At 34.2% G+C, this 72089-nt stretch overlaps 5 protein-coding genes and 2 long non-coding RNA genes across 14 annotated transcripts; 4 read left to right on the plus strand and 3 right to left on the minus strand.

Annotated features, from left to right (window-relative positions):
• The first annotated feature begins 15096 nt into the window (after positions 1 to 15096).
• Positions 15097 to 17267, plus strand: LOC122308308 (cytochrome P450 78A7-like). Its single transcript, XM_043121558.1, has 2 exons — positions 15097 to 16293; positions 16387 to 17267. Exons 1-2 carry the CDS (start codon positions 15307 to 15309, stop codon positions 17017 to 17019), a joined length of 1620 nt encoding a protein of 539 aa, XP_042977492.1. The 5' UTR covers positions 15097 to 15306; the 3' UTR covers positions 17020 to 17267.
• Positions 17268 to 20392: 3125 nt separating this feature from the next.
• LOC122308210 lies at positions 20393 to 24203 on the minus strand. Its single transcript, XR_006241954.1, has 3 exons — positions 23924 to 24203; positions 22783 to 22841; positions 20393 to 20678 (listed from the first exon to the last, which is right to left on the minus strand). It is a non-coding gene; the product is annotated as an uncharacterized LOC122308210 (long non-coding RNA).
• Positions 24204 to 28112: 3909 nt separating this feature from the next.
• On the plus strand, positions 28113 to 30182 carry LOC122307073. Its single transcript, XR_006241631.1, has 2 exons — positions 28113 to 29199; positions 29293 to 30182. It is a non-coding gene; the product is annotated as an uncharacterized LOC122307073 (long non-coding RNA).
• A 1355-nt stretch (positions 30183 to 31537) lies between these two features.
• LOC122306234 (uncharacterized mitochondrial protein AtMg00810-like) lies at positions 31538 to 32209 on the plus strand. The gene has a single exon (XM_043118669.1). It carries the CDS (start codon positions 31538 to 31540, stop codon positions 32207 to 32209), a length of 672 nt encoding a protein of 223 aa, XP_042974603.1.
• A 2706-nt stretch (positions 32210 to 34915) lies between these two features.
• LOC122306305 lies at positions 34916 to 39823 on the plus strand. 7 transcript variants are annotated; one of them, XR_006241465.1, is made up of 10 exons: positions 34916 to 35177; positions 35684 to 35779; positions 35949 to 36023; positions 36540 to 36608; positions 38102 to 38178; positions 38339 to 38427; positions 38516 to 38645; positions 38990 to 39108; positions 39206 to 39271; positions 39401 to 39490. XR_006241465.1 is itself a non-coding variant. In XM_043118736.1 (10 exons), the coding sequence occupies exons 2-10, from the start codon at positions 35724 to 35726 to the stop codon at positions 39518 to 39520; spliced, it is 852 nt and encodes a 283-aa protein (XP_042974670.1). In that variant the 5' UTR covers positions 34919 to 35177; positions 35684 to 35723; the 3' UTR covers positions 39521 to 39823. The 7 variants fall into 7 exon arrangements, 6 of the variants coding, with proteins under 6 accessions (XP_042974670.1, XP_042974674.1, XP_042974671.1 ...); XM_043118736.1 differs by having other exon boundaries at positions 34919 to 35177; positions 35684 to 35858; positions 39018 to 39108; positions 39401 to 39823; XM_043118740.1 differs by having other exon boundaries at positions 34920 to 35177; positions 35684 to 35871; positions 39018 to 39108; positions 39401 to 39823.
• Positions 39824 to 40633: 810 nt separating this feature from the next.
• Positions 40634 to 48565, minus strand: LOC122307708 (4-alpha-glucanotransferase, chloroplastic/amyloplastic). 2 transcript variants are annotated; one of them, XM_043120759.1, is made up of 16 exons: positions 48136 to 48565; positions 47850 to 47912; positions 46879 to 46967; positions 46730 to 46790; positions 45884 to 45962; positions 45153 to 45289; positions 44887 to 45045; positions 44708 to 44784; positions 43822 to 43961; positions 43715 to 43746; positions 43556 to 43630; positions 42582 to 42654; positions 42382 to 42470; positions 41684 to 41728; positions 41425 to 41577; positions 40634 to 40950 (listed from the first exon to the last, which is right to left on the minus strand). In XM_043120759.1, exons 1-16 carry the CDS (start codon positions 48499 to 48501, stop codon positions 40846 to 40848), a joined length of 1743 nt encoding a protein of 580 aa, XP_042976693.1. In that variant the 5' UTR covers positions 48502 to 48565; the 3' UTR covers positions 40634 to 40845. The 2 variants fall into 2 exon arrangements, with proteins under 2 accessions (XP_042976693.1, XP_042976694.1); XM_043120760.1 differs by lacking the exon at positions 46879 to 46967 and having other exon boundaries at positions 48136 to 48446.
• Positions 48566 to 65830: 17265 nt separating this feature from the next.
• LOC122306693 (stress enhanced protein 2, chloroplastic) lies at positions 65831 to 66826 on the minus strand. The gene is made up of 2 exons (XM_043119165.1): positions 66383 to 66826; positions 65831 to 66283 (listed from the first exon to the last, which is right to left on the minus strand). The coding sequence occupies exons 1-2, from the start codon at positions 66809 to 66811 to the stop codon at positions 66014 to 66016; spliced, it is 699 nt and encodes a 232-aa protein (XP_042975099.1). The 5' UTR covers positions 66812 to 66826; the 3' UTR covers positions 65831 to 66013.
• Positions 66827 to 72089: the final 5263 nt, after the last annotated feature.

Genomic DNA, 72089 nt, shown 5'->3' on the forward strand with positions numbered 1-72089 from the left:
GGCCCATATGCCCATAAAATAAGATTTTCCATTTGTGACGCCCCCAAATTCCGTTTGGGATCGGACGGACATTTGAAGCGTCGAGACATGCAACACAAGGTTACCTGCCCCCGTTCATGACATATAAGATGCAATATTCCTAACATGCATCTAACAATATGCAATATTCGCAGCGGATAAATTTTTTGTCTTTAGCAATACTATGCACCAAATTGAAAATATCTCAAATGCTTAAAACATACTTCATACATAAAAATCCATTGAACAACTAAGATCACAACACTAGTCCAAAATGGTTATGATCCAAAAAGTAGTAGAGATGCAACTCAATCGTACAAGTAGTAATTTACGTTAATTACTATATCAACATTTATGTCGCACCGTCACTTAGTCAACTGTGTCTAGTTGATCAGCTCCTGATTCTCCTTCAGGTCCTGTAACAAGATCTACCATTCGGGGGGAATGGTAGTTGGGACTACCAAAGTGAGATTTAATTACAAATCTCAGTAAGTTAACAAAAAAACTTCCACACAAGCTAATGATGCATGGATGTCAGTAAAAGCATAAATGTATAATCAAATTCATAAGAAATTAAAGCATAACTTGGAGTACAACATATCATAATTGACATAATTTAAATTGAAACATGAACTGAACTTGACTTGCAACTTGACTTAGCATGAACTTGCTCTGAAACTTGAATTAACATGAAAATACATACTCCACAGTTGTTGTGGCCCCATGTATTCTACACAAACTTGACTTAACATGAAAAATACATACTCCACAGTTGTTGTGGCCCCATGTATTCTAGACAAACTTGACTTAACATGAAAAATACATACTCCACAGTTGTTGTGGCCCCATGTATTCTATACAAACTTGACTTAACATGAAAAATACATACTCCACAGTTGTTGTGGCCCCATGCATTCTACACATCACAATGCAGTTAAATACATACTCCACAGTTGTTGTGGCCCCATGTATTCTACATAAACTTGACTTAACATTAAAAATACATACTCCACAGTTGTTGTGGCCCCATGTATTCTATGTGTAAATACATACTCCACAGTTGTTGTGGCCCCATGTATTCTACACAAACTTGACTTAACATGAAAAATACATATTCCACAGTTGTTGTGGCCCCATGTATTTTACGCATCACATTTGTAGTTAAATACATACTCCACAGTTGTTGTGGCCCCATGTATTCTACACATCATAATGTACTCAAGATGAAATGTGACTGGAATACGAAAGGACTGAAGTCCTGACGTAACATAACGTGACTTGAACATAACTTAGAATACATGACCAACTTGAGATAGAAACATTTCGTAACATGGCATAACATATAATAGACAACATATTTAACATGACATACTTGCAACAGTGAATATTACATGACTTGACTTACATGTAATAGATGACATACTTAGCATGACGTACTTGTAATGTACATTAATACATAACAGAATATATTATGTAACAGATAAAAATTGATGACAGAATAAATTCTGTATAATAGACAATTACATGATAACTTGACATGGCATGACACATATGATAACATACATACATACACTGTAGTTCTTTTACTTAGCATACATACACAGTAGACTGCTAGTAAGTTAAAAGCTAACTTACCTCGATCTTCGCGTTTCTTATAAAACCTCAAGCGCGATCACGAGGAACTGTAATTAGTGATTCTAAAAGTTAGTACTAAATCACTAATAATTTGAAATATGGAAAAATACTAACTTAAAGAGTAAAATTTCCATTTTACTTTCTATATGTAGGAAAATGACCGTTTTACCCATAACTTAAGGATTTTGCATACTAACTCCAAAAGTCACCAAAATTTACATGCCTCATGTAAATTTTATCCTCAACTCAAATATCAATTTAGAAAAATTTAAAACTAATCACAACTATTAAAACTCCATAGGGCCGAAATTCTCATATGCTATTTCTATTGATTTTTGTTTCCAACTTGTTTTGATCAACCTTTTGATCTATGACTTATAAATATGTGATCTTCAAACCAAACCATCACATGGTTTAAAAAGATGTCCTAAAACATATATAAGCTTCTAATTCAAGATCACATGGTTAAAAATTAACCAAAACATAAATTTAGCCAAGAACATCCACACTTTGGCTTATCTGAATATCTCTTTACATAAAATTTCATATCTTTGAAACTAACATCAAATATCTTCAAAATAATAATATAACATGTATATAAGATGCTTAGGATCCTCCAATAAAATTATCAAAGTCATTAGAATAGGTTTAGACCACCAAAGAGTTAAACTTTCTCAAAATAGAAACTGTTTTTCTTCTTCCAGTTTCTAAGTTTCTAAATCTAAGCAAATATTTCATCAAAACCTTCAATCATGCAAAAATCCTCAACCAATAGTCATATATACATGTTAACAATACTCCATAAAAATTTCGGACCAATATCTATCCATTAGCTTGGTCAAAAACTCCAAACTATAACATATTCTCCAGTTTATCTCCCAGAATGACCTTTCTATAGTTTACATAATATTTGACTGACCAAATGATCTTCAAATGGGGCAAATAAGATATCCATATAAACTAGACTCAAAAAGGAACAACTTATATGAAGGAGACTTTATGATAAAACACTTACAACAGCTTCGAAATGGGCATGCAAAAGAACTCCTAAAAGCTGTCCGAGAGAGAATGTTTGATATTCTTTTAAAGAAACGTGTAAATGAAGATAAGTTCGTGGGTGATGGCTGGAGATGCTTATGGAAGAGATAAGGGAGATGATAAGGCTGGAGTTGAGAGTTGAGTGTGGTTTTCTCCTACCCAAAATATCTATAAAATATTATCTCAAAATATTCTATCCAATAATATCTATAAAAATCAGCTCAATATATTTTCCAAATGTGGAGTAGACTTGGAAGAGTAAGGTGGCTAAAATCTTTCTATGTGTATTTTAAATCTCTATTCTTAAGATATTTTCCAAATGTGTATTTTGCTTAGGTGTCATGATCTCACACCTTGATTTCCTTCACAATTCCATCTAATGGTTTCTCTTTGTGCCAAGTATCTAATACTATTCATTATGTGTGGTTAAGATCTTGCCAAGTGTCCAAATAAAATATCGCTATCCTAATTTGGACATTTCACACTATGATTTTGAAAACACTACGCTCAGTACATTTACCGAGGTTACTATTCACTCCAAAAATAAACGTAATAAACTTAGTACTGAAAAATTCTAAATATTCAATTAAGCCTAGTGGTGTAGACTATAATGTATTCTGACACTTTTAACTATCTCAAATAATTAAAATCGCATTTCTGGCACCATAGTGAGTGATAACACTAACTATGTTGACAGGCTAAAATTTATGCGATTAGTCGATTCGTGTAAACTTACAGAGTTTTCACGAGGTTCCTAAAGTCAATAGAAATTCCTTAATTGAATTTCTAGCGGGCTGTTACACCATTCATGAGTTTATCACAGGAAATTAATCATACTACGCAAATTAATTTCCTAAAACTTTCATAACTCAAAATATATTACATGAGTTTTATAATATCAATGTCAAATCAACTACCAATGTGAGTCATGGCCTTCCTCTATTATATAACCAACAAATTCCCTTTCATATACCATAACACCAGTAACCAATTTAACATGATCTTTAATTGGGATAATTAAGGCTAATACTGTGATGCCTTAGGTTCCAATTTATGTCTGTTGCAGATATTATCTTGTCATCATTCTTCCAAACCATTCAATGTACAAATAAGTGGAAAGACAAGAAAATAGAAACAAAACAATCATAATAGATATCATTAATTGTCTAAAATAAAATAAAACTTCTTTGAACTCAATAACATGTTTACATTATAAGACTCATTCTGTCAACATGATTTTTAAACTGTTTCGCTACTAGACCCTTAGTTAATGGGTTTGCTATCATAAGCGTAGTACTAATATGTTCTATGGATACTATTTATTTCTGTACTTCCTTCTCGACACTTAGGTATTTGAGATTTATGTGTTTAGCACCTTTAAAATACCTATCATTTTTGGAGAAAAATACTACAGAGGAATTATCACAATAAATTCTTAGTGGCCTGGCTATAGAGTCGACAACTCCAAGTTTTGAGATAAAATTCCTCAACCATAAACAATGCACTATGGCCTCAAATCACGCCACAAACTCAACCTCCATTATTGATGAAGCAATGATAGTTTGCTTCATACTTTTCCATGAGATTGCTCCACTGGCCAATAGGAAAACATAACCTGAAGTAGCTAGATTTCCTACTATCAGAGCAATCGGCAAAATCAGAGTCTGAGTATCTAGTTACTTCTAAGTTGTCAATTCTCCTAAAGGTAAGCTGGTAATCATTAGTTCCTTACAGATATCACAATACCCTTTTTGCTACTTTCTAATGAGACATCCTTATGTTACTCTGGTAACGCCCAAACATGTCAACTGCAAACTAATGTCAGGTCTCGTGCAAATCTGTGCATATATCAAGCTCCCCACAACCGAAACATAGGAGATTTTTGTCATCTCTTTAAGCTCCCACTCAGTTTTAGGACATTGTGATAGACTAAATTTATCACCTTTTGATATCGGAGTATCAAGTGATAAGCAACTTTTCATGCCAATCTTTCAAGAACTCTCTTTATGTAACTTTTCTAAGACAATCCCAACAATCCTTGTTTTCGATCCTGAAGGATTTCAATTCCAATTACAAAGGACACATCACCGATATCTTTCATTTGAAAGTTCTTAGATAGAAAACCCTTGGTTTCGTAAAGTAAGCCAAGATCACTACTAGCTAATAAGATATCATTAACATACAAGATCAAAAATATGAACTTACTCCCAATGACCTTTAGGTATATACATCGATCAACAATGTTTTCTTTAAATCCAAAAGCAGTAATGGTATCATTGAGCTTTAAGTACCATTGTCGGGAAGTTTGCTTAAACTCGTATATTGATTTCTTAAGCCTACATACTAAGTAATCTTTGCCCTTTTTTGAATAGCCTTCTAGCAGCTCCATGTAAACCACTTCATCCAAACTTCTATTTAAAAACGTTATTTTCACATCCATCTAGTCTAATTCTAGATCAAAATGAGCTACCAATGCCATAATGATCTTGAAAGAGTCCTTTTTAGATACCGGAGAAAATGTCTTTTTGTAATCAATACCTTCTTTCTAAGTGAAACCCTTAACAACAAGTCTGGCCTTATGTCGTTTGACGTTGCCTTTAGAGTCACATTTGCTCTTAAATACCCATTTACACCCGACTCTTTTACACCCTTCAGGCAACTTAACAAGATCCCAAACTTGATTCTGATCCATAGATTTCAACTCTTCTTTCATAGCGTCGATCCATTTACTAGAATCACTTCTCTCTATGGCTTGGGAAAATGTTAGTGGATCTTCACTTGTCCTAATTTCAAATTCAAATTCCTAGAGATATATCACATAGTCTGCTGAAATAGTAGGTCTCCAATCTCTCTAAGATCTGCGTAAGACTATCTGGTTTGGTGACTCTGAACTTAGTTCATCAGTGGTATTATCATTCTAAGATGGGTGATTATTTACTTGTTCCAATGTATCATTGTGATGATCAATTAGAGGAACCATTATTTTTTCTAAGGCTGTAGGTATAGGGACATCTACTCGTACTTCCTTAATGATCACATCTCTAAATTCTATTCTCCCACTGATTTTACCAAGTTCAATAAATTTGGCGTTCCCTGTTTCCACTATTTTCAGTGATTAGGACAGTAAAACCTATACCCTTTAGATCTCTTTGGGTAGCCAATAAAGTACCCGCTTATTGTTCTAGGATCCAATTTCCTTTCATGTAAATTGTAAAGTTTCGTTTCTGCTGGACAACCCCAAACATGCTTGTGTCTTAAACTTGGTATCCTACCAATTCATAAATCGAAAAGAGTTTTTGGAATTGACTTACTAGGAACTCAGATTAAAGTATGTGTTGTCATCTTAATGTCTTCACCCCACAATGACTTGGGTAAGGTATAATTGCTTACCATACTTTTGACCATATTCAATAAATTTTGATTACGCCTTTCAGCAACACCGTTCTGCTGTGGCATCCCTGGCATCGTGTACTATGCAACAATGACATGCTGTTCAAGAAGTTTGGTGAATGGACAAGGGTTACGACCCAATTCATCATACTTTCCGTAATATTCTCCACCTTAATCTGACCTGATGATTTTTACCTTTCTATCTAACTGTCTTTCCACTTCTATGAGAAATACCTCAAATACTGAAATAGTTTGAGATTTCTCATGTAGTAGATAGATATATCCAAATCGTGAAAAATCATCTATAAGATGATAAAATACTTTTCTCCACCAAAACATTCAGTGAAGAATGGTCCACATATATATGTGTGAATTATTTCAAGAAACTCTTTACTTCTTGTGGCACCTTTCTTAATATATTTGGTTTGCTTTCCTTTCATGCAATCCACACATACTTCAAGATTAGTAAAATCTAAATGTGGAAGTATCCCTTTTTTTACTAGTCTCTCTAACCTTTTTTTGGAGATGTGCCACAATCTTTTATGCCACAAGTCATAAGAATTTTCATTTATCATGTTTCTTTTAGTTCTAATACACGCTTCATAGTTATGGGTATATGTATTATGAACAAATATATTATTGAGACAAAGTCGATAAAGACCATTAGAAAGAAACCCAGAACCAATAAATAAAGAGTCCCTGAACAAATTGAAACTATCATTATGAAATGAAAAAGAATACCCATCAGTGTCCAATCTAGATAAGGAAATTAAATTACGTCTCACAGAAGGCACAAAAATTGTGTTATGAAGGTCTAAACAATGACCAGTACTCAAAACTAAACGAAAAGTCCCTATGGCCAAAACTTCAGCCTTATTCTCATTTTCCATAAAAATAAATCGCTCACTGGAGTTTGGTGTTTGGCTTGTAAGGTATCACTGCATGATTATAAAAATATGAATATTAGCACTTGAATCTAGTCACTAAAAATTAGTATGAACATTTACAAGGTTTGACTCAAAACATACAAGGGCAATAGGCTTACCCTTCATTTCAAACCAAGCCTTACGTTTCTGACACTTAGATTTCATGTGTACATGTTTCCTGCATCAGTAGCATTTGGTACTACTATGTTAAACCTGATTAACTTTCTCAAGCTTATTTCCTTTTGGTGGTTGAATTTGTTTCTTTTTACCATAATAGTGCTTTTTCTTTCCAGCTTCTTTGGTCACAAAATTAGTAGAGTAATGTCTTTGTTATTTCAGTCTTGATTCCTCCTGAACTACCATACTTGCTAGCTTATTCACATTCCATTTATCCTTATAGAATTATAATACATCTAGAATGGACCATACTGAGGTGGCAATGAGTTCAGAATAAACTGAACAATAAAGGACTCATCTACTTTCATTCCCAGGGTTTGCAATCTTGTAGCAATATTTGTCATTTTAAGAATATGCTTTTGTATTCTTTTAATTCCATCATATTTCATGGTGGTAAATCTAGCCGTCAGTGTTCCTGCTAAAAACTTATCTGCATACTTAAATCTCTCCTTAGCATTTTTCAAAAAATTATGGGCATCCTCAACACTAGGGAATGAATTTTTAATATTTTCAGCTATGATCATTTTCATGAATATTAGACTCAGCCTGTTTGATTTATTTCACTGTTTAAAAGACTATTTCTCATCCTTGTTACTATTCTCATTGAGGGGTGGTGGTTTTGAACTTGTGAGGGATGAGTCCAGGTCAAGGACCCCTAAAATGAATCCGACTCGCTCAACCCACTCATAAATATTAGAGCCATTCAAAACAGGAACTGATGATGCCTATGAATGTAACGATGCTGGTACATTTACTACAAGAAAATTTTTGTCACATAATGCTTTGAGTTAGACACTTATAAATAATAATTAGAATTTAAATAATTTTGGATGAACTAGTAGTATCATCAAGACCCTCTTTTTGGAGTAGATCTCAATACACAAAGTGTTCTCACCAATATTAAATTCTGTGGATGAACTAGTTATATCATCATAATTCTCATTTGGGAGTAAATTCTAACATACAAAGTGTTCCCTCCAACTTCATTTTTATGGATGAATTACTAGTGTCATCGAAATGCCCATTTGGAAATAGATCTTGATATACAAAGTGTTCACTCCAACCTTAATTTGATGAATGAACTAGTAGTGTCATCAAAATTTCTCATTTGAGAGTAGATCTTGATATACAAAATTGCCCACTCCATCATATCCACTTTACTATGAAATTTAATGATTTTTCACTAAAATTTAAGGAAATCTTGTACATTTGGGCAACTAAGTTTTTCTTTAATTTTGATGTAAATTATTTGTCCATATTGGATAAACAATTATATATAGCATGACAATAATAACCAATTCATACATGTATTTAATAATAATAACATGTATAGAAGATTTAATGTATGTATTTAATAATAACATGCATATGAAATTTAATAAAATTTTCATACATGTAGATAACAATAATAACATGTATATAAGGGAAAATAAAATTTCAAGAATTTTTTTAATAAAAAATAAATAATATTAAAAAAATAATAATATTATTTTATATTACTTTATATTAAAAAAATTATTTATTATTTTTTAATAATAAATAAATAATATTATAACATGTATATTAGAAAACTCTCGCAATTTTCTACTTTCTTCTTCCCTCAGATGTGGCACCACACCATTGCACCAACATTTTACATGCTTTGGTTTGCCCCAAATGCTGGACGTCGTCGGCATGATGTCCCAGCCTCCTCCCACCGTCGAGGTCCACCTCCATTCAACCTTCTCTCTCTCTCTCTCTCTCTCTCTCTCTCTCTCTCTCTCTCTCTCTCTCTCTCTCTCTCTCTCTCTCTCGGAACCACTGCGGTAGTGGGCTTTAGAGCCCTCTGCTACCGTTACAGAGACGCCAACGAGGATCGTTTCAGCCTCCTCATGGCGCCGACCTCCCCTTCAGCCGATGGGAACCTTGAAACGACAAGGACTTTTAGCCTCTCAGCCCCTTTATGGCCACACCATGTTATCGGTGATTGGGCTCCTCAGCCCCTTTGTGCCAGCATCATGTTGAGCCACCATCCACTACACACGGTGCTCTGCCCCATACCCAACAATTACACCATACATAGTGGCTCACATATTTCTCAACACGCAATCAATGTAAACCATGCACAGAGGAAAGCATGAAATAAAATCAAAAGAAAAGATTGATGCGTAGTACAACAAAATGAGAGATTGATACATTGGAAATCGAATACATTAATGTACGTGTATCGCAGCATGGAATTTTTCTTTTTTGAAAAATAAATAATAAAAGAGAGTATATCGTAATTTCCCTTTCAGATAAGCAAGGCAACCTTTTATTCTTTCATAGCATGATAAAATCACATACGCGAAAGTTCATAAAAAACCAAATATTTATTCAGTGTATCACTTTGATATTGTAGGTGTAAATCCTTGAACCCCTCAGTCCTATCTGACCATCAAGAAATCTCAAATTTTATATCTAACTATAATTAGAGATGTAGAATTTTAATCTTATCTCTTAGGATTTTCTCTTATCATATTGTAACTCATCCATTAACTAATAAGTTTTGAACTATTCTAAACTCTATTATGATGGGTGTGTGTGACGAAAAGTTTAGATAAAACTCTTACAAAAACTACACTGATCGGAACAAAAGTGAAACCTATTCCCGAATTATAACTTTCCTTTATCTCTTCCTCAGCAAAATGGTCATGACAAACCCCCATTGATCTTCATCCAACAAGCTCTACGCAAACCTAGCACAGGTGACCAAACATCTTGTGCACATTTTCATTTCATAAACGTGTAGTGATGCCCTTCGATTTGCATCATTTTTACAAAAATATCTCCATCCCTCAAGAATCCAAAAACCAACCCTAACGTAGAGGCCATGCAAATCTTTGCAGGAGAGGCAAAATTACAAACCCCAGCTTCTTGAGACTTTGTGGAATCTCAAAGAAAGGCTATTTCGTTCAACCTTGAGGGGAAGTGATATGACCTTTGCCAATATAGTAGCATCACGTGGAGTGATTATTCGATTTCAGGCCGACAAGGAGGGGGTGGGGATCAGCGACTAAGGGAGATGGAGGGGGTGGAGATATTGGTTGTGCGAGGAGGAGGGGGAATAGCAATTGGGAGATAGAAGACAAAAGAGGGTTCGAGTTCCTGAAGTGAGGATTTCGTAGGATAGAGGCAATTCGTGGGACCCACCACATTTTTCCTTTTCCAAAAAGTTATAAAATTTTTGTCTGAACTTTACTTTCAAACATATCTTATCATGGGACCCACATAAATTTTTAAACCCAACTCAAAAATCTCAACACATATCATCTTAACACTATTCACAAAAATCTCAAAATTCTTATCACCCTCCAAAACTAACCTAAATGACCCATATGGTGATGGTGGATGTATAGATCCACATATATCTCCATAGATTTTTTACTAAAATGATAATTATCTCAGGATGGGAAGATCTGATAATTACTTTTCTTTTGAAACATGCTACACGTGGATAAGTACTTGAAAAAAACAATCTTTTGCTTTTTTAAGGGATATATGTATTTCTCAATTACGTGACACATCATAATTGGTCCCAGATGACCACAACGATCATACCAAAACATAAAGATCTATGGATCAGAGTATTTCTAGTATATTATAATATGTGATTCAATTGTTTTCATTGTTATATAATTTAACCTAGAAGATAAGCTAAGAGTTTTTTTAAAATGTGTTTCCAGCTCAAATTTATTTTTGTAATGTAAAGATATTCATCACTACCTTCATTGTTGGTTCCAAAATGATGACCATTCTGATGAATATCTTTAAAATTGAGTAAATATATTGAAAAATACAATGTATCATCAATACAAAACTTTATTCCTTTCTCTAACATGGTATTGGCTCTTTCGAAACTTTCAATTAGGTTAGATAAACTAGATATTGTATTGATGTTGACTCTATTTAATGTTAGATATTGAAAATATATCTTATTCTTGATAATTATGTGTTGTACAACTGTCCGTCAAACATAGATCTTCATCAATTATTTTGAAATTAATCAATGCATCAATAGGATTCATATATCCTTATAAACAAAAGTATGTACGTATAAAGTTTTATTAATGCAAAAAAAAGTTTGACAAAATGTACTAAAAAATAAGAACTCAAATATAATGTGATTAATTGTTATGGCTATATGCATCACTGATTAAAAGATCATTTTCTTCGTTATGATTAAAAGATAATAAAAAAATCGAGATGTGTTAGGTCCATCCTTTATAGGTTATCTATGTAAGTTAGATAATCTTTAGAACATTGTAGTCGGTAATTCATTTTGGCTCTTTTTAAAAAAAAAAATAAAATAAAATTATAACAACTTGTTATAAGTCTACCAAATATTTGGACATACAAAAGCTACGTGACCAATGCCCTTCGATACCATACTTATGACATTTATCTATGTATTTATTTATAGTTTCATTCTGCAAGCCTTTTTTTTTGTTTCTTTATCCTGCTTGATCTTAGTGTTATTCCAATTTTGGTAGCATTTTTTTAAAAACCATGCTTGTCTTTATTTCAATAGTTTTTCCTTACCACATTCATTTCTATGACTATGGTTTTCTTTATTACGATGAAATGAGACTCCATTCGTTTTATGAAATTGAGTAGAATGGGTTAGACAAACTCGTAATTTTTCATTAGCGGTTCATTATTTTGTTAAACCACTAGGAGTACATTCAATGCAAGAATATGCTTACAATCATATTTTAAGTGAATTCTTAAATTAATCACTTAAACTAATTAAAATGTGTAATATAAAAAAGATTTAACTAAAGAAAAATAAACTTAACCTTTTCTATTTATAGTGTAGCTTTGTAAGATAGCCACACGTACAAGTTTCAATAGCAGTCAAAACTATAATCTTCTTTCTTCATTAATGTGGAATGAGTATTATGCCAAAATCATTTTGATAATATTACACAAAGCGCTTCTCACAGGAGTTCAATTTTTCATTATATTAAAAATCACACATTTTTTTTAGAAGTACAAGTATATTTTATAAGACTTTTCTTAGTAAATATCACACATAAGGTAACATTTTCTTGGCACAATGTCAAGAAACATAAAACAAGGGACCAACATCTGTTGGTGCATTTGTCCATGTTCGTGTTTTATTATATTTTGCTATATAAGAACTTATTAGAAATTATTGTTGGAGTCTTCTGCCTATAGTTGCCATATTTTTTGAGAAATGTAATATGCCCATACAAATGTCATTTTTTGAGAAAAATAACGATGATTCATAGTTGATCATAGTTGACTCATTCAATAATAGTTACATAACACTTACCCAATCATAAATATATAGTCTTTAGGAAGTAATTTTCTTCTTGTCCTTTTCCGTAGACAAGAAGCCAAATAACTTACTTAACATGCTCAGAACATTTATTATGTGGGCTATGTTATATCCCTTAGATAACACATATTCATTGAGATGCGAGCCTTTTTTAACTCCAAATTATCAAGAAATATTGCTCAAATAAAATATTAAAAAATAACCTTCCTCCTCACCATTTTACGAATAATATTTCTTTAATTTCTTGCTGTCAAAACAAGTCTTTGCATCATTGTCCTTACTAGAACAATTAAAAAAAATTACAAAAATTCATATATAAGCATGCATCTTCTTTTTTCTATCGTTAAATCGTTAATTTAGAAATAATATTTCTAGAACAGATTATGTTAACCCAACAATATTCTTCTATGGTTGACTCTTAGAAATTTTAGAGAGAAAAACTCTCACTTTTCTCTAAAAAGCCAAACAGAAAACCTCCCTAGAGGGAGGGAGGGGAGGGAGGGAGCCCTCCCCCTCTTTTTTTCTTGTTCTCACGTTTTGTTTTTCATATTTGTTTCCCTGCTTTTCTAGTTTTATTTTGATGTGTTTTGTTTCAATTCTTGAAAATAAAGAGCGCCGGATACTTATCTCTATAGCTATGGGGCTACCTTCTGTAGCCAAAAAAGGAAAACACCTCCCAAGCGCAACCTAGGGCATCAAGAAGAAGATGAAACACAGCTACCTATCAAAGCTAGCGACAGCAACCCCACTGAGTCGTGATGAAGCCAAGGAGGAGAGAGCTGGTGCGAGACGACGTCAATGGGAGAGACAGATGACGACGGAGCTTGCTGTTCTGTTTTGGTACGTGCGTTCATGGGCTGTCCCGAGGTCTCCAATAAGGAAGTTTACGGTTGTTCTGCTTCGGAGGTCATTCGGTGGTCTTTTTGCGTGGCGGGTGGAAGGCAAATGGCAAGGGAGAAAGGTAAATGGCGAGGGAGCTGGATAAGCAGACTGAGGCAAGACGGGGTTGCTTTGGTTTCAGTGCAAGCAGTGGGTAGTGGGTCTGAGTCGAGGATGGTGGTCCTGAGCTGCGGCGAGACGACGTCCATGGGAGAGGTAGACGACGACGGAACTTGCTGCTCTGTTTTGGCACATGCATTCATAGGCTGCTCTATTTTGCTACTCTCGTTTGGTTGTCGTGCATTCACCTGGACTCCATGGTGCTTTCCATGCTTCATGATGGAGTGGTTGGCTCATGTGCAGAGTGGATAATAGTGAAAGTGGGTGGCGGCGACAGAAGGAAGAGATGAAACCCTAACGAGTTGGGCCTCCACGTGCACACAAGCTGGGCTTTTGGCTTAGGCTGGGTCATTTTGTTTTTACAGCCCACCAGTTTTGTTGTTTTTTCTGTATTTGCAATGTTGGTTCGTTTTAGCTTATTTTAGCTTTTATAAATAAAAAGAAAATATGCTAGTGTCTCATTCCTCTTTTGGAGGAAGGTGAGTGTTTGCCCTACTCCTCTTTTGAAGGAAGGTAGATGATAGTACTCTTCCTCCTTGGAAGGAGAGAGTGTGGTTGTACTCCTCCTCCTTAGGAGGATGAAGTGTGGGTGTACCTATCTTCTTTGGAAGAAATGTCATTTTAGCTCTGCTTAGAATGCTTTATTTTTTTACTGCTGCCAGGAGAGAAGGTATAGAAGTTTAAACAATATCCGTCACAAAGAAATGTGTTGGCGGGTGAGCTCCTAACAATTGAGTAGTTTGGCTAATAATCTAGATCTTCCTGTATTGATTAGTCACAGATGTAATTTTAGTTTCAATGAATGAAATTAAGTCTTTTATTAAAAAAAAACAATATTCTTCTATGATTTCTAGACTCTCAAAATAATTTTATCAATAAATAGCATACACATGCACTTATAATTACCATTAAAATAAATAAATAATATGATTTTTGTTGTAAGAATTGATAATAATAAAGATAAAACTTACGAGAATATAGTTAGATTGATTTTTTTTGTCCATCACGAATCATTGCACATTCAATTAAAATCATCATACATCTTAATACATTATTTAAACTAATGGAAGGTTTGAATAATAAGTTAAGATGAGATAAAAGTTGAATAAAATATTATTTTTATTTCAAGATTTGAAAAAATTATATTATTTATTATTTTTTTTAAGAATTTAAACAAATTAAAATTTTTTATTATATTTTATTTAAAAATTAAAAAAATTATAATTATTAAATAAGATAAAATAAATTTAATATCCAAACACCCCTAAGAAATTACAGAATATTTATACTTTTATCTCTGTCAAATTTTTGCTTACAGTTTCATCCTTAAAATGAATGATTTAACCATATTGTAACAATTGAATTGACTGATCATTGGACAAAATAATAAGTCATTTTCAATGACATAAAGTCGTCCACTAAACACACTCCGCCGCACAAATGTCTCCGAAACGTTTTTCAAACTTTCTCGTTTCATCTCCTTTCCATATTTTATTTTTATTTAGTTGTAAAAGATACAGAAGTATATATATCGGAGTCGCCAAAAACTTAGATGGTATGAGACCAACTTCCAAAATAGGTCTCGGCTACGATACCCTCCCCAAATTCCCTAATACCCGAATATATATATATATATATATATTTTGCAGTCAGTGAATTACTCAAAATAGTCCTATATATAGTATGTAGCCTTCTTCTCTGCCACTTACCATCATTTTCTAATACAACAGGCAAAAAACCAAACGAAGTAGACTTGAGAGCAGGTCTCTCTTTATCTTTCTGTATCTTTAGCAAAGAACGATGTTGGATTTGGGCCCGAAGGATACAAGCTGGTGGGTGTTTACACTGCCAGCTTTTCTCGGTTCCAAAAACCTTCTCAACGGAAATGTTTTGTTCGCGATCTTCATGGCGTTCGTGTCCCTCGCGCTTCTCACATGGGCTTTCGCGGTTGGTGGGATTGCATGGAAAAACGGGAGGAACCAAAAAGGTTGTCTTTCCATTCCCGGACCTCGGGGTCTTCCCATCCTTGGGAGTCTATACACCCTTAGCCGTGGCTTGGCACATCGCTCCTTAGCAGCAATGGCCTGGAGCAGAGGTAACACTCCGCTCATGGCTTTTAGCCTCGGCTCAACTCCTGTGGTCGTGGCTTCCGATCCCTGCACTGCCCGAGAAATCCTGGCATCCCCCCACTTTGCTGACCGCCCGCTCAAGCAGTCTGCTAAGAGCCTCATGTTCAGCCGAGCGATCGGTTTCGCCCCCAACGGCGCCTACTGGCGACTTTTGAGAAGGATCGCTTCGTCCTACCTCTTCGCGCCCCGTCGCATTAGGGCCCACGAATCTGGCCGCCAGTTAGAATGCGCAGCCATGCTCAGCAACATAGCAACCGAACAAGAACTCCATGGCACCGTGTCTCTAAGAAAACACCTCCAAGCTGCCTCTTTGAACAACATCATGGGGAGCGTTTTTGGCAAAAGGTACGACCCGGCACGTGATAGTGAGGAGTTGGAAGATCTCAAAGACATGGTCCGAGAAGGTTTTGAGCTCTTGGGCGCTTTTAACTGGTCTGATTATCTTCCGTGGATGAGTTATTTCTACGACCCGTTACGTATAAATGATCGTTGCTCCAAGCTAGTTCCCCGAGTCAGAAAACTCGTCCTGGACATAATTGAGGAACACCGAGTCAAAGGATCGACAAAGATCTCTGATGATGCTGACTTCGTTGATGTTTTGCTTTCTCTGGAAGGCGAAGAGAAGCTTCAAGAGGATGACATGGTTGCTGTCTTATGGGTATGTACGCAGCCTTTTTCTGTTAGTTAATTATTTGTATTTTTTTTAATTGGTATTAATTCACTGAATTAACGACCGAGTTTTGTGGTTCAGGAAATGATATTCAGGGGCACTGACACAACCGCCCTGTTGACTGAGTGGGTGATGGCCGAGTTGATATTACACCCAGAGATCCAAGAAAAGCTACAGAGAGAAATGGACAGCGTGGTGGGAAAGAGAACTGTAATGGACGCTGACGTGGCAGCTCTACCCTATCTGCAGTCTGTGGTGAAAGAAACCCTCCGTGTCCACCCGCCCGGCCCACTTCTCTCCTGGGCCCGCCTGTCCACATCGGACGTCCAGCTCAGCAACGGTATGCTTATTCCCGCCAACACAACCGCCATGGTGAACATGTGGGCCATCACCCACGACCCGCACGTGTGGGAGGACCCGCTGGAGTTCAGGCCGGAGAGGTTTCTGATCGAGGTCGGCGGTGCAGACGTGGACGTGAGGGGTAGCGACACGAGGCTGGCACCCTTCGGCGCAGGCCGTAGGGTGTGCCCGGGCAAGAACCTAGGGCTCGTTACGGTCACACTCTGGGTGGCCAAGTTGGTGCAGGAATATAGTTGGGTTCAAGATGTGGCTCACCCGGTTGATCTCAGTGAGGTTCTTAAGCTGTCTTGCGAGATGAAGTATCCTTTGCATGCTAAAGCTCTTCGCAGGAATGTAGCTGGTACTTGCTTTTAGGTTTTATTTTAACTTCGTTAATGGGTGTTAGTGTTTGATGTGGAAGCTAAGCTGTATATTTGGCTACAATATACTGGATTTCTGTTTTCCGGACGTTTCTCGATTATTAGTATGTTGTGTTTGAATGAAGCTAGGGGCCAGTATGGTCTTAATGCGTGGAAAGTGGGGCTCCAGTTTTGGAAGGGTTTGTTTGGAATCCTACATTTTGTTAACTGTTAAGCATATATATATAATAGGTGGTTGAATTACTAATTTTCCAATGAATGAAGTGCATGTTGAATCGGCTACTATATAACGTATCAATTGATGTGATTTTATGATCTGAACTCTTTGCTATGTGATCTTCTAAATTTACAAATGGAGGAACAGATCATGGAATGCTGAAAAGAGTAAGCATATCATTACTGGCGTGTTTTTGTATTTGTTTTCTTTGTAATCTTTTTTAAGATATTATCGACTCAAAACGATAAGATCCAATACTCATGAACAATTTTATCTTTATTTTTCCCTTTCAATCAAAGCTTGCACCAAATTTCTTAGTTGGTAATCGCATTATCGATATGGAAGTAGTGGAGAAAGCATTGTTCGTTTCCTATCTTCGTTTACTTTATATCCATCGTTATATGATGCCTTCCTTGTAATGATTGCAGCCGGAACACTTTGGGTTGTGTCTGGTTGATTCAACTCCTCTCCATTCATTTTATGTTTACATTATATTTACATAGGATTCACTATTTTGTTTTAATTTTTTTTAAAAAGTTCAATTAATCATATTTTAATTTAAAAAGTCATTTCAATTTAAAAAAGATAATCTCTTACTTATAAAATATTAATATTCACAATTCTATTCAATTTATATTAACATCCAAATGAAGCCTTGGCCATAAAAATGATTATGCATGAACTAATAATCCAACACAAAATAACACTCATTATTTACCAATGAGACCTATTATATAATAAGATTTTATAAAAATACATTTATAAAATAGCTATACATTTATGTGATCTATAAGATTTATTTAATATTAATAAAAATAATTTTATAATATAATATATCATATTATGTCTTTGTAAATTTATGTTTATATAAATTTATTTCGTGATTAAAATATTTTTTTTATAATAGTTCAAAAAAATGAATTGTTCCTATACTACGTATTGGCTTATAGCCTTGCAAATGACACATACGAAGTGATAACACGATAAGAACGTAAAAGATAGAGAGATAAGAACATGATAAGATAAATGCTGGTATTTGGTACATGCATGGCAACTGATCTCTCTAGACCCCTAATTGACCTAGACTCCCACTAGTAACTTCTCGATATCCTCTCCTAGCCACGTAACATTCCTTACTCCTTAAAATTCGCCTTGTACCAAAATCTCTTTTGAACCTAATCCCACGTGACCTCTATTGTCCGCCCATTGCACCAAAATCTCTTTTTTGCTTCTCGAATTTCTTCCGTTGAGTATTTGCTTTTGGTTGGTTCATCGTCATCGGACCCATCGGCATCCATAATGATGTCCAGCTTGTCGTCGTCCTCAGCATAGCAAGCTTCAAACATCGTAAACAACTTTTGCGTTTGTGTCCTGGTCCATATTTGTCATTGTAGTGAAAACACAAACCTTTCTCCTGGTGTTCCTTGAGTTCTTTAGGTGGCTTCATAGGTGATGCAGAGAATCTAAATCCTCAAATGATATTGAGTTATCAGATTATATATTGATGGCATTGAACTATCTTGAGACAGTAGATATGCACAATTATAACATGAAACAATGATCTATCCTTTATTTGGAAAAATTTTGATCACGTATTTTGATATTTTGGCCATAATTTTATTTGTGCGTATCGGAATCGTGCATTATTCTAATTCAGAAAACTTTTTTCGGCACACACGATATGGTCACATAGCTACTCTCAATGTACATAATTTTTTAGGCCAAAACTAGTTATTTTTCCATTCAAATCACTATTTATATGTATATATTTTTTATCTTTTATGGTAATATTTCATTTTTCATTTAGGAAGTGATTTTAAACCTGATTTATGCAAGATTTTTGACAGATTACTTTTTTATTTATATATATTTTTTTATTGAGATTTTACTATTTATAGTAAAAATTTGATATTTTCGAATTATAACTATTACAACCCGGGTTGTGGGTTGATTTTGACATTCTTGAGTTTTGATAATTTTCAATTAAAACATCAGTCATTTTCTTCATATTTTTGGGCAAATCTCATCATCTCTGTATCAATCATCTGTTAGAACTAACTGAATTAATCTAATTTATGTCAGATGTTAATTGGTATTAGATATTAAGAACCTTTCGTGGAGTTATATCTCATCAGTTTCTATGGCTGATGGTCATGGTCGTCGTGGGTTGGTTCCAGACGAGGAAGTCATTCACCATGATTGTAGCATTCAGGATGTGATGATTGAGGATTTATAGAAATAGCTTGCAAAATTAACCTAACATCTAGTGGCGCGGGATATTGGTGGTCATGAGACGGAAAATCGCAATTTTGATTCCAGTTTTGAGAATTCGTATCACAATTATGCTATAATCTGGGAGCACTATGGTCGGGAGGAACTTTGTGGGGACCTCGGCTTCAAATTAGATTTGCTTGAGTTTTCTAGTATGCTATAGGCTAAAGGTTTCTTTGATTGGTTGCATAAAGTGGAGCGAATTATTGGTTGTAAGGAAGTCTCAGATCACGTGAAAGTGAAGCTGGTCACCATCAAATTACAGGGTCGAGCATCTATTTTGTGGGAGTAGTTAAGATGATGACGAGACAAGCAGGGCAAGGCCAAGATTAATGATTGAGAGAAGTTGAGAAAAAATATAAAGGGTCACTTCCTTTCTTTTGGCTACACTCAACCTTGTTTCAACAATTTCACACATTGAGGCAAAGCATGAAATCAGTTGATGATTACACGGAAAAATTCTATTAATTGATAGCCCAAAATGATCTATCCGAAATGGAGAAGCAGAAGGTGGCACGGTATTTAGGTGGCTTGCGACAACTGCTGTAGGATGTCCTCAACCTTTACTCCATGTGGATAATTTCTGAAGTATACCAGCATGCACTCGTTATGGAGAAACAGTAGAGCAGGAGGCCAATAATCCAAAGCGTTCAGAATAGTCAATTTGTTATGTAACAACCTTGTCCTGGGAAGGGTGAAATCGCTATTTACATACCTATCTTTCTTCTTTTTCTATTATTTTTTATTTTATTTATTTATTTTTAGTGATATACGATCAGTATGACCATGACACACATGTACTCTAAATTTTTAATTTAATAAAGGTAACACTTAATAGACATTCTATTCAAACATTCATCCTTAAGACTCTTAGAATCCATTATACGTTCATAAAAACATAATTATTCTAGTTAGGAAGGGACTCCATCTTTACCATATGTGCAATAAGCCACTAAGTCAATGTATAAGGGTTTACCATTACCCCACCATACCAACAGATACATGGTTTGAAGTCAAACCCAACAAAAATGGACCCATCCCAACATAAAAATAACATCCATTAACATAACTCATCATTCATGTAAGGTTGAACCAACATGGAAGACACTAAACGTCTGTCTCTCCCTCTACAGTAATGCCCTGCTCCCCAGTCTCTTCGTCATTACCTGGATGTTTAAAACATAAATATAAAGTGAGTCTAATACTCAGTAAGCAGTACATCATGCTGTTAACTTATTAATCATCTAATCTTTTCATTTGAAAACATGCATACATAAACATTTGATACTTTGACAATGCTTTCTTACGTAAACAGTTTAAGAAATAAATCATACTTTCATGCATAAACATTTAAACAGTATTTTCATGCATAAATATTTAAACAGTACTTTCATACATAACATTTCTTTTATGTTTCACTTTCATTTGGCTGGTACACACTATTACGCCCTGTGTGCACTGCCAGTACTACTTACCCAGTATTACAATCTGCTCAGTACTTTGGTACCATCATTCATTTATCAGTAAACATTCATTTCCTTTCAGTCATTCATTCTTTCATTCAGTCATTTACTTTTCAGTCCTTTTCATTTAACAGTTCATTCTGAAAAAAAAAAACATCATTTAAAAGAATGAGCTTAAACATCATCTTTCATGCAGTTACGTATTTTCATACCTTAACATTCTTTTCATTTCTTTTCTTTATTTACAGTCAAATATTTTCATTATCTTTTCTTAGTCCAATGCATATGCGTTTATTTTTTAAAAATAACATTTCATGTCATGCTACGTATAAATAAGATGTTAATACTTTGAGAGAGCATGTATGAAAATCTCATGACTTAGCATCTATGTGCATGCATTACCTTATACACATACAAACAATTATAATCGATAGGGTGCTTAACAAAAGCTACCAAGAAAGGATTGTACATAGTATATACATTTACAGTTTCTTTACAAGAACATTTGAAAAGAGAGAGACATTATTTTATAAGAGAACTTTGTGTAAAATTATGGTCATAACTACTTACCTCTATACTCCTTGATATTTCCAATCATCAATATAAGTCATATTCCAATAAATATTAAACATGTTAATATTCATTCAATGTCCTTTAGGCCTCTATTTAAACAAAAAAGCTATAATATTATAATCTAACGTCCTTTCTACCCTTAATGTTATCTTAATTAACTAACCTCTCGTCTAACCTTTACAAGAGTAACATAATTAATACTAGATAATGTTATATTCTAATCACACAAGCAATATTTAATAGTTTAGACAACATATCCCATTAAAATCAAACATAGTATAAAGTATAGCAAATTACCCATTAAACAAATTGTAAAACCTTTAAACACTCAAACTTATACTTTATCCATTTAACACCATTTAAAAGCAAGGTATAAATTATAAAACGCAAGCAAATCTCTAAACAAATCTCAACATAGTACACATGGCATCAACACACACACACACACACATATATATATATATATCAAAAGATCAACTAATGTCAATTATGACTAATCAAGTTAGTTATTAAAAATACCATTTTCAAATTTAAGAGAAACACATAGCAAATTCCCTAAATAAATTTCGGTTTGGGCCAAAAACAAAGCATACATGTTTATTTGCAACATAAGAATTTAAATACATCAAAATCAAAGGAGTTAAATTAGGATTTTTATCTTAAGTTCCTAACTTCTCTCAAGAGGTAAAGTGGAGGTCCAAAACTTGAATAAGATGAGAAGAACTTGATTTCTTAAAAAGGAGAATAGAGAATAAGAGAGGGAAAGTGGCGTTGGCTATGACTTGGGGAAGGAAGCAAAATTTTCTTTCTTTCTTTGTGAGTCACATGACTTGAAGGGGTGGAGAGGAAAGTATGGTTTTTCCTTGCTCTTGAAGAGAGAAGGAGAAGAAGAAAAATAGAGAAATGAAGAATGGGGCATTGGCTTTGGAGGAGAAGAGAAGAAGAAGTTTTCTTCCTTATTGAAGTAGCCGACGGTTGAAAAGGAGAATAAAGACTTGGGCTATTTTAATTAAATTTACCTCATAAGCTAACAAGGTAGCCGATGGAAAGTGGGAGGAGAATCATTTTAAGACTTAGTCAAAGCTTACCTAAGAAGTTTGGTGAAATGGATTGCTAGGATTAATTGTAGGAAGATAATTACTTCATCTACAAAATCTAAGGATGGGAATCATAGGCAGGGCGTGGGGTTTGCATTCTCATAATATGCACCTGTGATGCGAGGGCGGAAGTAGACCTTTAATTCATCCGACCTTCTCCCCCCCTTTTCCTTCCCGGCGGTTGTCCATTGCCGTCCTAGCCAAAAAAAAAAAAAAAATACACATAAAAAAGAAAAGAACTCAAATACACAACAAATTTACATAACCATCTTAAATCCATAAAAATATAAAAATACACATTTAAAAAAAAAAAACTAGCAACCAGATCAAACCAAAAACATCTAGAAATTTGAGGATTCAAGGAAAGTAAAAAGGAAAAAACTAAAGGTCGTTTGCAGATCAATGCCACCAAAGAGAGAGAGAGAGAGAGAGAGAGAGAGAGAGAGAGAGAGAACCCCCAAAAATGATGCCGTTTTGTTAACAATTTTTTTTTTTAATATATAAATGTGTATATATATATATAGGATTTGGGTTGGGCTTAGGACTGGCTCAGGAGTGAGATGTACAGGAGGGCAAGGTTGGACTCAGCTCGCCCTTGCATGGTAGGATAGAGTTGCCCTAGCCGCCCTAGCCTACAAACCACCTAGGCTAGGGTGGGGCAAACGGGGGTTGGGCGACCAGGGGAAGAGTCCTGCCGCTCACCCCTACAATGGAATGGACATTTGTTGTATGGTGATTGCCATGAGACCTTACTTGTTCACAAGAGTCTAGTGTCTCCGAAGGATGATTCAAGAGAAGATTGGTTGAGAATCAATATTTTTCACACTACTTGCACATTTGTCAATAAAGTTTGCAAGATGCTTATTAACAATGACAATTGTGAGAATGTGGTGTCTGAAGAGGTTGTGCAAGAGTTACAATTGAAGACAGACTGTCATCCAAAGACATACAAGTTGTTGTGGCTCAATAAGGGTAGTGAGATAAGAGTAGATAGACAATGCTTAGTATCTTTTTTGATTGGCAGAAAATATTTTGATAATATTTGGTGTGATATCGTTTCTATGGATGCTTGACCTGCGTTATTAGGTAGGCTTTGGCAATATGATCGTAGTGTTATTCACGATGGGCAGAAGAATATATATTCCCTTACTATCAAAGAGAAGAAGATTGTATTGGCACCGAAAGGAACCATGCCTATCCAGATAGTACTAACATGCTTTCTATATTTAGGTTTTTTAGAGGAAATTGAGTGTGAAGATGTGATTTACACTTCGCTACCTTGTGAAAATAGTGTAGCAAACATAGGCCCAAACTTGCCATTAGAGGTGCAATAGCTGCTAACAAAGTTATCTGATCTGATGCTAGAAGATCTTCTTCCTGGACTATCACCAATAAAGGATATTTAGCATCAGATTCACTTTATTCCGATGTCGAGTTTGCCAAATCGACATGTGTATCGCTTCAATCGCAAAGAATTTAAAGAGTTGTAGGATCAAGTTGTAGACCTATTGGAGAGAGGCTATACCTGTGAAAGCATGAACCTACGTGCAATTCTTGCTTTTTGGTATAGAAGAAAGATGGTTCTGATCTATTAATCAAATTAAGTCAATTTATAAATTTTTTTTTTAAGCCAAAATATGCTTTGCCATCCATTCTTGCCACGGCCCACAAGGCACACCAAGAAGATATAAACCGACATCAATATGGAGAGCTTTTATTATAATGGAAATTCATGAACCACTCACTTGGATAAAAATCCCTGTTAGAGTTTATGGTACGGTACATGCATTTAACATGAGTACCGCATAAATTTTTTTAATAAAATATTATTATAATATAATTTTTAATATTAATTTTATTTTAAATTTTAAAAAATAAATTATTCATTATATTTTTTTATAAAAAATTTTTAAAAAATTATAAAATAAAATAAAATAAAATAAAATAATTTAAGTTTAATTAAAGGTAAGTTGCCTTAAATTTTTTTTAATTTTTTTTATTCATCCTTTCTTGACCGGTAGTCCTTTCTTGGCCGTTAGAGCAGGTTCATGTATATTATTTAATGATGGTGGTGTTGAAGAAAGAAAAAGAACAAGAAAAACAACGAAGCTAGCAGTGTTGATCTGTCTCGCAGATATACCATACTTTAATGGCCAGCGAGTTTGCTCTCAACCCAAGAAAAATATCTCCCTACACGTAAAGCTGCAGTGCATAAAGATGAGGATGCTCAGCTTGTCTGTCCACATTCGTGAACAAAGATCGTACGATTTTAACCCCAGAGCACACAAAATGACCATCACGATCTTGGGGATCCTACTGTATCTTCTCCTCAGAGCTAGGCCAGCTGGTCTACACCGTGATAGTCACTTTCACTTGTCTGTACTCTGTACTCCTGCTTAAACCCTAGTGCCCATCAATCTCTTGGGTCGTTGTTTCGCACGTCAGACCCAGATTCGTTCTTTTGGCAAGTGTCAGACGCAGATTCACGGCTTTGGAGCACACAGAGTCGAGGGGGGAGAGAGAGCGCATACATACATAAAGAGCTCAGAGATCGAAAAGCAACAAAACCACGTGAAAATGGCAATTATTTACTGCACCACTCTTAAATTTGTCATCAGTTACGTCCCACTCATTTAATTTACGAGAGAGAGAAGCTTCGGTGTAGGATCATGATAGCCGTGTGGGGGTGTAGTTTGGAGTAAACTGAAAATAGTGCCAACTCCTTTGGTTCGGTTGGCCAAGTTTTTTGATATTACTCCGCAGGCAACGAGATTACTCCAGTAATGTGAGTTGACCCATCAGACTATGTACTATCCCTGCCGACGCGAATGCTGAGAAAGTTAAAAAAAGAGTCGAGCCCTGGCCTTGCATTTGGACGGAGAGTGTGCCAAAAGTTGGTGTCATAATGTCATTCGACTCATTCAAGACAATGTCGACCATCCACCCATTATTTATTCCTAATATTTATAATGGTTTTGGTCAAAGCGACATTGGCAGTAGTGTAGCTTTAAGCGTTTGTTTGGAGTCTGGACCCTGTTCTGTGTTAAAAGCATCGAAGCGTACAATGCTTTCTGCAACGTTTCATAATGCAAAATCCCATTTCCACCATTATTTTCCTCCGTACACCGAAAAACTATTCAGATTTATCTTATTCACATAAATAGGTTATAGGGTGTATATATATATACAAACCTATAATAAGAAACAGTATCCTTAATGTATATATATACGTTCTGAGACGTTACTGCACAACAGATCTGCATAATATATAAAGATGAGAATATATTACACAATTCGTTAATCTAATACAAACATAATATAATAATAATGAGTTAGAATTTAATCTTAATAAATTTGAATCAAAACGAATTGATTCGTTAATACATGATTGTTTAACAAGTTGATAATGAGTCAATCTATTATGACACGTTATAACCCGTTATGACATATTAAAAAAGTTTAAATTATAATTATACCCTTATATTTAAAAATAAAATTGTTAAAATTTCGATTTCGATATTTTTATTATTTAGATTATAATTTTAAACTTGTAGTTAGTATTATAGTTTTTATAAATATTGTGATTTTAAAATTTATATAAAATTATGTTAAATTTAATCAGGTCAAATTGATTAATTTCGGATTTATTCAACTCATTTACATAAATAATTTGAAACGAGTTGTATTATAGCGCGTTAATTTATTTCATAATATTTACTAATAAATCAAAATGAATTGATACGAAACGATTCGTTATGTTAATAAATCGTGTTAAAGTTTAATATTTTGATATAATAAACTTAACAGATCAAATTAAAATTAAATTATATAATATAATATATATATTTTAATACTATACGAATACCACTCGTTAATACGATTTGAAATTTTAATAATATAGAAAAAATTTACGTAACCTCTTAACATCCTAATACTTTATTTTTTTTTTAATTTTTATTATTTTATTTTTTATCAAATATTTAATATATAAATAATGAATAAAATAATTAAATTAATTTTAAAAAAATAAATTCAAAAAAAATATTAAAAAATTAAAAAAAGTGAGATATTAATGTGCTGGAAGGTTGTGTAGTAAAATCCAATAATATAACATGTTGTGATTCTTGTTTAATGTCTTTACCAAATACCAAAGCAACCCTCCCTTCGTTTTCCGTCAAATGATGGGTCGCATGCCTTCCTTTCACCCTGAAACTAGCCAAGAGCGTGCGTGACAGGAGAGTCTGAGACAGCTGGTTGGAAACCGACTTCTCTCTAGGTTCATTGACATGATAGGGAGCTCTTTCGTTTCTCTCTCATTTTTTTTTTTTAAATTTAAAAGAAGTTTTGTTATATATAAATAAAATTATTTATTAATTTATATATCAATATTAATTTTTTTATATTTAAAATTTAAATTAATATTATTTTTAATCAAATTTATTTTTTAATCTATTACAATAAATTAATATATATATTAATATATAATTATATTTATAACTAAATTTTTTCATTTAAGAGACATAATACGGAGCTCAGCTCATCGATATTTGGAAGTGTGAAAGTGCTAAACGCGAACATATCTGATCACGTGCCAAGTAATGAATCTGACTCTGGGCTGCAGATGACGTGGCAAAGAATTGCCGTGAACACATGGTAAGCAGTAGTGAACGAGTCGGAGTCGATAATGCAGTGCGACGTTGTCCTACTTAATGCATGCAAGGAGGGCTGATGGGGGCCACAGCATATCTGCGGATCGACAGAGAAAAATATTTTTTTACTCAATAGAGGAAAGAGTTCTGCTCATTAATGCATGACTTGTCTGGACCGTTGAACATTGCAGCCGAAGATAATAGTTGTCGGTAGTATTTATTGCAAGCAAAAAACAAAACCATTAAATTTTGAAGAAATCATTAAAATAAAATGTTTCTACTGACAAGAACGGGACCTAACTGATCTAGTAATTTTAAAAAATAAAATAAAAAATATAGAAGAGAGAAGGAAAATATATTTCGATCACTGCATCTAATTTTTTTTTTTTTTCTAAGTGCTGTTGAATACATAACATGTTATTTATAGATGAACAGGATAGAAATAAATAAAAATACAAGAAATTAACGACTAATTGATGCTTATTTAAGTATTTTATATAATAAACTAAATATGATAGGGAACAAGAAATATTATCATAAATCGGGTTGTCCGCTAGGTCAATGAGACTTGAAAATTTTTCTTACAACGTAACAAAGGGAGTTTCCATGGCACGTGGACGACAATCAAAAAGCTTCAGGCAGCGCATGGGGTGCGTGGAAGCAAAGCTATGTACAAAATTGATGATAAAAAATATGAAAGTGATCTATTAAGTGCACAGAAACTTTTAGAGGGCATGTACTGAACAGAAAAGAACATAAAATAACACACGTCAAATATTTTTGAATATGAAACATGTCGTCTTCCTTTACCTCTCAAGTTCCTTCTATGTCTGAGCTCTCTACCTTTAAACTGTTTTCCACTAAATCAAATTTACCTGACATCTCTATCAAGCTGGCTTCCACAAATTATTTCTTGTGAAAAGCGCAAGTAGTTCCAATCCTCGGGGCCATAGTCTAATTGGGTATGCTACAAATGAAGTATCATGCTCAACTTCCACCATTCTTGATGATAATGGTGAACTAAGTCTAAATCCTACAGCAACAAAGTGGTTGCACCTTGATTAGTTGATCCTTAATTGGATGGATCAATGGATCTCTTATGAATGTCCCACTTTCTCAAGTTATTAACACTGAGACATCCCATGAAACTTGGAAGTTCTTGAGACTCAGTATGGGAGACATACAAGAGACAGAGTGCAGGAAATGCGGGGTGAGCTACAGTCTCTCACAAAGGGGACATGTTGTTGAGAGCCACCCAAGTGGCCTAATTTGCACAGGCACCGTAAGGTGCTTTGGCTTATTAGGCCACCCATTCTCACTTGGCATGTTAGGCACCTCCAGACAACTCACTCCATTATTTCAGCAGCAAATTGCTGTACCGAAATTAGCAACTTGTTGAGGAGAACTTCTCCTATAAATAGGAGAGTTCTGATCTGCAGAGGAGGGAGTGGGGAGAAGAGAAAAGAAAAAGAAAGAGGGACGTGAGAGAGATAGAATTTTGTAGATTTATCTGTAAATCTTGTACAAATTCTATATAAGAGGCTCCAGTGGACGTAAGCAATTTGCTGAATCACTTTAAAATTATTTTATGTGATTTTCGAACAGGCCGGAGGCGCAACACATCTTCCATGGAAGAATATTTACACTAGGTTAAGTCGTTGGCCCTTTCCCTCCATGGCACTGGGAAATCTACGGAGGATGATGATTTTGTCATTTGCTTGCTCAGAGGTTTGGGGCCAAAATTCGACCCTATTGTTGCTGCACTTAATGCAATAGATGAATTTCCACCTCTTGAAAATGTAATAAGCAAATTGTGAGACTTTGAACTGTGAGTATCACCTGCAAGTGAACAATCTACAATCGTCGCACTATGCATCAATCGCGCCTCTGGTTTTAAATTCAAGGGTGGATAGCCAACTCGTGCTCAAGCATCAACTCATTATTTTTGTTCTAAGAACTATCGTGGTGGTGATCGTTCTAATGATTGCAATTCTGCAGGATGTGGTCAACACTCTCCAAACCATGGAGGGAGTCATAACACCACCCATGGTGGTGGTGTTGCTCATTCTTCTTGTATCACATGTTCCTGGTGTGGAGGTCCGAACCACAAGGCTGACAGTTGTCGTGCCTTTGAAGATAAATCCAAGCAATACTAGGCATTCCTTGTCGTTCAAGCTGGTACCACCACTAATGAGGCTTGGTACCCAGACACAGGTGCAAATCAACACATGCAGACACCGAAGGTATTCAACCATGCAAAGGAACAACGTCTGTTCTAGTTGGTAGTGGTTTGACTCTTCCCATTTCTGGAGTTGGTAATTTTGATGTTCCTAACACATCTCTTAAGTAGAAAAATACACTGATTGTGCCTAATCTTTAGAAGAAACTTCTTTCAGTGTCTCAACTTACAATTGACAAGGGTTGCTATTTTATGTTCTACCCATGGGGCTTTCTTATTAAGGATTTGAATATGAAACAAGTGCTACGTAAAGGAAGAGTTCAAGATGGTTTATATCCCCTGCATTCAAGTCTGCATCTTACTTCTCCAGCTACTTACATGGCAACTAAAGTTTCTACAAATAAGTGGCATGCTCGTTTAGGCCACCTGCCACCCACATGCTCAGACAGTTCAAACTCTAGTGTCATGTCTCTCTGTTTTAAATAAAAAGTTACTTTTTGTAAAGTTGCATCTTAAGAAAATCAGCAAAATTACCCTTTCACGCTTGTAGTACTCATGCTTCTCATTTTCTTCACACTATTCATACTGATGTGTGAGATCCTGCCTTTATTACTTCTTATGATGGATTTCGATTTTATCTAGTGATTATTGATGAATTTTGTAGATATATTTGGTTATTTCTTATGGCATGAAAATTCGATGTTATTTATCTTTTTTCCATGTATCTTAAATTGATGGAAAATCATTTTAATACGCATGTCAAAATTATACAAAGCGATAGTAGTGGAGAATTTGTGAATAATTCTCTCAAGACTTATTTTGCTTCTAAAGTAATTAATCATCAATTATCTTGCCTAGGAATCCCAGAGCAAAATGGTATTGCTGAAAGATGACATCGCCTCATTGTTGATACTGAGCTCGGTACCAAGAAAATTTTGGACCGCTGTCTTTCAAACTACTTTTCTCATAAATAAATTTCTCACTCCTACTTTTCAAGGAAATCTCCATTTGAATTTATTTTTAACTCTTATCAAAATTATTCATTCCTTAGAGTTTTTGGGTCTGCTTATTATCCCCATCTCACACCGTTTGGGAGGTCCAAACCTTGATTTTAAATCCACTAAGTGTGTTTTCATTGGTTATTCACCAAATCACAAGGGCCATCGATGCATGGCTTTGGATACAGGATGTGTGTGTGTGTGTGTGTATATATATCAATGCAAGTTATTTTTAATGAGAATAATTTCCATTCTCTTCTCAATAGGCTGCTTCCTCAAATAAGATGAAGCTATTTTCTATTCGGGCCCTTGCCAAAAATCTACAAACTGGGTTTGCTCTTTCAAATTCAACATCCCTGGACCCAACTACTTTGAACACAAATTCAACGGGCTTGTCATCTTTTGGTTTGGATCCATCTGGCTTACCAACTCCTATAGCTGCAGCCTCTTCTAAACTTCAAAGTGATCCTGGCCCAACAAGCACGGACCAAATGGTCACCCATTCTCAAGATGGTACACGGAGGCCAAGAACATTTCTATCTACACAACATCCATTCCCTGTTTGTTTTGTGAGAGCCTTGACTAAAATTCCAATTGAGCACAAGACCTATAAATTGGCCCAGAACGATCCTAAGTGGCAAGAAGCTATGCAATCCGAGATAGCTACTCTTCATCAAAACAACACCTGGAGTCTTGTTCGCCCATCTCAAAGTCAAGACTCGTGCTGAGGGTTCGGTAGAATGTTATAAGGCATGCCTTGTGGCATGGGGCTTTACACAACTTCAACATCTTGACTATGATGAAACCTTTAGTCCCATTGTAAAACCAGCCACAATTCGCTTGGTTCTCACCTTGGCTTTATCTCATGGTTGGTCCCTTAAACAACTAGACATTAGTAATGTCTTTTTGCTTGGGGACTTATAAGAAAAAGTCTATTTAACTTAACCACCTGGTTTTGAAGACTCAAAAACATCCAAATTATGGTTGCCGCCTTCACAAAACTTTGTATGGTTTGAAACAGGCCCCACGAGCATACTATCTCAAGTTTAGTAAATATTGTCAACAAATGGGTTTCCAACGATGTCCCTATGATACATCCTTGTTTTTTCGTTGCCATGGATCTGAGATACTAATGCTATTGGTTTTTGTAGATGACATCATTCTTACAGGAACGTCAGCATCATCCATCACCCAATTTGTTTCTCATTTGTTTACCATCTTCCATATGAACAACTTGGGAGATCTCTATTATTTTCTTGGTGTTCGAGTTGCTCGGACTAGTGCATCTTTAACCCTCACACAAACCAAATGTCTCTTGTCCTTGCTTCAACGTTTTGGTTTTGAAGGGGTCAAAGCAATCTCCACAAGGTGTACTACTCTTCGACCAACTCTTTACAGACAAATGGTGGGAACACTACAATATCTTGCACTGACTCGCCCAGATGTTGCTTATGCTGTAAGTTTAGTTTGTCAATTTATACAAACTCCACGTTCACCTCATTTGATTGCTATTAAAAGAATATTCAGGTATTTCAAAGGAACTCTAAGCCTTGGCCTTCATTTCACCCAAGCACCAGTTTCTACACTATGTAGTTTTTGTGATGTCGACTGGGCTAGTTCAAGAGATGACAAATGCTCTACAACTGGTTTCACTATTTTTATGGGAAATAAGTTGTTGTCTTGGGGAGCAAAGAAGCAAGTTATAGTAGCTCGATCCACAGTTGAAGTTGAGTACTGAGCTTTGGCATCCACTACGGCATAACCGATGTAATACATGCATTTGTTGAAAAATATTGGCTATGATTTTCCACCTCCAACATTATATGTAGACAACATTAGTGCTTTGAGTATGGCTAAAAGTCCCGTTTTTCACCATTGCACAAAACACTTTGAGATCGATGTGCATTTGTGTGAGAACAAGTAGCCCAACACATGATTAAACTCGCCTACGTTTCTGGTCCAAATCAGGTAGGAGATATTTTTACAAAATCTCTCTGCAAATCAAAATTTGTTCTAAACCGCAGTAAGCTCTACATTGCCCATATCCCACCTTGAGCTTAAGGGGGCATGAAGAGACAAGCTTTCGTATATCATTCATGGTATCCCACCTTGAGCTTGAGGGGGCATGAAGAGACAAACTTTTGTATATCACTTCATGAATCACTGATGTACTGTTAGTTTGCTAGTCTCCATTTATGTATTTTATTCTTTTGCATGATTTTAGCTCTCTGTACATAGTTTATGTTAGTTTAGAAAGGTGATAGTTATACATTCCTTTTCTATTCTCCATACAACTTATAGTATAACTGTTGGATGATCGATTGACCTTTGTAACTCTATATATGTTAATAAACAATTTATGCATAAGTGTACAGTTCACTTTTACATCGTATCAAGAGCCACACGAGAACTCGTTTTGAATTTGAAACATGTCGTCTTTTTTTATTTTCATACCATATATAATTTTTTATTTTTTTATCTTATTAAATCTATGATATATGGACGATGATTAGAAGAATTTAATTAAATTTAAAAAAATAAAAATTAAATTAAATTACATATAATGCATAGAAATGATACATTATCAAAACTCTTATTTTTTGTGGCCGTATGCATGCACCTGTTGCTGTCGAGGAACACGAATGGGACTGCAAAGAGTACTAAAGAAGCATGCATCCAGCTGCTTGTCCTTATGTCTGTGCCAAAAAAGTTCTATGCATGCAACCATGCACATTGACATGGTCCATAAAAGCATGTGTGTATATAAAAATATATATATATATGTTGATGTGATGGAGTGACTGATCTGCTGGCCTCTCTTTGAACTTTCGTGCTAGGAGTTGAGTACTGGTATCGAAGTTCATTGAACCTGAGATATTTTTTCACAAATTAAAACTGAGAAATTATATATATATATATATTTATATAAAGAGGATGCTGCTATACCTACTAATTACCAAGAAAAGTCATTGAGCGTTATTTTTTTAAAACATTTTCTAAAATTACTTAATTAATTTTTTTTAAAAATAAAAAATTTATTAGAAAACACTTTGTTAACTATTAAATAAAAAAAAAATTACAATCGATCACTTTTTTGAGTAATAGTTTTGGGTGATATTTATATATATATTACCTTCATTGTCCTTTAATTAATCATCCCATGCAACATGTTGACATGTCATTTTTTTATCAACATTTAGATTTATTATTTTTAATTAGGATTATGGAATGGCGGTTTAAAATCCGGAGTTGATGATTGAGTATCTATGAGTGAACCTAATTACTAGGGCTCGTAGATATTTGATTTATGGCCCAAACACTCATGGTTTGTTTGGGCTACACTTACCCAATGGTCGGTCGTAAATGGGCCGAACTGGATATCCGTCTGTTTACCCAACGAGAGTAGTCGTCAATCATCAATCCGAACTTATCACCAACATTTAAGGCTGTATTTGAATATTAAGTTAAGTCGAGTTGAGTTGAAATGAAAGTAAAAATTAAATAAATATTATTAAAATATTAATTTTTAATATTATTATTATTTTGAGATTTGAAAAAATTAAATTGTTTCTTATATTTTGTGTTGGAATTTGAAAAAGTTATAATAATTAAATAAGATGAGTTGAGATGAGTTTGAGATCCAAACTGCGTTTGGTTATTCAATTCCTCTCAACTCATCTCATCTAATTATTATAAATTTTTTAACTTTTAATATAAAATATAATAAATAATTTAACTTTTTTAAATCTCAAAATAATAATAATATTAAAAAATAATATTCTAATTTTATTTTATTTAATTTTTATCTCAACTCAACTCAACTCAACATCCAAACTGACAGGGAACTTGACATCAATCAAATGGTATCCCATCATTGACATGATTTGCATTGATACACCTGATATCTTAATCTTTTTTTGAAAAAAAGGAAGAAAGACTTGATTCCTAGCTACCATGTTAGCCATATTGCACACGAGTTTAGGACATTAATAGTGGAATTTCCTATCATAATTAGGAATTGAGAATTTCTTTTTTACAATTTCTCGATCTAAATATTTTCTACAATATTAAATGTTGTCCATAAACGATGTGATTTTTCAATATTTTATATAGTGAAATCTAAAAGTTTTGTATCTCATTTGTTGACAGTGTTTTAGGTAATATTTGGATAGTGAGTTGAGATAATAGTTAGAAATTTAATAAAATATTATTTTTTAATATTATTTTTATTTTAAGATTTAAAAAAATTAAATTATTTATTATATTTTATATAAAAATTTAAAATATTTATAATAATAAAATAAAAAAAAATTAGATAAAATATTTTTATTATCTAAAACTGTAAATTTTAATTTGGATCTAAAGTTGACTGAAACTTTTAAACAAGAGGAGAGGCAATTAAAGAAATAAAGGACTAATCTTTATTGAAATGGAAGTCGGATATCGTGTGATCCACATGGTGTCGTTGTGGCGCCAAACAAAACCAGTGAACCCGAAGCACCAAGCCTTATCGTGTCAGTGCCCCGAGTTTCAGAGGTTACAACACAACAATGTCGTTAACCATGGCTTCCCTCTCAAAGCCTGCCACCAGTGAACTTCTTTTCTACCCAAAATGTTCCAAAATCATCCGCCAGAAATGGCGAATCAGAGCCTCTTCTGCTGCCCCTGGCGTCGACCTCAAGAGCCTCGAATCCGCCATTGCCAAGGTTCTTTTGAGAATATGTCTCGTTACTTCACTACACGTTTCTCGCGTCTAAGTTCCATGTCATGTTTGCCTGTGAAGCTATCTATATATGGTTTGGCTGAGTCTGTCTACAATCAAATGTATTTTCCAATTTTCGTTGTTTGCTTTGGATTTGATTTGGTTCTTAGATTTGGAACCTCTTTGACTCTATTGGAGTTATTCTTTTTCTTGGACTTGCTGAGATTTGTAGCTTTTTCATTGTCTTTTCCTTCATTCTTTCCATGTTCTGATAATCTGATTGATACCCCACACGAATGGTCTATCATTGTAGAAGGCTCGATTCTGTATCCATTTGTTTCTCAAAAGACCCAAGCACATTGGCATGCTAGGTCACTTGGATGTGCTTATCGATTCAGAGAAACTCTTTTATAGGTTTAATTGTTTATACATATATGTGTATATATAAACAATATATGGCATACTAAGTCCTGTAACTGTTTCCAATTGACGTATCTATATTTTCTGTAGAAAGATAGCACTGCCGTTAAAGAGGCACTCGATCAGCTGAATGAAGTTGGTTGGGCCAAGAGATGGAGTTCTCAGCCATATGTTTCCCGCCGTATGGTCAGTCTCCATTACAAGTATGAAGTTCTGGGAAGTGGTACTCAAAACATTAGCCACACCTTCAAACCCATGCATACATGTATATGAATAACGTATATCACTGCTTTGAGTTCATCCTGTTATCTTACTTTGTTAGATTAAATAGTTTGACCATCTCATCATGCACCAGACATCTCTTCGGGAATTGACAACCCTTGGAATGAAAAATGCCGAGAACCTTGCAATCCCAAGTGTCAGAAATGATGTAAGTATATATCCAACACTAGCACTCTATAGTTGTGCTTGTTGCAATAGGGTGAACAAAAGATTTATATTCTAGACATCTTTTTCTTTCTTTTTAGTTGTTGATTTGTACTCTGTATATAGCTTTTACCTGTTTGGTTTTCAATCCATAGCAGATAGATTTGAAAAGAATGGGAATTTTTTTGTGTGCACAGACTAATTTGAAAAATGTTGCAACCTTTTCTAATATATAAAAAAAAATCATAACTTAAAAAGGCGTCAATCCAAGTGTTCTAATGAAGAGAAATTCTTGACTATTTTTATCGGTTTCAAATTTTTATTTTCAATATTTTGATCTTTTCTTTAATTCCTACCATTTTCATACCCATAGCCAATGGGACTTCTTTGAGGTGGTGATATAAAGTTATTAAATTTCCTGAAACTTTGGGTGCTCTTTCATTCCAATTCTTATTCTTTGCATGGCAAAAGAATTGGTTCAAGCTGCTGTTCATAAAATTGAAATCTTTCAATGATACAGGCGGCTTTCCTTTTCACTGTGGTCGGCACAACAGGATTTTTAGGCGTTCTTGCTGGTCAGCTTCCTGGGGTAAATTTGATTATATCCCTTTGCCTGTTATGTATACCCCCCTGTAACTTAAATGATCTTAAACAATATGATTGAGAGGGCATATTCGTCTTGTATCAAGTTGCATTGTTAGATTCAAGCAGCCTCTTCTCATTCATCGATATGAAAGGGCAAAATGCTCATCAAGAAAGAAAGTTGAATATTTCTTGCTAATTGAGTCACAACAATAGAAATAATTTCTCACTTCCTTTGCTTACTTCTATGAATAAAACTTCTTGATTACCTATAAAAAAAAAAAATCTCACTTCATTTCTGCTTGGGCTACAAATCATATCAGAACTGGTATTTAGATTCTTTCACTTCCTATTTCTTTTTTCGGGAGAATAATGAATTTGGGAAAATAGCCTCTTATATTTGTTGAAATCTTGTTCTACATAAATTGTGGACATGTGAAACTATGTAGAAAGTTCAGACAAATAGGCAACCAAGAAACGTCTATGAGAGAAAATCTCTATACGTGATCTGACTGCTCACATACTTCAACCTCTCTCAATTTGTTTAAGATCTTCACTAGAGAATGAAGTTAATATATTTATTATTTACACAAGCACAATTAGTATAGATTCATGAAATAATTTTCCTTCCTCTTCAGCTATTTTAAGAATATTCCCAACAGGGTATTAAGAATTATTTAGAATTTTGCATGTAGATGTGAGCCACAATTGCTAGAATTTTTTTCTTTTAAACTATAACTATCAACTCCTATATGCCTTTAGAATAATTAGAAGCGATATCCACAAGGAGGGAAAACCCTGAAAAGCAACAAAAACCCTCCACATGCCTAGACAAAGAATAAGAAATCAAAGTGAACTAGAGAGCTGCACCCTTTTTTTTGTTTTTTTTTTTTAATTACTGTCCTGCAACCCCTCAAGTATGACTTTTCCAGTTTTGTGACCAATATTTAGGAAGTAAATTTAGGACATTAAATGCAAGGGAGTCTCTTTGCATGTGCATCTTTGTATGAGTCTTTGAATATATTTGTTATTACATTAATTCAGTACATATTATGTTTCAACTGATAGCACATTCAAACGAATCCTTCCTATGGTTTATGTAAGTTCTCTTTTCATAACCCCTTGTGGCTCAAGTGGTAAAGGCCTTGGGCTTGGGGGTATGCTCTCTCTAGTTCTAAGGTTCAAATCCCCTTGGGTGCAAACAATTTCTAGGGGCCATCGGATTGGAGCATTTTTCCCCTGAATTACCTGAGGTGCACTTGAAGGAAACTCCTTGCCGAGGGCCTGTGCACCCCTGGGATTAGTCGGGACACTGTTCCAGACACCCGGTGCCAATAAAAAAAAAAAAAGGGTTCTCTTTTCATGCCCATCATGGAGATCTTTTCATGTGATTGTGTTTTGGTTGGAGCTATAAGATTTTGGATGCATTGACTTTGTAATAAATCGCTGGGAAAATATTGAAGAGTCCGTGCTGATATCTTTTGTTCCTACCATTCGTAGGACTGGGGTTTCTTCGTGCCTTACTTGATTGGAAGCATATCTTTAGTTGTTTTGGCTGTGGGAAGCACTTCTCCTGGGTAAGAAATAGCTCTAGAGGATTATAATTTTTATTTCTTAAATATTCTATGTAAATTTTAATTTGGGTGAAGTCCTCAAGATATTACTTTTTGTAGCTGAGAGTTAGTGTACAACTCAGGGATTTTGCATTTATAAATGCTGCTCTAATCTACGTTGTAGGCTTCTTCAGGCTGCTATTGGTGGCTTTTCATCATTTTTTCCTGATTATCAAGAGAGGATTACCAGTCATGAAGCAGCTCATTTTTTAGGTACTCTCTGCATTAATGCCCATGCCAAAGATAAAAGGCACCTAATTGATCAATTCTGACGAAATAATGTTCTCCATAAACTTTTTAGTTGCTTATTTAATTGGCCTTCCCATTCTGGGCTATTCACTGGATATTGGAAAAGAGCATGTCAATCTCATTGATGAAAGGCTGGAAAAGCTGATATACAGTGGGCAGCTTGATTCCAAGGAACTAGACAGGTATCCACATACAGTTTCTGCGAGTCTCTTACCCTTCTCCAAAAATTTTGGGATGCGTTTTTAAACTACATCACTGCTTAATAATGTCATAAGTTCTAAGTTTGTAGGTTTTTTATGCAAGCTATACGACAGTGGATAATTAAATATGCCATCACTTTATCATTCAACGTTTGAGAAGAAGCTCACTAAACACTCCACTGTATTGAAATATGTATTGAAGGTTTGCATTAGTCTGCCAAGAGATATTGCATAAAAGGAAATGCTAAGAAACTACTGTCAACAGAAGGGGAGACATTCTTGTAGATTCGTATAATGTTGAATTGTCTTATATATGACCGGTGTAGGGGAAATAAACTGCCATGGCTTTCTCAGGTTGGCAGTGGTAGCAATGGCTGGACTGGCAGCCGAAGGTCTGAAATATGACAAAGTGGTTGGTCAATCAGCTGATCTTTTCACTCTGCAGGTGTATATCCAAATTTGTCTAAGACTGAGTTTTTATGTTCTGAAACAGTTGGTGATTGATGGTCATAAATTTACTTTTCTTTTTGTGTTTTCTATAGAGATTTATTAACAGAAGCAAGCCACAGCTTAGCAAAGAACAGCAACAGAATCTCACTAGATGGGCTGTAAGTTCCTAACATGATTTGTATCCAGGTTCACTGAAGTTTTAGATGGTTATTATCAGGAAACAGTTATATAGGCAATCTTTTATGCACTTAGATAGTAGAATCTGATGTTGGGGGAAAACACTGCAGGTTTTGTTTGCAGGATCCCTCATAAAAAATAACAAGGTGATTCATGATGCCTTAATCTCAGCAATGTCAAAGAAGGCAACTGTATTGGAATGCATTGAGGCCATTGAAAAAGCTTCATAGTTAGATCAGAATCTTCGTGAAGATTATTTTTTGCATCATACTTGAACTTCCAAACATGTAGCTTTTCATCATTCCTGGCCTCAAGTCATTTTTGCAATGGAAGCGATGTAGATGGTTTTCAAGAGTACCTTTGCCTGCTAGGCTACTAAATATTTGTTCCCTATATCTATATGTAATTAATTTAGCATGAACAACCATTGCTGAAGTTTTTTACCCATATGTAATTAATTAATAATTATATATATGGTATTTATATAATAATAAATATCACATATATATATATCCTCTTGGTTATTGCTGTTATATGGTCTTGAATCCATTCATGCGGCTGTAGGGTCGCTCTATTCCATTCAGTGTTTAGAACGTCAGAATTTTCTTACCGAGAAATGATATTTGTAATATTAGAATATGTAAATTTTGCGAACTTCTTTGGAAAAAAATAGGTAAATATAGGATCTACATCAAAAAATATTTTTAAATAGTGAACTCCATCTCTCTTTTTAAAAAAAAGAAAAAAAGAAAGTATACGAGACTTATATATCTTAAGATTGTTTGTAGTATTACTCACTATAAAAAAACCAAACACTTGTACAAATACTTGTGCATATTGACCCCACTACAATATTATGTTTTAATTAAAACCATATGCGTCACATACACGAAGCTATGAGAGATTGACTTCAACAACAATTTGTTTCCTTACAATAAAAGCTTCCTTAGGAACATGGATCCATTTTAGTAAGTTATATAATTTACGTTTAGTCTAATATCTAAACACAATTTTTAAATTATTAAATATCACTCAACCCAAAGCCTTTTTACATGTGAAATCCATAATATTTTTCAACTCAACACCTCTCTTTACACGGGACCCACAATTTTTTTAAACTTTCTATAAAAATATCTAAACTCATCTTAGGTAGACTTCACAAAATTCACTTCATCATTTCAACTTACTATTATTAATAAAAAACTCAACTCATCTCTACACCCAAACTTAGCCTCTCTATATAGTTTTTGGCTGGAAAGACAGGTTTTGAAACAGGAGATGAATTTGATGCTATCTTACTTGATCACTGGCTAATCAATAGATGAAATCAACAAATAAAGAAATAAAGAAAAAACCAGATTTGTTCATAAGTCTTATTTCGAGTTATACCAAGTTTATTTATGATACATGGTATACTGTATATACGTAGTTCTACTACAAAATAAAAATAAAATAAAAAGATGGATGGCGAACCCCCGGGGGGGTCGAGTTGTAGCCGCTTAAAGAAATCTCAGCATCGATGATATTACACTCGGCCATACATTTTATGTAAGTATTACAGTCGGCCGTACATAGAAAGCATATTCCTCAGTTTCATTGCTTCAGGCTCCAGGTTATCGAAGCTTGATGAACTAGGCAACCTCCAACTCCAATTTCCAAACTACGTTCAGAATAAAGAAATTATACATATGCACAGCATGAAATTTTAATTAGAAGATAAATAACTGAATTCCAGGTCAACACAAATAATTGCCAAAAAGCTGTAGCTTATATTAGAAAAGGAAATGTTAGATCTATGACCCAAACAGTAAGAAGAAAAGGGCTCCTTGGCGTTCTCGAAGGGCTCCTAGATTCTAACTGAGCATATACGCAATTCGAAGGTGCCACTGCTCGTGTTATCTATAAACAGGATGGGCATAAAGACTTCTAGTTCAAGTTTATAGACTCGGCTAGATCATATGATCTCCTGATCGGAGGAAAAATATGATTTGGGAGATTCGATGGCCTAGGAGCTTGCAACATTTTATCCCCTTTTGTGGTTTAGGTTACATTATCTGCCATCAACCCCTTCTGGTTCAAAAAAAAAAGCTGCACGCTACCCGTATCTTCTTAATCGGTTTTAGCAATACTTTACCTGAGTGGCAGGAATATTCATCCTAGCATAGTTCCCTAGCCCCAGAACATCTTGCATGGGTATGATTGCAGTTTTGGCCACTGAAGATAACGCAGACTGGATAAGAGCCCATGAGATATGATCTTCCTCCGTAATTGGGAGATAGTTCAGTACCTGAGATGACAATCAAATTACATAAGAATACTAGCTGAAGCGAAACTGTTCAAGTACATTTGAAATTTCAGGTGTTGAGGGATTAGCACAATAAGAAACCACACACATTGGACTTCTCTTCTTGCTTCAAAACGTCCCACCAACCTCGGATCTATAAAACACACGAACAACAGTTATTAGGCTCCATTAAAATTTCAAAAAAGAAAAGTCCGAAATCAGAACCACAGAACTGGAATAAATCTGCCAGAGATATAATTCACAAGCCCAAAAATATGTGATGGATCAAAGAGCAGTAAGGCCTCGTCTAGTTACACGGATAAAATGAGATGAGATGATAAATATGTGAATAGTAGTGAGATAATTCGGAAATAATAATGAAATGGTTTGAGTTAAGACTTTTATGGGGTTTTGGGAAATGAGAGAAGAAAAGTTGAATAAAAAAATTCTAAAGTTAAAAGAGGGTTGGAATATGTTTTTTATTATTATTTTTGTTTTGGGATTTGAAAAGGTTGAATAGTTGTTTGTGTTTTGTTTAGAAGTTCGGAAGAGTTGTAAAAAAAGTTGAAAATTTGAAATTAAAAATGTTTGTGTTTAAATGGACTTTGGATGTTGAGATAAGATAAGATGAGATGAGATGGTTTCAAAGGTTTGGGAAACAAAACCAGGCCTAAAGGTCTCAAAGATTATGCAAGCACAAACCGGTATGTTATATAATACCATGTGAAACATTTTCCTATTTTCCCCAACTAAGAAGACAAATCCAGCAACAAACCAAAAGAAGTCGATAGCATGGAAGAATCTTACTGTGTCATTATCATGAGTTCCAGTGTACACCACTTGATTGCGTTCATGATTATGAGGCAAGTGAGGGTTATCAGCATCACTTCCAAAACCTGGACCATAAAACAGAAAAGACAACAAATTACACCACATAAAATTCAAGGCCTGTCACAAGCACAGTCATTTAAAAGGCAAATGTACTATAAATAAAAATAATTTACTACCAAACTGGAGGACAGCCATTCCAGGAGCCCCAATGGATTTCCTAAGCTGGACTACATCCTTTGTGATAACTCCCTGTCGCACAACAGTACAGGATATGAGAAATATGAAACAAAATCAATAGATATGTTAAGCAGGATGCTTCCTTTGCAAAAGCCACATGCTGTAATCTTCACAATAACCATTGACAGTACCAAACAACAGAGTACTTAAACATGTTCAAACCCTAGTGAATGTTCTAAAAGTATTTAAACATGTTCAAGAATGAATGTTCTAAGTATCATGACCATATGATGCTATAAAACAAAACAAGGGAGCAGCACGACCATGACACGTTTGATTGACTGTGTATGTGCAGAAGTCTGAACAAGAACAATATGCTCAGTTGAGCTCAACTGTTAATACAATAATCATAGCACTACACACACACACACACACACATTCACTTCCACATTATTTTCCTACCAAAATTGTGCAATAGACCATAAGAAATGGAGAAGCCAGGGAAAAAGAGGGGGGGAAGGGGGGGGGGGGGCTTCGCTAGTTGGAAAATCTGAAAATATCTTACATACATGCTACAGATCCCCCCCCCCCCCCCCCCCCCCCCCCAAAAAAAAAAAAATGACAAACATTACAGCTTTCAAAGTGTCACTTTATTCAAGTTGATATATATATATATATATTTTATAAGTAAACGATAGTATTAATAAGAATAGGCATAGCCCAAGTACACAATGAGGTATACAAGAGATAAAACCTATCTAGGTCGCCTATTCAAGTTGATATATTATCGCATCAACGACATAATTTGTTCTAAAATTGCTAAAATTGGGCCTCTGCAACAGAGGATTTTATACTCCAATGATTGTTAGCACATAATATGATGCCACCAGAGCCACTGGGCCATATATCAACATCAAGGAAAAAAGATGGTGAAGAAATAAGTTCTTTTTGAAATGTATCCAAACAAACATACCAAATCTTCTGCTATTATATTAATCTTCCCAACTCCTCTGGAGATTGCATCAAATAAGGATTTTCCAGGTCCCACCTACTGTCACAAAATAACATCTGGAGTGGAGAATGGGATAACTCAAGAGAAATTATAATTAGCTCTGAATTGCAAAAAACAAACCTTCCATCTTCCAACCATTGCAACTTTTGCTTCTGCACAGTAATGCAATGCATTAGAATAACATACACAAACAACAATCAGCCAAACATAATATAAAATTCTCTCACCAGAAGGGACTGCCCAAAAGCCAGCAAACCCTCTAAAGTGGTCTATCCTAAATTCATCATAAAGATCCTGCGCACGTCGTATGCGGCGTATCCACCATGAAAATCCATCTCTTTCCATGGCTTTCCAATCATACAAAGGGCTTTTAAATCAGAAGTGAAGTTAATCAATACGCTGAAAATTAATTTTGTTAAGAAATAAGCTGAAAAATATAGAAAGCAAAGTACAAAAGGATTAAAGGATCAAGTATAATGTAAGGGTAATCAGAGTAAACATGAGTTACAATGAAGATTAGGCTGCAAAAGATATCAAAATATGTGATATCCCCATATGATAAGATTGATGGTAGGTGGTAAATGGGATCCCACATTGCTTGGAAATGAGAAGTTCTTGCTCTTTATAAGGTTCCAATAGGACTTCAATTGTATCATTGACTAGTCCTTTTAGAGTATAGGCCATGTGGTTTGGGCCTTTCATTGGGGCGTTACAAAATAAAACATATATAGTTGAATAGGAATTGGTGGCAAAACCCAGTATATTTCCTTGTGTTCAGTGAGCAATTCTGGACAGAACATGGTCAAGGTGGTTGAAATGACAAATACAAATTCCATAGTCAAGTAAGAACTACTTCCCCAATCAAAAAGAACAAATCAACGCAGAATATGTAGGAAAGAAAGTAAAGGAAAATTTTTATGGAAAACAAATGTACAAAGCAATCATCATGTGCAGTAGGTTGAGATATCGCCATGAAATAAGGAACTTATTCCCTGTCAAACTAGACTGCTGACCTTACCATTCGTACATAGATGTCTTCAAAAAATAAAGTCCAAGAACAATTAATTTTATGTGAATAAATGATTTCATGGCAGAGTCAAGTGTAGCATGAACCTGCCCCATAGCTGACCGGTTGCACTGAATGCATCAGGGGGAACACCACTAACTAGATGTGGAAAACCATTCCTGTTCTGTTCGACAAATAAATATTCAGTATTTTACACTAGGATAGGATGCTGCAAAAGCATGTTTCAACATTCACAATTCCCATGATTCATTAAGGACCTACTCACCAGCAAAAAATGTTTCTTATTTGCCCAAACATCTGCACTGTGGTAACCTACATAAATGGGCATGTCACCCATTATGCTGATTCCCTTCATCTGGGCATAACTGCGAACCTTTTGCCATTGCCGTTGGAATAAGAACTGTTGGGCAATGAAATTATCTATCTGAAAACAAAAAAACCATGAGCTTGTATGAGGGTTCTTGGCATCAAGAAGGATGCTTAAGAAGTTATAAGCCAATAATATAATAAAATATTTTATCTGGATCTTACGAAATCCTTTTTGCTTTGGTAAATATTTTCCAAGGCTGCAAGATGGCGATTCTTTATGGGTTCAGGCCACTCATACCAACTGAAAGCATTTATACTGTTGTCAATAGCAGCAAAATAAGCTGCATCTTCAAGCCAGCCTACCAAAATTTAAATAACATGACATACATAAGAAAGGATATTGTGATTAGGGTCCACAAAGTACAGACAGCTCTCGGAGGCTAATTCAACCAGAAACTAGACTCGAATGAGACCCGCTACCTTATGATAGAAAATCTCCCGGTAAGTTAATTACTCCCATGCAACCTAAATTTTAAAATATATGTTTATGGTTTATTGAACTTAACATCAACAAATGGGGAAGAAGTCATTGCATATCAATTGAAACACACTCCTTAAAAAGAAAAGGACAAAGCATAACAAAACAAAAAAGGGGATCCTAAACAAAAAAGGACAAAAAAAAAGTCATTTTAATTGGCCTTCCAGACATTTCATCGTCCATCAATTACAATGGTTCATGGTATAGCTCAAGTCAACTAATAACTCTAAATATGAGAGAATATGGTAAGAATATCAATTTGCTGCCTAAACTGTTGTATTTACAAGACCAGAGTTGCAGTAGTCATTTAAGTAGAAAACCACCAGATGCAGATGGAAGTTGGTGGGATTAATTATACTAGAAAACCATGTGTATGATATGGTCAGCAGGAATAAAAAAAGTGAGAAAACCTTACTGGATATATTAGGGTCTCTGCGGAAAGCCTCAAGCTGACTCTTAAGCTCACCTTCACTCAAAACAAGCCTCTCAGCAGCCTAAGAAAAAAAAAAGGTGACCAAAATTATTAGCATTTTAGTATCCAGATGAAAACTGGATACAAGACTAAAATAAAAATCCCTTTTATTTAATTCAATTTCAATATTATAGATCAGAGAATATACTATTGAAGAGATTTAACATTCCCCTTTCCGTTTTATTTTTGAAGTTTAAACACACTTGTACTCTTTCTTTGTCTCTTCAAACACAGTATCTGGGTCTCACTACCTCCAATATCTCTGCCCTCTTTCCATCAAAACTTCTCAAACACAACTAACAGATAGGCAGACACGCTGCTCATGAACTGTGAACAAATGAAAGGAGGTATTTGTCATATTGGACAAATTACTTCAAACTTGGATTGCAGTAGTGATGGTTCTGAGGAGTTTTGATTGGTGATTATCATACTATGGTGTTGCTACTCATGTGGGAATGGTAGTGAATGTAGTTGAAGAAGCAGCTGGGTAGTAATTACGATGGTATGGGAGAGGTAATGCTGCTTAGGTTGTAAACCGATAATGGTACGAAACTATATAAAGTGCACATAGCACTTACAGAATAATATTGTGTGTAGTAGTTTTTTTTATTTATCAGTAAATAGGAATTTTGTTAAATATAGGCTAAGCCAACATATCAGTGTAATAGTTTATTATACAGATTCTGCAGCAAGTGTTCGGTTGAAAGTTCAAGTCATTGACTCAGTACGATTTCTGACTCACATGACAAAATAAAAAAAGTAGCCCCGATATTGCTTTAGATAATGTACCTTAGCTATCAGAGGATCCTTTAGGTCAGCAACAGTAGAGAAGTTTACACTGTCCGCATCACTGCATGAATGGAAAAGAATAAGACAAACATATGAATGAAGAATCATAGCTTAATGTCATGGTGCACTCCTGATTTATAAGTCCTCACAATGGTTTTGGTAACTCCTCCTCCATCAACAGACCATCCTTAACAAGCTCTTCGAGAGATATCAAGAGAGTGTTACCACAATTTGCATCCTAAAAGTAATTCCATCAAGGACAGATAGCCAACAATCATATAAAAATCACAAAACACAAAAAAAAAAAGTGTGTACAAGCATAAATTGTGATCGAGTAAAATACATGGTAAAGTTTTAACTTTTAAGATAATTATAGTAACTGGAAGTACAAATATATGTGACAACTATTTGTAACATAAGTTTTCTGAAGTGGATACTTTGGATTAGGTGCCCCAAAGTGGTTTTACCATTTGAAAACCTTTGTCTAATGTGGTGCACTTGGAACGAAATGAAAAGTTGCTGTTTTGAGGACAAGGAGCGTTGTATTGAATAGCACTTCTTTCAATGAACTCTATGCTGCTCTTCGCAGCTCTTAGCTTGTAGCTAGGCTCTTTGTATACCCCCTGCATACTCGGGCCTTGCCCTTTTTCATGATCTAATATATTTCTTTCTTACTTATAAAAAAATAAAAGGTTTTTCACTCCGTTATAAAATCTTCATCTTGATTGTTAAATGGGAAATACTACGTACAATCGTAGAGTGTGCAAATACTGCACAATTGCTTTAAAAACAAATAGGATTCACGATTAAAAAAATGAATTTTTTTTTCATATAGGTCTTGTATTAATTCACTTTTTTCAAAAAGATTGAGCGGCACTTACAACCACAACTGCAAATATTATTACTTTATTAAATATGGGTTTAACATTTTGCAGTATCTAGGTCGATAATCGGATTGAATAATTAAATTAATAATACGGTGGGTGAGATTAAAATTAATTATATTTATAATTTGGGGCCTAAAACGTGATTTTTACAATATTCTTAAAAAGCGGATCCTCCCACGAAAAGAAAGAAGAGAATGCCACAGAGCAGTTGAGTTATTAAAATGAGCAGTCACCTGGCCGGAGTAGGGCGATCCCTCTTCATTAGCCTTCCTTCCTGGAGGAACAAGAGGAAGAACCTGCACACACGAAAAATAAATGGGAAAAAAGTTCAATTTTCCCGTGCATCTATTTTCTTTTGTTCAGCAAGTACAGATTGAGTATGATCCAAAAATCTTCCTTGTGTTTCTTTCGTTCAATTATATCACGCACCCAATGAATCATTATAAAAAAGAAACTGCAACCATCTCCGAACTTAGGTTTTCCTTTCTAGGCAACCAAACGGAGCGCGAAGAGACGGACCTGCCAGACGGAGCAGCCAGTATCATAAAGCCAGTCGACGAAACGAAACGCCTCGTCTCCAAAATCACCGATCCCATGAGGTCCTCTGAGGGACGTCGGATGGAGCAGGACACCGGCTCTTCTACGATCGCTCGGGTCCCGTTTCGGGAACCAATCCCCATAGTCAAGAGGCAAATCTTCGCCTACTGAGTCGGGATTCGAAACGGAGCAGGCACTGTGTAGCGGAGGAGTGCTTGGTTTGGGTCTGAATTCCGACATGGATGAGAGGAAAGAGATCGATGTGGGAACTGGGGAGAGTGAAGAGTAGCTGTAGAGCTTGGGAAAGGGAGATGAGGACAAGAGTGAGAGGTAGCTTGGAATAGCCATTTACGAGACAGACGGAAGGTAAGTGTGAGCACCGAGAAGTGCTAATAAGGAAGCTGCGGCAATCAAGTAATGCACGTGACGAATCGCCGGAGAGTGGAGTTGCTTTTATTTTAGATTAAAAAATATAATTAAAAAAATTTATATGCTAATTTATCATTTTTTATTTTATTATAATAAAATAAAATTACCCTTTAAATTTTAATTATTAATTTTTAACAATAATTTTGTTAAAAAATAAATTTACAAGCTTATTTATTAATATTAATATTTTATAATTATTTTATATTCAATAAATATATATATATACGTGTGCAACTCATTATATTATGAGTGCTGTTAGATTCATCAATACTCTCCATTGAAAGTGTCCATCGGGAAGGTTAAATATTTAAAAAAATAAAAAATTATTAAAAAATATTTTTTTAATTATTAAATAAACAAAATAATAAATCGGTGAGATCCTCGTGAGCCCAGTATTATTCTTATATGAAAAAAGCTTTATGCAACCAGCTTGTGTAATAATCGCCACATAGTTAATTGAAACGATCACGTTTCATGAAATGTATTAGCAAATGAAACACTCTTGGATTTGGGTGGGAAGCTCAAAAATATCAGCAGGAGATATGATATACCTCTTTATCTTTTCATGATTTCGTCGTTACCACCTTTCTGTCTTCTCCTTCGACGGCTTACCCTTTTGAAAGCCCAAGAGGCCTCCTTCCATCTTTGCATAATCCTAATCCTTATAACTATTCATGGATGAAAATAGGTTGTTGCTAAAATTTCACGTACCAAAATAACCAAACTAAACCAACCGACCTTACTCCAAGTTTAGTTCTTATTATTTCTTTGGTTTGAGAAAGCAGTGTGCTCTCTCTCTCTCTCTACAAGTAAACTTTCCTTTTCAACCACTAGGGGCATAAAAAAAAGGATAAACCGGATCAGACCACACTGATGGGATCGGTCTGGTCTCGAGTTTAATTTGATTTAGTACCGATTTTATTTTTCTTAAAACCGTTCAAAATCGGTCCAGTTCCTATTTTTCTTTTTCTAAAACCAAACTGGACTAGTTCGGTTTATATATATATATTTTAATTTTTTTTCTACTGTATATAATATTTATATATAATATATAACTATATATAAAATAGTTTGTATTATATGATAAATTACTAATTAATATAATATTAAATTTTAAAATATTTTAAAATTTTATATCATTTTATTTATTGTATTAATAGTTATACTAATACTATATCACTATATATTATAATATACCATAATATATCATTATATTATATATTATATAATATTATATCATTATAGTCTATAATACAATTATAATATATATTATAATATATTACAATATATTATCAATATATATATTATATAATATAATATAGTACATTAAAACTAAAAAATTGGATTGAATCAGATTAGAAACTGATAAAACTAGAGTACTGATTTAAGAGAATAATCGGTGCGTAATTAGTTTTGAAAAATGTAAAACCGGTATAAACCAGTTCGATCCTAAATTTTATCTGAAACCGAACCAAACCAGGCCCATTACACCTCTATTAACCACACAGACAAACACTACCTAGCAACTTGTGATGAATAGGAGCATAAGTGTTCCTTTTTCTCTTATTTCTTGAAACACTCAACAACAAAGTTGTAAAATAAAAAAATAAAAAAAAAAGACAGAAAAGACAGCATTGAAAAGAGTATTCTCATGTGGTTTGATTAAAATGGAGAATAGAAAAGATGCTAAGAGTTACCTTTGTTAAAAGCAAAGAGAGCCGTAAAGAAAAATACCCTATGTTGAATTTATCCATAAGGAAACTGCGAGAGCTGCATATCATTTGTTTGTAGTAAAAAAGTAGCAAGAAATAAAAAGAGGCATAATTCTTCTGGAGTCTTCATTTTGTCTTCTTCTCCAAATCGAAATTAAAAACACACTCTAAACCGTGAGATTCGTGAGAATACCGATCCCCCATGAAAGAAGGTTGTTTTCTGGTTTTCCTTTATTACTGGTCTCTTCTAGATTTATGACCTCGCCTTTTTCATTCAGATGGTGTTCTTTCTATATTTTAGAAATAAATTTTTTTTCTCATTTTTTATCTTATTTATTTTATTTTAATTTTTATAAAATACTGCCACATCACACATGATTACACACCGGTTCCGTACGGACGGTAGTACCTAGCAAAATTGTTTTGTTTTTTTTTTTTAAATCAATCACAAGTTACTTTCTTTCAAAAAAAAAAAAAAAGTTTAGTGAGAGAGAAATGCTCTTCATTATCTTAATTCTTATCTTTTTTTTTATTATTTTATGACGTAGTATTAAATAATTTTAGATTATTTATTATATTTTACTTATAAATTTATTATCTAATATCATAAAATAATTATAAAATAATAAGAATTAAAATGATAAATATATTTTTTTTTAATAGAAATCCGAATTGGCTTAACCCTCAACTGTGTCTCGGACTTCATAAATTAGTAAATTAACGTAGAAAATGTGGATATCTTTTGAGAAGCACGCACGCAACTTCTTTTTATCATTCTATACACTCAATTAATTATATTAACTGCTGACTTTTCTCCAAAGATGATGAAAAGGGTAAAATAGGATTAATTTTTGTTTGGCTAATAGAAGTACGAGTGAGTGCAGCTATGACTCTGACCAAGACCCATATAAATAATTTTTAATAATATTTCTCGTCTCACTTTATTTTATTTATTTTTTAAATTTTATTAAAATATAAGTAATATTAAATTTTCTCTCTCTTATTTTTTAAAATCTGACAAAATATATTAATCAAACAATTTTATTATTATTAACAAATCATTTTACTAACATATATATAGATTATCCATCTCATTTCGTTCCCTAACATCTAATTTTAGATTCAATCCGGAGGGTACGTCTAGTTCTTAACATCTAGAAAAAAAAAAATTATTTTCAAATTAAGATTTTTTAAAAGAGTTTTGCTATATATAAGTTGATATTTTAGCACAACACTATAATGGGATTCATTATAATTTTAAAAAAATAATAAAACATCAATAATTTTTTAGAATAGTTGACGAGGAAAACTTCTACATCGGCAGTGTGCTAAGTGTGTAAAATATAAGGTTTCTAAATATATTTTCTCCTCTTGAAATTTGGTTTGAATTTCAAAGTTTAAACTTAAAATTAGCAATTCTTGCCGAGGCTTTTGTTGCTCTGCAATCAGCAATTCTGGCTGCTGATATTGGTCTGAAATAGATTTCCCTTGAAGGTGATGCATTGAATATTGTAAATGATATCAAATGCAACAAAGAAAGCTGAGGCAAAGCTAGTTTAATTATTCGATGTTTAATAAGTGATGAAGAAATTTGATTCACTTTCTGTTCATTTCATTCCTAGAAATTGCAACAATTTGACTCATTACCTAGCTAAAGATGCACTCAATGTTGCTGATATCCTTATTGATCTAGAGGATGTCGCACCTTGTATTGCATCATTATTATAATTTTTGTAAATGAATAAAGATGTTCATTTAAAAAAAAAATAGAAAACAGATTCTTATAATTAATTGAGAAATGATATTTGCAGTCGTGGTTGTGCAAGCGGCGTGCAGTCGCTTTGAAAAAAATGTATTAACATGAAACCCACATGAAAAAAAAAACTAACTTTTTAATCATGGACCCCACTCTTTTTCAAAACGATTACGCGGCATTTACAATTCCACGGTTATATGTAGCATTACTCTAATTAATTTGTTCCTTTATATTTGGTACTAAGAACATCTCGGATAACCTGAAATTAATTATAATGTCAATGAATCTTATCTTTTTGTCTCCCCCTCTCTAAATCTAGAGTCCTAAAATTCGTTCTAGACTTTAAATACGGAAGCTTAATATAAAGGCCAGAAATTGGGAGTACTTTCAGTGATTAATGAATATTGTCATTAAGATTCAAGGACAGCTTCGGAATTTAGCAAAGATTTGGAAACACAATATATCTTAGAAGGGATTTCATTTACTCTTGAGTCTTTGACGGTTGCAACTTGCCCAACTCACGTAGGTACAACTCATGATTACCTTCGTTGTTCCTTTCCCACTGCTGACTAGCTTTTTGTCTTTGAGTGTTAGTACTGTTTGCCCTGAAAGCATCGGCGTTACATTGATCATCTCCATCTTTCAAATTTGATCAATATGTAACTGTTTTTTACTTTTAGTTGATCACTTTGAAATTTACATTAAATTAGTTATCATAATCTCTGTAATAAAAAAAAATATTATTACTTTTATTATTTTTATTTCTTTAATTAAATTTTATTTTATTTTCATAATCTCCAATAACATCATATAATTCATTTTTATTTTTAAAATCCAACAATTTATAAAATAACAATCTCATATATGTACATAGATGATAAAATCTCATATGTAAAATGTAAATAAAAATCTCATATATACAATCCAACACTGTCAATACTGTCTGCTATAATATTCCAACAATTCAACACAACCTGCGCGCTATATCCCATATAATCCAACACCTGCCTGCTACAATCTAACAATCCAACACTGCATGCTATATTCCATATGAGAAAATCACATGATCATAAGCATTAAATTATATAAATTAATAAGACAAAGAAAAAAAAAATACAAACAAACAGGAATTTTACTAACATATAACAACCTTACATGTGGCAATAGTTGCTGCTCAAAATAACAAAAAGTCACAAAATAGCATAGGCATAGTTGCTGCCCATCCACATATATTTCAACCACACGTGGCTGCATAACTACGAAAACTAATTGTAAAGTGCTTAATTACAATATTAAGTGGATAAGAACAAGTTAAGATGGAGATGGTTACATATCTTCAAGAGGTTGAGATGGAGATGGAGATGTAGATGAAAATTACTTCCGTGAACCCTCAAAATCTCTTCCTGAAAATTCAAGAAATACTCTTATAAATTCCATTCATGCCAGTAATATTTAACTTCATTATCTTTATATTGATCTTCCATTTCTCTATATCATTCTTTCTCTTTTTCTCCACCAATAATTCAGCTCTATCATAATGAAAATTGCTAACCAATTGTCTTCTCTCAAAAGTGCATATGGCTCTGCTATTGTTGATTGAAATCGTAACAAGTAATAAAGTGAATGAATAAGAGTATCGTACCACAATGATTGAAAAATTACTAATAAATACTAAAATTTATTAAATTATAATCTCTTTGATAATTGGAATGGTAATGAGTTGAAAAGAAAATTTAAAATAACAAAATTAAAAAATAAAATGAAACAATTTGAGATCAAGGAAACAAGATTCTAAGGTTTCCGATTCATCATAACTAATCCTATGTGAATTTCCTTATTGAACTAATTATAATTATTTCCTATTGTGGATAATCAAGTCTCTAATTTATTCATTAATCTTTCTCAAGCATTAACAAAATATCTCAACAAGCAATTTTCTACATCTCTGTGAAAACTCTAAACTTACCAAAATTCATTAAGAACAAATAAACCCTTATAAAGATTACACAAGTCCATAGATATCTTTATCCTACGGATTCCTTACGGTATCTGAAACATAGGCTGAAACAATTATTACTTCTCAGTTTCAAATTGAATCCCAAATCATGTAAATGTTGATAAATCATTCACAAGCATTAAGTCCATAATGAAATACTCAATAATATGAAACAACTACTAAATTAGTTTAATTAAAGAAATATTCACATAATCATAGTTAGACTAAGTCGTAACCTTAGAAAATGGAAATTAGTTTATAATAAAACTGAATAAAAACATAATCAAAGAGTTTACATCAAGAAATTGAAAGAGATTTGATAAAAAAAAAAAAAAAAAAAAACCACTCAAAAAGGAATCTGGCTCCTCCTTGATGTCGGCCGCTCCATTCGATTCCTGCCCCCCCTCCAAAGTAATAGATTCTTAATGCTTTCCTTCGTTGGAGTCATCCTTACAAGGAAAGAAAATCAATCCCAAATCCGCATTGTCAATTCTATAGATTTTTCGGGCTTAGATTGCGGGCCATTTTTTGCTTGGAAAACATTGAAATTACAAAAATTCTATTTCAAGAACAATTGTATATATCCCGTTGAGCTAGGTTTCCAATGCCTCTTGAATCAACTCAATACGATGTCAGATGAAAGATATATGATGAGAATACTTGAGACTGTGCAGAGACGTTTCCAATTCGGGATTACATTAAACACAAAGTGCCTTCCATTGGTTTGCTCCATTCATTCACATATCATCTTTTCTGATTGAGTTGGGTCAAACTCACTTGAGTTGAGTTTCATCTCTTGGGCCTTGGGCTTTATTCTTTTTAGCTTCATTTTTGTAATAAAATAATTGAAAAAATAAATTAGGATTGGACACCTTGTAAACTAGCACTCAAATTAGAAAATATCATTAAAAGTCCCAGTTATACTTATGTCTTAGAAAATAGATATGAAAAAGTAGCATTAAAAGTGCACTCTTATGCACTATATCAGCCATTTCTCATGCGAGTTAAGGCCTCAACAAATTCAACAACGGAAGCCTTTCCAGCCTTTATCTTTTTTTTTTTTTTTTGTCTCAACCTTCTTGCCTAGAGGTTTCTCATAAATCATGACCTCTACGTTGTCATCTATCGTGTCATCTCCTAGTGGAGTCGACTCCGTAATAATTAGGTGTTTTCGATGTTGTTTCCTTCTCGTTGACAATATGGACACATGTTGCTGCTATTTGGATTGGTGTCTCAATAGACACCAGCAATGTTCCATGTTGTATGTGGCCTTTTCAATCTCTCTATACATGATTTTGGCTCTTTTGATCTAAATATGAAAATATAGTGAGAATACGATAAGAGAATTTCAACAACAAATTTTAGAATGAAATACAGTTAAAAACTTATACATTGTCTTGCTCCGTCACACTACTTGGTCAATGACCCCCTAGAATGATTTTCAATGCTAGGTTTTTTATACTTATTGTAATAATCGCTAATTCATTCCCACATTTATGAATATTTTTGGTCTGTTCCCCGGATAACATCCATGTTAATATTGAGCCAAGCCAACACAAGGAGATTGTCCTCATCTACGGTGAAAGACACATCTCGTTGTGTTTTCTTACAAAGTGGCCTTTTTTCTACCTTTGTTAGACTGCATCATCCCACTATCCAACATCAGCCTACACATTATATAGTAACACATATGGCACAAAATGTTGAGGTTTGCTTTCCAAAACACACCAAAAAGCCACCTACTGCTACCATTACCAATAAGATTGAGTTTGTATATAGAAATCATTTCTTATTGATGTGCCGTATATTCAATATTAATATGATATCATCTTAGTACCCATTGAAAAAACAGGAGATTGCAATGGAAAACCCCAATTCATATATATTAGTTTTGACCAATTCATAATGGCCACAGATGTGAACATCTAAAAATATATGGCATATGCAACGAACCTTTAATTTTTTGTAAAGCAGAATGGAAGCTTTTGGTTTACATAATTACAATCAGCTTGATTTTTCAAGCTAAAAAAATGTCATAATTTCCCAACATGACCACAATTAGAAAGACAAAATCCAACCTTTCAAAAGGACGTACATATTGTGGTAAAGAAAGTTCGAGTGGGACCAACAATTAATAAATTACTAACATCTTCCTTACCAATTTCCATCCCACACTGAATAGTAAACATGAAATAAATAGGAAAATCTCCCTAATCAATAAACAACATGTAGAACTTAGCCCCTTTGTTCAAGTCTATAAAGGAGCTCAAAAAAGCAGTCACCATGATGAACAACCAGATCAAGGCATACGATTGAGTTTCTATATACTGTGTGCATACATGTTCCATAAAAAAATCTTAGTTAGTGAATATTGGAAAAAAAAATACCGTCATTTTCACCCAAATTTCACTCAACACAAATTAAACCCAAGAGTAAGAGAAGAAGAGAAAATTAAATCTTTGTGATTCGATTCTGAGAAGGGGCTTCAGTGTGAGCAATGCTAGGAAGGAGTTCCTAACAAAGAGAAGTGACAAGGATGAGCCTTGCCGCGCTAGAGAGAATGAGAAGAAGTTGGAGCCTTGCCATGCTAGAGAGAAGTTGTTGACGAAGAGATACTGTAAAAACCCTGTGACAAAGAAGCTGGCGATAAGGCTTGCTGTGCTGGAGAGAATGAGAAAAGGAAAGGAGCCATGCGTGAGAGAAAGAGAAGTATACGAGAGAGAATGAGGGAAGAAGAAGAAAGATTCGTGAGAAAGAAGCCTTTATACACAAGGTTTCTAGAATATAATTAAAAAAAAACACACACACACACACACATTTGACCATGCTACAGTGCACTTCATATTTGACTGGTAGGATAGAATTACTGTAGCTCATATCTTAGATGATTTTAATTTGACTAGTTCAATAGGCCAAATGCGGATGATATTAGCTAAACCAAGAGATACACTGGCATTTGGCTAAGCAAATGCTAGTGCTCTGAATGCCTTCTGTGTTGTTGTCTTCTTTTTTATGATCTTTCCGGAACTTGTATCTAAAATTTTTGAGTAATATTAGGTATAAGTTTCAAATAGATAAATTTTGTATGTGTTTTTTTTTTTTTGTTAAAATTGAACCCCACTAAAAAACAATAGTTTTTTTTTTTTTTAACTTTTTCAATACAAAATCCATTTCTTTTACAAAAACTTGTGTAAAATTTATCTATTTAGAACTTATAAAAAAGTAATGCTAGGTACAAGTCTCAAATAGATAAGTTTAGTACAACCCATTTGTAAAAAAGTGGGCCCTACTAATAAATAATAGTTTTTTAACACTTTTTTTTTAGGTGGAGTCAATTTTTTTTACAAAAACTTGTATGAGGTTTGTCTATTTGAGCTTGTACACATCATTTTTCTTTTAATAAAATTGTTAGTTTCGGAATATGGGAGTACCGTTGTATTCCTAATCCATCACTTTGTATTCCTAAACATATTATAATATTAAATTTATTTGTATAAATATTTATTTTTAATAAATAATTTTTTATGATAAGTTAGAAGTACGTAACACGAGTCCATACTTTAACGCTTATCATAAAATATTATTTTATGCATATTCATTTTGGATAACACTTGCATTCTCTGTATTAATATGTATCATAACTATGGGCACAAATTTAGCTGATGCTTATTCTTTAGGTATCGTGGTCATAGCTTCAAGAAGTTTACAGCCAAATTTAAATCATCCCTAAAGTGTCATCTCATTCTTCTTAGATGTGAGGTGCTGTCTTTGCCTTGGCAAAGAATTATCTCTTAGAATTTTTCTGAAGAGGGTAGGATGAAGGAAGAACTACATAGACTGTGGGAAGGTTTCAGTCTAACGGATCAAGAAAGGCAGGTAGTTGTACTGGATCATAGTTCTTTTGACAAAGTTTTATCAAAAGGGAAACTATGTTTGTTTGCATTGATAGTTTCTGATAAGGTGATCAACAAGAAGGCTTTTAGGACTACCATGACAAAAATATGGAGACCCGAAGGTTGGATTCAGTTAAAAGATGCTAGTAATAACCGTGTCCTGTTAGAGTTCCAATACAATAGAGATAGGGAAAAAGTGATGAAAGACAGACCATGGTCTTTTGATAGAATGTTTATAAACTTGCAGGAGTTTGTTGGTCACACCCCTCTGAAGGATATCACATTTACCATAGAACCTTTATGGATTCAAGCACACAATATGCCGCTTGATATCGTGACTGAAGAGAGGTGTATCAAAATTGGTTCTAGTATGGGTAAGGTGGTGGAGGTCGAGATAGATGAGTTAGGCATTGGCCGGGGCAAGTTCCTTTGAATGAAGGTGGCGATAGACGGCGATAAACATTACAAAGTCGTTGGTAAGAGGGAGATTGTTATCACTAGACCATAAATATTTATGAGTTCCCTTCAAGTATGAACGTCTCCCGTCACTTTGTTTCCAGTGTGGGGTCATTAAACATGAGCATCCTTGTACTGGAGTCAATAAAGATAGCAAAAAGATAGATGGTAAAAGCCAATATGGCCCTTGGTTGCGGCCATTCCTAGAAAAGCTAATGGTCAAGTTACAAAGAGGTATGGTGGAGTTGATCCACCACCACCATAGAGCAGTCAGAGCAGGAGATCAGGGAAAGAGACATAATTGGAAATAGTTGCTGACATGCCTAAAATGTCCAAGGTCCCAATGGTATAGAAGGAAGATATCCCTGAAATCCAGGAATCAAAGTTATATAAGGGAAGTTGCATAGGTGGAAAAGTTGTATAGTAAGGCCAATGAGGAATTAGAGTTGACTCCTGCAGTCTCACAAGATTCAAATGCAAATGGGAAAGATTTACAGAATGTAAGTTTGAATAGTTGGGAGGGATTTTGTTATGGAAGTAGCGGGAATTGTGGAGAGAAAGGATCCTGTACAATTAGATTCCCCAACCAAAATTGAGTCCTTTGATTCAAGCCTTTCTATTGCTAGCCAAGCAAATTCTATGGACCAGTTCTTAATGCTTAAGCTTAATGAGCTGGCCTAAACAAAAAATCAGACCAAGTGGAAGAGGAGGGCCCAAGACAAGAGCTTCAGTTCAACTTCCGCAGAATAGATGGCTTCTGAGACGAATTGTTTATCTAATTCAAATGAACGACTAGGTAATAGCTTAGATGAATTCTTTGATGGTGAAGGAGCTTTGATAAAAAGAAAAAAAAAACTAAAATATTGACCTTAGCTGGTCAAAGGTTGCAGGAGGATGAGTTGGTGGTGGCTGCTCAGCAGTAACCAACAGTCATGAATTGCTTAAGTTGAAACTATCGAGGAATTGAGAAGTCTCGAACAATTCGTGAGCTTCACCTTTTGGTAAACCTTAAGTTCCCACAATTCATTTTCCTTCTTAAGACTAAGTGCAAGAGAAGCAAGGTAGAGCTAGTGAGGAGGAGGTTGGGCATGGAACATAGCTTTTGTGGTGGATAGCAAGGGACTTAGTAGAGGAATTGCATTTTTGTGGAAGGAAGATATAAAGGCAACCCTGGATTCTTATTCTATACCTCAGTTAGGAGTAGGTCAATTTTATACTAAGATCATAGACCCCTCTTGATATAGCTGGATTATAGAGACGTGGAAGTAATAAGAGGTGAAACATTATATCGTTATGAAGCAAAAGGGGCCAATAGAGAGGATTATTCTAAACTGATTGAGGAAGCCTGGAAAAAGCATATGTTGTCTACTGATAAGTTGAAAATGACTGTGGAAAGCCTCACTAGGTGCAAGTCAAAGCTAAAGGAGTGGAGCAAAGTTACCTATGAGAACTCAAGAAAAGAGACTAATTCCAAGCTACAACAGATTTTTAATTTACAAAAGGACAATGTTAGGGATTAGGGAAGCTATATCTAGGTTTTACAAAAGAAGGTTGACAAGCATCTTGAAGAAGAGGATATCAGGTGGAAAAAAAGGACGAAGCAAAAATGGTTGAGGGAATTGGATAGAAATGCTAAAGTTTTTTCACCAATGTGCAAACTAGTGACCAACACTATTAAGGGTATTAAGGATAATTGTGGCAATAATGTTGTTTCTCATGAGGGAATTGCAGATAAATTTCAAACCTATTTCCAGGATTTGTTTTCCACTTTCTCACCCTACAGGTACAGCTAAATGTTTGGAGAACTTGGAGCCTAGAGTAAATGCTGAAATGATTAATTTCCTATCCAGGAAATTCACATACCAGGAAGTTGAAGAGGCCATTTTCTAGATGAATCCTCTTAGCTCCCCTAGTCCTGATGGTTTTCCTCTTATCTTCTATCAACATCATTGGCAATCAATTGGCAAAGAGGTTAGTGTTGTTGCTTTATCTATTTTGAGCTCCAATAGATTGCTTAATGAGATTAATGAGACTTACATAGATCTTATCCTAAAGGTGAAAGCTCCTTCCAAAGTGATAGATTTCAGACCAATAAGTCTATGTAATGTCTTCTATAAAATCATCAATTCCTCTTTGGAACGGTAGCTCTGTGCTCTGTTCTTGGGAGTTTAACAGCATCAAATAAACATATGACACATCAACAATCCTCATAGAAGACTATAAGGTGCATCACATGATAATAAAATTAAAATAAGAGAAATAGGAACTGATGTAAAAAAGTGCCTGCATTGGTGAAGTCTTTTGTGAAAAAGTTCATTATTGGTTTAGCCCTTTCTTCTCAAATGTTTGTGGCACCTAATAATGCTTATTATTGGGTGTCTTCATTGCCACCATCATCATCTTCTTCTTTTATGCTCGTTTGTATAGTCAAGAAGCCAAATAAGTTATGGAATATTTCTTCCAATATTACCTAATACTTTTCTTCATTACTCTCTACTCTTCCCTGGATTATCAATTCAAACCCAAAAAACTTGTTGCGTCTAAATCTATTGAAAATGTTCATCTCCCTCAAGGAAGCAAAGGTTGGCCCCTTGTTGGCTAAACCCTTGAATAACTCTCAATAGCCAAAAATGGAGTCCCAAAAAAGTTTGTATCAAACAGAAGGAACAAGTACATACTGCCTCAAGGTATTCACAACCTCATTAGTCGGAGAAACCATAGCATTGTTCTGCACAACAAATGGGAATAAATTCATCTTCTGCAATGAAAACAATTAAGCTTGTTCAATCTTGGTGGCCTAGGATTTTGGAAAGAATCTTTGCCAACTCAGACAAAACAACCACAGCAGAAGAATCCCTTAGGCTGTTGCACAAAGTTCTTTTTCCATTTCTAAAGCTAGATGCACTCCAAAGGTGTGTAGGGAGATCGATTCTCGAGGGTTTCCTGGGAGAGAAAGAGGAGAGATAGAGGGAGGGAGGGAGGATTTCGATCAAGGGGATTTCTGGGAGAGAGAGGAGTGATAGAGGGAGGGACTCAAGGGTCTTGAGAGAGAGAGAGAGGAGCGAGAGAGGGAGTACGGGAGTGAAATTTTTGTGTTACTCTACGGTGCAATCATACAATTATTAATATGTGATGCCTACATGGCAAACCTCTATTGAAAGCTGTTATTTGAGGGAGATCGGTTGAACCCATTATAATTTATTCTCTAAAATCATATCTAATACAATAGCAAACAGACTGAATAAAATCTTACCAGATATCCTTTCTCCTACCCAATCTGATTTTGTCCCTGGTAGACTAATTTCTGACAATATGATTGTGGCTTTTAAGGCTATGCACACTATAAATGGTAAGCTAAGAGGTAATGAGGGACATATGACTCTTAAGCTAGATATGAGCAAGACTTATAATCGTATTGAATGGAGATTCCTCAAATTTGTTATGGTCAAGTTGGGCTTCCCTCATAGGTGGTATAAGTTGGTGATGAATTGCATAGAGGTTTTGTCTTATCCTCTATTGATTAATGGAGTACCTCATTTGGCTTTTAAAGCTTCTCGAGGGCTTAGGCAAGGAGACTCTCTATCTCTCTATCTCTTCATTTTGTGTTCTAAGGTATTGAGCTCATTGTTGAACCATGTTGAACATAAAGGATTTATTATAGGTATTCTAATTTCTTGGGGCAAGCTACTCATTAACCATTTATTCTTTGCATATGACTGTTTGATATTCTGCAAAGCAAACTCTCTTGAGTGGAGTAGAATGTAATGCTTAGCATGTATGAAACAGCCTTTCAGAGATTAAATAAGGATAAAATTTATATTCATTTTAGCAAGAATACTCCACGAGTCATGCAAGAAATGATTTTGAAGATAGTTGGAGTTAGATCATCTATGCCTTATGAGAAATACCTTAGCTTGCCAGCTTTGGTGGGAAGATCTAGATTGAGTTCTTTTTGAAGTATTCTTGACAGAATAAGAAGCAGGATAAGCAGCAATAAAGTAAAGTCTCTCTCTCAAGTTGGGAAGGAACTCCTTCTAAAATCATTGGTTCAAGCTCTCCCTACTTACTATATAGGAGTTTTTAAACTCCCTTATAGTCTGTTGAGGAACATCAATAGTCTTATGCACAACTTTTGGTAGAGGCAGTATGATCAAAAGAGAAGAATTCATTGGATCTCATGGAGCACTATGGGCAAAGCGAAGTTAACTGGAAGTTTGAGATTTTGAGAGCTTCAACTTGGCCATGATTGCTAAGCAAGGATGGTGCATTCTACAATATCCTCAGTCCCTGGCAGCTCAAGCCCTAAAGTTGAAATATTTCTAGCAGGTTCCATTTTTTCAAACTAAAGTGAGAGGCAGACCATCTTTGATCTGGAGGAGTATTTCAACTACTAGACATTTACTGGAAAAATGCACAATGTGGAGGATAGGAAATGGTAGAGAGGTGAAAATTTGGAAGGACAAATGGCTCCCTCAATCAACCACTGCAAGTGTTCAAGGTGCAGTTAAGGTGTTAGAGGACAATGCAACAGTGCAAGAACTAATTGATCTTGATACTAAGTAGTGGAGATCAAACCTTATTGATGAAGTTTTCTCTAGTGAGGAAGCAACAATTATTAAATGTATACCTCTAAGTTGCAACAATATGTCTGATAGATTAATGTGGAAATGTACTTTAAATAGAAAATTCATAGTTAGAAGCGCTTATTATTTACACAAGGACCTACTTGAGCAGTCTAAGGGCCAAACCTTTACTAGTGTGGGTCGTAGCAAGATGTGGAATGCTATTTGGAAGTTGAATGTTACTCCAGTAGACAAAAATTTCCTTTGGAGCGCTTGAAAAGAAAGTCTCCATACCAATCTAAATTTGTTTAAGCAGAAGGTTGTGGAAAAGCCAATTTGTCCTATCTGTTTAGAGGGAGAGGAATCAGTGGCCCATGTATTTTGGAGTTGTGCTCAAGATGTGTGGAGCCAATGCTCCAAAAAGATGCAAAAGAGATATGATTTAGAGCTGTATTTTTTGGAACTATTTGAGGCAAAGTTTTGAATACCATTTCGGTGATCGTTTTGGTCGAGACACTGAAATGAAATATTTCGGTACCCGTGTACTATTTTGGGATAGTCTATATATGAATAAATTAATTATATATATAAACTACATTCCAAAATAATAACAATATAAGTCATAAACTCAATAATACTTCTTATTTGCTATAAATTAATCACATATGGAATTTGAATTTTTAATTTTCTTGACTGTAATGGAAATTCAATTTGTTTGACTACATTTTAATTTTAAATTTCACATATGACCAAAATACACATTAGAATATAGGTTATTTACAATACATATTAGAATAGACATCAAAATGACTAGAACATTTAGATTGGGCGTCTACTTGCGATGTAGGAGAAACACTGAGTCACCCAAATGAGCTGAAGGAGGCGACGAAGACGGTGGTTTCCTCTAGGTGGCGCTAGGGAGAAACGGAGAAGAATGGGAAACCGAGAAAGGGGTGGGGTGGGGTAGGGTCACAAAACTGGGTGATGGTGCCGACGGCCATTCGGAGAGGATGGAGACTGATTCACTGACAGAGAATCATCAATCTAGAAAAAAATCAAGGAAAATGATTTTCAATTTCTCTGCAAGGCTCAGTGTTTTCTGCTGCCGACCATGAAATCCCACAAGGAAAAAGAAAAGATTCAAGAAAACTAAAATCCCTTGATTTTTTTTAAAAAAATTGCCACCAATGATTCACTATAATTATAATTTTGTCCAACACTCCAACGCCCATTATTTTCTATACCAGGCCGAAATCTACATATAAGCCAAAATATCATAAATCGGCAGATATTGATAGAAACACTCCGAATGGCCGATATTTGACCCAATACAAAACACAACCCTCTCCTATTTTGGTTACTGTGCCGATACGGAAAATAATGACTGATACAATACGATTTTCAAAACTTTGGTTTGAGGAAATGTGCAGCCATGCAGAGAATGAACTCTTGGAGGAATTTGCTATGATCTCTAGAAGAATTTGGCATAGAAGGAATAATTTTGTGTTTAAGTAAATTTTTTTGCATTCTAATACAGTGGTGAAGCAGGCTGTAGAGGATTTATGTGTTTTGAAGTCTATAAGTACTATATCAGAGAAGTAGAAAGATAAGCCTAGGTCAGTGATTTAAGAGTGGTCTCCTCCGCCCAAGAACATATTCAAAATCAATTGGGATGCTACTATAGATAGGGTACACTGCAAGGTTGGCATTGGTATTATAGTGAGATACCATAATGGTCTTTGATCCATAATAATGAGAATGAGTAAGTTTTTGTTCTCTAATCCATTACTGGCGAAGCAAGTGGAGCTCTTGAAGCTACAAAGTTTGGTAATCATTTAGGAATTCACTAAATCATTATGAAGGGTGATTCACTACAAGTAATTTAGGAGTGTGAGGACCCTTGGTCTTGTGTAGGCATGGGTGTTAGTGATATCAAGCAACAACTACTGCTCGACATTCATTGGTCTACTCAGCATCCATGTTAAAAGAGAAATCAAAGTAGTTGCTCATGCTTTAGTGCAAGATGCACTTCTTAGATCAGATGATGTAGTCGACATGATGAATCCTCCTTCATGCATTCTCTCTTTGTTATAATTCTAGTGATTAATGAAATTATTCCCTTTCAACCAAAAAAAAAAAACAGAAGTTCACAGCCGTTGGCCTCCTAACTCCACTAGCTAGCTCTTCAGAGTATGGTGATCATTTGGTCCATGAAGTAGACTCGACTCCTCTAATTTGCAAGCTTGGGGTACTCATGTACTGCATCTCATGAAGATCAGATGACGGAACGAAGCTGCCCATTTTTGGGCTAATTAAGGAGTAGGCCAGGACACCCTAATTCATTGTGAGATTTTGCATTGTTGATATTGAGCCAGATATCATGAGATATCTCCCTAGCTTAGTAATTCCAACATCAATTGGCTTAAAAATTAAAAAAAAAAAAAATCCCAGCATCAATCTCATAAAATTTTAAATTTTTTAATTTGACTTCAAGAAAATAAAAAAAGATATTAACAACAGAACCAAATTGATATATATTAGAGCTATATATATATATATTGCTACAGTAGCATTAATTACGATCGATTATAATACTTTAGTTAATAAAGAAATTAAAAAAGACAGTGCTACATCCACTCCTAGTAGTAGCTGAGAGTTACCGTTAATAGTTATACGTAATATTTTCTTTTTAATTTTTTATAAGTATTTAAAAAAAAATTCATAATATCATTAAAAATAATTTTTTTAATTAAAAAAAAAAAAGAGTAAACAGTAACTCCTGCTATAGCGGTACGTAGGAAGATCATTTCCCCACTAGAATTTAAGATTGACATGATCAGATGGAAAGCAGTAATTAATTATTAACATCAAAATGACAAACACAAAAATATGAGGATATTTTTAATAAATAATATTTTTCTAATTTTCTTTTACCAAAAATACCATATCAATACCATAAATGGAGTTCCATGCCTACATCCAAGGAACAAACCTTGTTAGCTTATCTATTTATATCTATCTATGTATAAATAGTTGAAGTTGATTTGATTCCGGTCTCAGATTTCGTCGGACCAGTCGCTAAGCTCACTTTCGTAGAACAAGCCATCGACAATCTGATCGATGAGGGAATCGATAAACGTGTTGCAGCCGACGGCGAAGATCCGACCCACTTTAGTTCGGGCACTGGAGAACCATGCGAAGAGAGCAGCACAAGTTATGGCCCCCAAACACACCCCACCTCCCTCTGCAATTCCTTGAACATCCATCTTTCTGAACAACGAGTTTCCCGTCACCAACTCTATTGTCACGGTTCCCGCGAAAACTATCTGCATGGAGCTCAATTAACGCATCAAACGATGCATATATAGCACATCAAATTGAATTTCACAGAGAAAATAAAACTGCATCGGCGTGCTGAAACTCACCATGGCTAGCCGACCGGAGATGATCTCAAAGTCATGGCTCTTCCTCGAGCTATCTATATACTCCGAAAGAATCGCAAAGAACGGCGACACTCCTTCGCCGCCGTCCCTCCTCGTCTTTATCACCCCGACTCGATCCGATCCGTACGATCTCAGATTACACAACCGAGGCTGCAATACAACCTTCGTTCTATCCGAATCGGCGGGCTTGGATTTGGGAACCTGAACTTGAACCGGAGCCAGCGGTTCTCTCCTCTGGAGAACCGGCTTCGTAGACCTAAGCTCGGAGTGGATTGCACGCGCCGCCGAGGCCATCGGGAAAATCCGAGAGTGCACAGAACGAGCGAGACACTGAGGAATGAGGGTAATAGCGAGAACCTTCGGTGCTTTTTGAGGATTTGATGACCTTTGGAATCTTTCGTGGTTGTCCATGAATCCACGTCTCTTATTTGTCTGCGAGCTAGAAATGACGTTCGTGGGAGTCAGTGGGTTACGTGGAGGCTGCTTTGGTGTGTTTGGTAGCTTGAGACGTTGTTCAATGCGGTGATGACGCGTATGAGGGATGCTTTTCATTATTTCACCTTATATATTTTAAAATTTTATTTATTTATTTAATTTTTATTTTTATTAAATTAATTAAATTATTCTACTTATCATTTATATATTATATATTTATTATAAAAAAATTTAAAAATTGTAATGCTTAATTAGTATATAGAAAATAAGATTTATTATTTTCAGAAAAGAGACTATTTTTTCTTATTAAGAAAGATATTCATTAAAAATTATTTATTATATTTTATTTATGCCAATTATTTAATATATCATTTAAAAATTAAGAAAATAATAAATAAAAATAGTGATACAAATTATATATGTGTATATATATATATATCAGATTTTTATTTGTCGGTATGGGATGCATGCATGCTCTGAACGTTCACCAGAAAACAATTAATCCACCAATTTTGCTGTTTATTTGGCTATTCATTCTGAAAGCAGCCGCCAGCCGCCTGGAGAAGAAAAAATGAGATAAAATTATAACTATTAATGCAACTTATCTCATTACAAAAATAACAGATAATTACGATTATTTTATAATAACAAAGAAATTATAAAATAAAATTAATTATTAATAATTTTTTTGTTATTATAAATTAATCGCAATTATTCCTTTTTCTTGTAGTATATTGGGTGGTTAGCGTGGAATTTTAGGATGGAACGGAAAAATTAAAGTATGGGATGATACGAATTCGTGCTCCTATTCTTTTGTTAATTTGGGATAATCGTATAATTTCTATAAATGTTGGAGTAATCTTATTTTTACCTTTGAATTACATGATTAATGCAACTTATTTCTCATGTCAAATATTACTTGGGTCTCGTTTAGTTTTGCAAATAAGATGATAACATTTTTAATAATAAAAATAATTTATAAATAATAGTGAAATGATTTAAGTTAAAATTTTTATGAAATTTTAAGAAATGAGAGAAAAAAATTAATAAAAAATTATAAAATTAAAATAGGATTAAAATATCATTTTTTTAATACTATTTTTATTTTAAAATTTGAGAAAGTTGTAAATTTAAAAAAAAAAATATTTTATTTAAATAATATTTGAATGTCGAGATAAAATATAATAAGATAAAATAAGTTGTAAGGAGATAGTTTGAAAGGAAACCAAACCAGACCTTAATATATGTAGATACACATATATGGTGCGTGCCATATGATCATGATCAATTTGTTTTATACATGCAACATAATTAGGAGGGTATTTGTATTCTTACGATACCTCCCCTCCCTTTATGAGGGCATCCCACCTCTCTGATTCATCACCTGTATGGATATGGAGGCTTAACGAAAAAACATATGTTAAGCAGAATAAGTTATCACATAACAGTTTTAAAAAATCTCATAACCTACATTATACCGTATAGAGTTACCATCGATCGAGTATAGTATTGTAGTGAATGACACTTAGGAAGGGGAGTGGCGACCTCTATTAAGCCTAAGCACTAACATACCCAATATCTACATTTAGGAAACAGTACGTTCTACACATCGTAGCCGATACCTAGACCTCACTGGTCCTCATGAATCCATTAATGGCATATTTGGGCAACCATTGTCGTCTTGTCTTTATAGCGCAATACATATAATATAATCGCTAAACGCTATTGCTAATCCTGTACGAACATTCACTACAAGAAAAAATTACTATATATGACTATTTTCATTTTCGGCGATAGAATTATAGTCGCAAAAAGCCTGTTTTTAAATTCTGAAAAAATGTTTGTGTCAACTTATGAAAATAGATTATTTTTGGCGAACCTAAGGTGCCGCAATAAAATTGGCCAATTCCATCAAGCCAACAATAATTTCTGACTGTGAAAAGGTAGCGAATATGTATTTCCAACGAAAAATATATAGCCGGAAATAAAATTGGCGATGGATGATGGATATTGACAAAAATGTTTGCGACAAAATTTTGTGACATTTGTGGCTATTATTATTGTCAGAAATGAAATATATTTCTGGCAATTCTCAAAGTATCCAAAAATATTTTTACTTGGCTCTTTAATAGCGGCCATTGAATGGCAAATATAAATAGTTGGTAATAAATAATAGCGGCTACATTTGGTAGTATTTCTGGCGACTTTGGTCGCCAGAAATGATCTTATTTCTTGTAGTGATATTCCATCAATTGATGTCGCTTGAAGTCTCAATGGTCACTTATGCTAATAACATGTGATTGATCAACTCTCAGTCAGTAAAGTAGAGTAATGTTACATACAGTTATGAAGTATGCAAGTACTGTACAGTCACTTTAAAAGAGTGGGGCCTACTATTAAAAATTTAATTTTTTACATGTGAGTCCCGTATTTACGACTCCTAATAATTAATGAGGGTACATTATTCTCTATTTCCATAAGGAAATATTAGTTGTAACCCTAATTTTTCTTAACATGGTAAAGCACGTCCTTCTCATATGAACAAATCTCAAATAAAGTAAATCTATGGTTAGCGTTTTATTTTTCTAGCGTGCTTTAATATTTCACCTCGAAAATTTGTTATTTATCATTCTTACACACCATACATCATGTATACTTATTTTATGTTTAAAAGAAAATTCTAAAATATTTTTTAGTTTTATTCTTCTGAAACTAATTGAGTTGATCTTCTACTCATCATTCATACAGTAACACATATTTGGTAATAGAAAAAAAAATAATGTGTGATATATGTGAGGATGATGAATAAAATTTTTCACCTAATCAATATGTAGTGATTTATCATTTTTCTCATTTATTTAAACACGTATTTAAGTATTAACGTAAAAAGATAAAAATAATAAATTATATATTAATTAAGTGATAAAACCTGTAAAAATATGTGATGCAAACATAAGGGAGCTGGATTAATCATCATGGATGTACGTAAATATAGTTTATTTTTTATTTTTTATTTTTTGAAAGTAGCCTTGTATAGTTATATGCATCTAAAACGGTGCTTAATTCTCATCACCATCTACTTCTTCTTTTTCTTTTTCTTTTTTTATTTTTATTTTTTTATATGGTGAGTGGGGTTAGAGTTTTGATCCACATTTTTCATTTGAAAAATCGAATAATATGCCATCAAATATCTTGACCTTCTCATCGTTTACTTGGACCATATTGTTAAAATATATTTGGGAAATTATGGAAACAGTACTCCAAGACGATAAGAACGGAACCTGCAGCTGGGGAAAAAAACAAATAGAGCCAGAACTTTCTTTTCCAAGGCTGTTGTCTTCATTTAATTTTCTTGAAAGTTAAAGAGATAACTATGAGAAGGACATCCAGAAAGAAACAAAAACATATCGATCATATATATATATATATATATAATATGTAATATACATCTTAAATATATGCATTTAAGTCTTAAACCTCCATCAAGGGAAGATATTTTTCAAATAGTCTTTTGATCTATCATAGAGTCAATGATTACTGGCCAAAAAAGACTTCAAATCCCACGATTTATATGGTAAGAGACACCCAAAACGATAAGAAAAAGAGAATGAATGGAGACGCATGGGCCTAAGGGAGAAAAAATAAAAAATAAATCATAAAAGAAAAAACATCATGATCTTCAAGACTTCAACTGATCGGTCTGAGGAGGGGGACCTTTGGGTAAACTTGGGCGCTTTGGACCTCTCGCCACTTTGATGTGGATGGCTCTATCTCGTACACGTAGTTTCTGTTAATGAAAAATAACAGATCTATAGTCAATATACCCTTCAATACTGCTATGAGCATTCCATAGCCAATAGATTCACCATTAATATGGTGTAAAAAGAATTAAGAAGAAGAAGATCAAGAAGTAAACAAAACAGGAATGCCTCAGCGGATTCCAACTTGGGTTCTTCTCCTTCTTCTTCATGTCCTGGTAAATAGATCAAACATGGCAGTACGTTGAGTTTAGTAAAGAAAAAAAAAACAGATCGAGAGAAGAAAGAAAAGATGGACCAGATCGAATGAGAGATCAAAAGAGAGAGTCATATGCATGCTTCCCTTTTATATAAGTTTTTGAGATGGATGGTTTTACCTCTACCAGTTTTGCAGGCTTTGATGCTTTCAACCATATGGAGAAAACCCTTCTTCAGATCCTGAGTAAATTTCCCCATTTCGGCTTTACTATTTTAGCAGGGTCGTCGAAGCAGCTTTATATATAGCTAGTCATAAGTTCCTGGCGCCCAGTCAGGTGAGCGGCCATTGTTACTCTGCAAGAAAAGTCCCGTAACCATGTGCAGATGTATGATCAGCTAATTTATTTTATTTTTTGAGTTTTTCTTTTTCAGGGTATAATAACACTAAGATATTATTATAGTCCAACATTGCCTTTGATTGGAAGGGTTAAACTACTCAATTGCTGCTTATTGAAAAACAGGTGGATGGGACCAATTCAAATGATGATCATAAGAATGCAAGGAACCATAATACTTATAATATTCCATTACTTTTTCTCAATTCTTTTCCAAGTATATAGAACTTGAGACTTTTCATTCTTTGCGGAGTAGTACTAGTACCACATCTACCTAGAAAACAGGAGTCATTGTTGGGAAATGATTTGTGCGTAAAAATTAAATAATAGCAGTAAATATCTCGAGATATGTATGTATGTATGTATGTATGTATGTATGATAATTTACAATATTAATATATCTTATCAAATTAAACAGAATATTTGAATTTGTAATAAATTAGTTTCAGTATTTTCCCGATCAAATCGAGAATATTTAGTCTTAGTTTTAACTTACAATGAAATTACTGGGAATATTTAGTGTTAGTTTCGCAGTTTAGAGGATCATTTTATAATCTCAATCGGAATTAAAAGGCTGACTTCTCGGTACATAATACATTTAGTATTTGGATTGCATGGATTATTATGTAATGAATTCTGGTTCGTAGTTGAAATTGGAAGATTTCTTAAACGAGCTTTACGTCAGTTTTATGGTACCTTTCAACCTATATATAGGCAATTAGTGAATTTATACCACATTTAACCTTCTATTTTGTATATATATTACAAATTTAACCATCTAGAAATATTACTTTTTATTTTAGATTTTATACTCTTAATTACATTGATTGATATGCATGGTCCATTTTGAATAATTTCATAAATAAATCGCTTAATTAATAAAAGTCTCTTAATTAAAATGTG

This window comes from Carya illinoinensis, chromosome 4, assembly GCF_018687715.1.
Source record: "Carya illinoinensis cultivar Pawnee chromosome 4, C.illinoinensisPawnee_v1, whole genome shotgun sequence".
NCBI classification, from domain to species: domain Eukaryota; kingdom Viridiplantae; phylum Streptophyta; class Magnoliopsida; order Fagales; family Juglandaceae; genus Carya; species Carya illinoinensis.

Coding starts and splice junctions, on each gene's coding strand:
- LOC122308308 (XM_043121558.1), top strand. CDS start 15,307: ATGTTGGATTTGGGCCCGAAGGATACAAGCTGGTGGGTGTTTACACTG. Junction 16,294..16,386: donor ACATGGTTGCTGTCTTATGG/GTATGTACGCAG, acceptor TTTGTGGTTCAG/GAAATGATATTCAGGGGCAC.
- LOC122306234 (XM_043118669.1), top strand. CDS start 31,538: ATGGGTTTCCAACGATGTCCCTATGATACATCCTTGTTTTTTCGTTGC.
- LOC122306305 (XM_043118734.1), top strand. CDS start 35,022: ATGTCGTTAACCATGGCTTCCCTCTCAAAGCCTGCCACCAGTGAACTT. Junction 35,178..35,683: donor TCGAATCCGCCATTGCCAAG/GTTCTTTTGAGA, acceptor TATTTTCTGTAG/AAAGATAGCACTGCCGTTAA. Junction 39,109..39,205: donor CTGATCTTTTCACTCTGCAG/GTGTATATCCAA, acceptor TGTTTTCTATAG/AGATTTATTAACAGAAGCAA.
- LOC122307708 (XM_043120759.1), bottom strand. CDS start 48,501: ATGGCTATTCCAAGCTACCTCTCACTCTTGTCCTCATCTCCCTTTCCC. Junction 47,913..48,135: donor CTGGCTGCTCCGTCTGGCAG/GTCCGTCTCTTC, acceptor TCGTGTGTGCAG/GTTCTTCCTCTTGTTCCTCC. Junction 45,290..45,883: donor CAGAGACCCTAATATATCCA/GTAAGGTTTTCT, acceptor AAATTTTGGTAG/GCTGGCTTGAAGATGCAGCT.
- LOC122306693 (XM_043119165.1), bottom strand. CDS start 66,811: ATGGACAACCACGAAAGATTCCAAAGGTCATCAAATCCTCAAAAAGCA. Junction 66,284..66,382: donor TCTCCGGTCGGCTAGCCATG/GTGAGTTTCAGC, acceptor AGCTCCATGCAG/ATAGTTTTCGCGGGAACCGT.